Raw genomic sequence first — 72,089 nt, 5'->3', positions numbered from 1 at the left:
GTGTTTCTGGTGCAGGTGTCATTTGATGGGGAATGGGGGTGTTAAGCGATGGGTGTGGATGGAACGTGGTGGTGTTGAGGGGTGTAAGAGGGCAAAATGGTGTAGCTGCAATGGAAGTCGGAGAATGGTTGGTGTGTGTGAGTGTGGGTGGAAATGTGGGTTTGTGAAAGGATATAATTGCTCTGGAGAGAGTGCAAAGTATAATATATCAAAATGTTGCCGGGCTGGAGAATTATAGATCCAAGAAGATATTTCAAACATTGGGCTTGTTTTCCTTGAAACAGCAAAGGCTGAGTGGGAACATGGTTGAAACATGCAGAACTGTGAGGCGAAAACATAGCATTGTCAGGAGGTGACGGGGGACCAATCCCTTTTAAACTCACTCCTGTGCCGTGGGCATCATTAGCCCGGCGAATATTTATTGTCCATCTCCATTTGCTATATTCTTAGACATATGGCAAAATGTAGCCCATTTCATGTAAATATTTCTGGCCAGAAATGTTACGATGAGCAATATCTAATCACGAACTGTTTGTCATTCTATTCTGGAACAGGAATGGGACATCAGTAATATAGATGTCATCTGTCAGCTCTCTGATGTGGAAAGCGATTTTTTTTCAAATAGTAGAGAAGACACCGCTTCCCAACAGCTGGCCTTTCAGTTTTGAAAATAGCTGCCTTTTTATGCACCCGTCCTCTCTGGTTTAATTCTACCCGACACGGACTCTTCCTCGACTTAGCCATCAGAATCATTATCTTCTCAAGTGAAATGTTGCAGTGTTTTCATTTAATATCTCATCTATGTCCTCAGTCACCATATGACAGTCCAAACCTTGTTCCCACTCTTTCCCATAATTATCCATTTACGATTTAAAACATTTTGAGTAACCTTATCGGAGATGTTACGCTGCAAACATGTAATTCGTGGAACTTGAACCTGTGGCTTCTGGCTCAGACATAAGGGCACAATAATTCTGCCACAAAATCTCTTTCTTTTAATCAGTCTGACCTTACCAAAAAAAAAACACTTCATAAGGTGACCCACTAATCTAATGTCGTGTGCTCTCTTGACTCCGCTTCTCCACCTCCTCTATGCTTTCCATCTCCAGTACAGGGTTAATGAAGGGGAAAATATCCTAAAGCTGACAAGACAGTTAATTTTATTAGACATGTTTACATAACATGTCTCTGAAGTTTGTTTGAAAGCACAGAGGAATGTTCAGACAGCTGCAGTAGGTGTTTTCCAATCCGTTGATTTTAACCGTAAGGGACTAGAACCTTGTGAATCAGCGGTTTAATTCTTCCTGCTCAGCAGTCAGACGCTAATCAGCCTTATAAATCTTAAGCGCAAGTTTCGAACCTGCCTCCATCACTACACCTAACAGCGAGTTCCTGACACCTACAACTAAAATAAATTTGTCCCTGATACGTACTTTGAACTTAACAACTTTCACGTTAAATGCATGCACCTTAGTATTGGACATATCAACTATGATGAAAAGCATTTTCACGATCAACTCGATATCAATTGCATAAGTCTCCCCTCTGCTTCCGCTGCACAACAGAAAATAAGATGAGTTTTTACGCTTTCTCCTTCTTGTTCATGTCCTCTAATCCAGGCAGCATCCTGATACCCTACTCTGTACCCTCTCCGACGTCTTCATAATTCTCTAATGTGGTAACCAAAATTGAACCCAAACTTGAACAGAGGAAAAACATTATTGGCTCGCCAGTCCTCGGGATATTTCCAGTGGTTAATGACCATGGTCAAGACCCCAGCAATCTCTCGCCTCACTCAATAACCTGGACAGATGTTATCAGAATATATAGCTTTACTCACTTTTATGTTCTTCAGGAGACACAGCACCACTTCTCTCTTGATCTCAAAATGCTGCGCATATCAGGCTGTTCCACACAAATCTCATTATTCTCCACATCCTTCTCATTGGCGAATACTGATTCAAAATACTCCTTTAAGAATACCCACATCCTCTTATTCCAAGCACAGTTTTCCTCCCAAAATCCTTGAGTGGCCATACCTTCTCTGGAGCGATTCTCTTCTATTTAATGTTGTATAGAATGCGCTTCGATTCTCTTTATCCCTACTTGCCAAGAACATTACAGGGCGCCTTCCTGCTGTCCTGAATCCCTACCTGAGGTTTTGCATTTTTGTTAATATTCCTCACAGGTCTTCTTTAATTTTACCATCCTAAAATTCCGTGTTATCCAACTGCCCCTTACCTTGCCTTCCTTATTGTTCCTCCTGTCTGCAACATGCTGGTCTCAATACTGATCCCTTGGGAACGTCACTCCAAAATTTCCTCTCGCTAGAAAAGTATCCAGTGGTCATTACTCTCTTTTACCTATAATGCTAGTCAAATTTGTATCCATGTCATCACTACCGCTTGCACCATGACTTGTAACCTTGCTCACAAGATTTCTGGTAATTCATGTGAATCACATGAGTAACCTTGGCATCATCTACCCATCGCAATAATTTAAAACCATTCAGCAAGTTGCCTATGCAAAATTTCTTCTTGACTTTATCAAATCAACCCACCCTTTTTCCACGTGACTGTGAGATCTGTCCGAAATAATTGCTGCCAAAAGCTCTCCCATCACCAGAATTAAACTGGCAATGCTGTGACTGTCAGGATTGACTTTAAATATTCTTCAGAACAAACCTGTAAGTTATCTCCTTCAATCTCCTGGCACATCACCCGAGACTAGGGGAAACTGTAATGTTCGGGCCAGTCGCACCATAACGTAGCTCACACTTCACCTAAAAGTCTTAGATGTATCTCATCCTGCCCTGTTGTACTGTTAGCTCCGAGAGCGTCCACCATTGGGATAGCGACATTGAGAGAAAATGTGTCCCTTTCAGTACTGTGTACCTGCACATTAACAGTTTGCTGATTAATATTGAAACTGTTTTTTCACCCTCACTGGAAAGGTTTAAAATAATCTTTCATTTCTCGACAGCGTGAGTCCCTGAACCGCCCTTCAACCTCGAGCTCGTGCACTTTTGATAAAATTGCACAGGCCTCAAGACTCTGCGTCAGCCCTCAGGACGGGTCTGAGCTCCCCATCTAGCACAGTTTGGTCAGAAAGTCTGTCAATCCTGTGGTTCTGCCCAATAGGAAGTGAGGTACCATGCAGGGAATCTCGTCTGGAGGTGAATGTGGAAGAAAAGCGAAATCACTGGAGAAACTCGGATGTTTTGGCAGATTCTGAGGAGTTATAACAGATGCAACGTTTCCAATGCAGATATGTGGTAGATATGCTGAAAATGATGGGGAGGTCGTCGTTCTCACTCTCACTGCTGCAATAAATGGCTAATGAATCCTGAAACAAAGAGAAGAGCAGTTAGTCACAGAAAGGGATGATTCATTGTGAGGCAGGAAGAAAGAAAAGTTGATCATGTGGTTGGCTGTGTTTGAAGTAGCCCATGTCATTGCAAGGGTCTGGACTGCGTGCAAAGGACACGGAAGAAGGTGTTGACGAATTAAAATTGTTGAATTTGATTTTAGCCCCGAAGGCTGCAGGCTTACAATCAGAAAATGAGTATGTTTTTTCCTTTGAGCTCAGCTTCCTGGATCTCTGCAGCAGGCCTCCAGTGAGAGATGCTGGACCTGGGAAAACGGTGATGTGTGGAAGTGGCAGGAAACAGGGAAGGTCGGGATCATTCTTACGAAGCGTAGGCGTCCCGCAAAGAGGGCCTCCCAATCTGTGACTCGTCTCCCTGATGTGAAGGAGAAACGTTGTGAGCAGTTAATACAATAAACTCGATTGAGTGAAGTGCAGGTAAAACGCTGCTTCACCTGGAAGGAGTCTGGCATCTTAGACAGTGAGGACGGATGAGGTAAACGGGCAATCTGTGATTGCATGGGTGCCATGGGAGTGGGTTGGAATCAGAGAAGGACCCGGGTGTCCCTGAGGGCACAGTCCCTTTAGGATGCTGACAAAGCAGGGAAGTGAAACATAAATGTTTGGTGGAGGCCCCACAATGTAGGTGGTGGAACTTGCTGCTCATAATCCTTTGGATGCAGATAGAAAGCATCGTATCGGCCTTGTCATGGCGTGCTGTGGCAACTGTTGTTCCCAAGACCAGAAGAAACGGCAAAGAGTTATGAACACCGCACAGTCCATCACGCAAACGAGCCATCTACTTATAGTTTCGCTGTCTCAGGAAAACAATTGGCATAATCAAAGAGCCCTCGCAGCTCCATTATAATCTATAAAATCGTTTTGCATGAGACAGAGGACAAAAAATGTTCGATACACGCGTGTAGATTTAAGAACAGCTTTATCCCATAAACTATTAGACTTCTAAACGAAGCTCTCAATTTTTAAATTTAGTTTTCATTTTAGTAATTATCCACCTTCTCTCTGCAGCCAAAATATTGTATCCTTCACTCTGTTCTATTACCTTCATGTGCTTTGTATGATATGTTAAGATTTGCGTGTACTGCACACAGAACAAAGCTTTTTTTTACTGTACATGGATACATGCAATAATAATAAATCAAAAATATTGGTGGGATGGCATTTAAGACCAGTGGAATCCAGTTTGAAGATAAAAACTGTATCTTTCAGAGGTCCTGCTGGGATTGACAGGCCCGGTAGCCATATCCCAAACATTTCCTATACTGGTGCCCTCACCACCACATTCTCTTCCGTCCCACAACACTGATAGTATCTCTTTTGGTCCTCTCTTTTCATCCCATAAGCATCCGCATCCAAAGACCATAAGCTGAAGTTTCGGCTATTTCACATTCAGTTGTCCCATGGCCACTGGTCAAAAGAACCCAGTATACGTTACCTGGCCGTGGCAACATGTAATAAGGACTGCGGCAGATGGAAGCTCTCTTAAAGCACACATTCTGTGCATCACAACTCATCAACTGGGAGAAAATGAGGATCGCAGATGCTGGAGGTTAGAGTCGAGAGTGTGGTGCTTAACAAACACAACATTCCTGATGAAGTGTTTTTTTTCGCAAAACTTCGATTCTCCTGATCCTCGGATGTTGCCTGTGCTGCTGTGCTTGTCCAGCACCACACTCTCGCACATGTCATCATTTGGAACCACAGGACAATCTTCATTGAGCAGTACTCATCAGGCAGGTGAAAGGTGGACCAGAGAAGAAGAGGAAGAGGGAGAAAATGTTCGCTACCACGTCGGTGAGCGAAGAGACTCCTGCACCCCCCATGCTTGAATGAAATGTTCACATTTCGTGCCGACAGTCTGTTTGTTCTCTGGTATCATTACTGATTCCAATTTTCACGGTTGTACATTTTCGTTATGTCCCTCTTGTAGAACGGACGCTGCGAAATTTAAAAGGTTCAGAAAAGATTTACATGCATGTTGTCAGGTTTGAACGGTTTGACGTATAGGGAGAGGCTGAATTGTTACGGGATGTTCTCCCTCGAGTGTAAATGCAAAGTTTTAAATAATCATGGGGGACATCGATAGGATAAACAGACTAAGTCTTTTTCTCTGAGGCGGAGGAGTCCAGGACCAGAAAACATAGGATTAGGGGAATAGGGGCAAGATTTAATAGGGACCGACAATGCAACCTTTTCATAAAGAGGATAGTGTATGTACGGAATGAGCTATCAGTGGAAGTGGTGGAGTTTGGTACAATTACAGCTTGTAGAACATAGAACAGAGAAAATTGGAAAATGCAGCACAGAACATTCCCTGAGGCCCAGGATGTTGTGCCGAGACGTAATTCTAATGTAAAATATGGTAACTTAACCTACGCATCACTCAACTCACTGCTATCAATGTGCATGTCCAGCAGTTGCTTAAATGCCCCCAATGACTTCGCTTCCACCGCCTCAGCGAGCAACGCATTCCATGCATTAACAGCTGTCTGCGTAAAGAACCTACCTCTGATGTCATCTGTATACCTTCCTCCTAATAGCTTCAAACTATGAATTCTCGGACCAGTCAATCCTGCCCTGGAGAAAAGTCTCCGACTATTGATTCTATCTATTTTTCTCATAATTTCGTATACCTCGATCAGGTCTCCTCCCTTCCTCATTCTCTCTCGAGAGAAAATTCTGAGCTTATTCAAACTTTCGTCATAAGCCAACCCCTCCAGTACAGGCAGCATCCCGGTAAACCTTCTTTTAAATCTCTGCAAAGCCTTTGTATCTTCTCTACAGTAAGGCGACCAGATCTGGACGCAATATTCCAAGTGTGGGCTCAACAGGCAATAATGGAGCTGCAGCAAAACCTCGCGGCTCTTAAACGTGATCCCCTGTTAATGAAAGCCAACACACCATATGCTTTCTTAACTACCCTATCCACTTGGGTTGCAACTTTAAGGGAACTATGTACTTGTACATCAATATCTCTTTGATCCTTCACACTGCCAAGAATCCTGTCTTTAATCCTATATTCAACATTCGAGCTCGACCTTCCAAAATGCATCACTTCGCATTTATCCAGGTTGAATTGCATCTGCCATTTCTCAGCCCACCTCTGCATCCTGTCTATGTCGCACTGCAGCCTGCAGTAGCCATCCATACTATCGACGACACCTCCAATCTTTATGTCATCTGCAAACTTACTAACTCACCCTTCAACCTCCTCGTCCAATTCATTTATAAAAACTACAAAAAAACAGAGGGCCAAGAACAGAGCCCTGCGGGACCCTACTCAAAACTGTCCTCCAGGCAGAATACTTTCCACCAACAACCAATCTCTGCCCTCTGACAGCCAGCCAATTCTAAATCCAGATAACCAAATCTTCCTGTATTCCATACGTCCTGAATTTATGAATAAGCCTACCATGGGGAACCCTATCAAATGCCTTGCTCAAATCCATATACACCACATCCACTGCTCGACCGTCGTCGACCTATCCTGACACCTCCTCAAAGAACTCAATAAGGTTTGTGAGGCATGACCTGCCCCTCAGAAAGCCATGCATTTAAAAGGCATATGGCTGAGTATATAAATAAGAAGGTTTAAGAGGAATATGGGCCAATGTTGGCAAATGGGACTAGATGAATTTATGATATCTGGATGGCATAGACGAGTTGTATCAAAGGATCTATTTCCGTGGTATACATTTTTGTGACTCCATAATTAACTAATGTATCATGCTTAAACTGATGCTGCTTTCCAAACTCAATAAGCCATGAATAATTTTACTGAGGAATTATCGACTGCCTGTCTTAGGTTACTGTGATCACGAGCACTCCAAAAAATCAACAATCGTGTGTCATTTGGAAGAACTGTATGAGATGTCAAATGAGCCCTTTCTTGCTATTGAGAACAAAAAGTCGCATTTTCCAAGCAAAACCTGGTGACGCTGATGAGATTATTATTCGTAACTGGCAAAACATATATTATTGGGGATTAATGCTCAGTATGATGCGCATTATTACTTAATCTTGCCTCAATAACGCACAGGATCCCAAAATATAATCTGCTGACCAGAATCTAAATGTCGAGAAATTCCAACACTGATGTTAATGGATTCTTGCGGTACCAACTCGCAACTTGCTTCTCTGAACATCTACGTTGGACACCCGGAATCACCATCTGAGGCTGTGCTCAATGAGCAACAGCCACATTCACCCCCTGTCTATGGATAGTGGCATCCAACATCTGACATATGCAAACCTTTCCACACCATCACAGCACAGCAACAACCTACTTACAATTCATGCTTATACCGCCAGGTTACTCGGACAATTTGCATAAAAAGAGCAATTGCCGAGCTCACCGTCTAGGTGAGTCTGCATCTTTGCTCCTGCAGCTGCCGTGGGGCCATGTCACATGATGCATGATCAGATTTAATCAACTGGATCTGTTCATGGCCCAGGAAAGGATCTGAGAGTTTCATATTCTGTGCGTAAATGGGTGAGAAAGTATGTGTATGTGTGTATTTCTAAATGCATGGGTGTCTGTAAGTCTGAGAGTGTGCATATAAGTAGACGTATATTTATTTTGCGTACGTGTGCGAATGCATGCAAGTGTGTGTGTGAGTGTGTTTGCGTTCATGTATAAGTTCATGCGCACGCACATGTGTGTTTCTGAGAGTGTGAATGTATCCGGTTATAGTCCAACAGTTTTAATTGGAAGCACTAGCATTCAGAGTGCTGTCCTTCATCGGGTGGTTGTGGGAGCAGCGCTCCGCAAGCTAGTGCTTCCAGTAAAACTTATTGGACTATAACCTGGTGTTGTTTGACTTTTAACTTTGCACACGACAGTCCAACACGCGGCATGTTCAAATCAAGCGTGTATCTGTGACAACGCGAGTTAGTGTATCTGTGTATCTATATGTATGTACCAGAATGTTGTGTGAATATTTGTGAGAGGGCTTGTTTGTCTGAGTGTGTGTGCATGGGTGTATGTTTGTGAGTGTGTGCGTGTGTATATACGATTCTATGACTCTGTGTGTGTGTGTATGTGTGTGAGAGAGAGAGAGACAGAGAGATAGACAGAGGCATTCAACAGAGGTGCAGAGAAGCAGAGACAGGGAGAAAGGCAGAGGGGATCTGGGGGGGAGAGAGACAACGAGAGTCAGAGACAACCATACTCGCAGAGACAGAGGTATATTAACAGACAGAACAGAGGGCTTTCAGAAAGGGGATGGGAGAGAGAGAGATGCACACCGATAAAGACAGAGGCATAGTCAAGAGGGATGGAGAAAGAGAGTGACGCACACACAGTGACAGTGGGACAATCAGATAGGGAGAGGGGCAGAGACAGACCTGGAGACAGTCAGAACAAGAAAGGCAGGCCCAGAAGCAGAAAAGAGGAAACAGACTTCAAATGGGGAAAACATAAGAGAGAGCATGATGATTTTGAGAGAGATGGCAAGAACTGAAGCATGAGTGGAGACGAGGGAAGACAGCGCTGAAATAGAGAAGCAACAAAGACAACAAAACAGAAAGGCAGCAAGACACACAAACAAGAGGGCACAAAGAATAAGGGAGGAGGAGTCAATGTAGAAGAGAGAGAGAGAGAACGATAAATAAAACGGTATGTAAATGGAGAAAAACGAACAATTCAAAGACGATGAAGTTACTGAAAAAAGCAGAGTGAGCGACACCATGAGGGAGTGCAGGACAGAGAAACGGAAAAAAAGACATATCGGGGGAGAGTGGCAAAGAGAGAGAACGGAAGAGTTAATCATGCAAATCAGTACCAGAATCCTACCCAATCCACAAAATCCAGGGCACAATAAGCGTCCAGAAATTCATCTATTTTTGTTGCAGTGGTTTAACCTCTGTAGTCTCTTTTAGAGGGGATATCCACAGGATCACCATCCTCTGAGTGAAGACAGTTCTCATCTCTGTTTTGCATGGCCATGCCTTGTGAAATACCAAAGTATAGCAAGGCTTCTGCCGTAAGTTATTGCATCACCGATGATTATGAAATGCTGTTGGTGTTTAAGGTTATGTCCTCAGCCAAATCCATGTATTCTCAGTCTAATACGCCATTCTTCACAATCCTGGAGAATCTAATACGGTGTTAGCTGGACTTCTAATCTTGCGACGGATACTCAAGCTTATCTAATCACTTGATCATCCCAACAAACTCTTTCCTCTTGTTATGTTTTGCTGATTGTCCGTTGACCGTATGAAATTTAAATACGTAGACAATAGGCCACGAGTAAGTCATTCAGCGCTTCAAGTCTGCGGGCACCATTAAACATTTTGGCGACTGATCATGAAACTCCGTCCCCTTTTCCCACTTGCCCCCATACACGCTGACTCCTGTAATCCCAAGAACAATATCTAATGCGTTCATGAAAACGTTCAATATTCGGGCGTCAACGAACTTCCGCGGCAGAAACTTCCACAGGCTCTCCATTCTCTGGGTTAACAGTTTCTGCTCACCTCAGTTGGCAATAGCCCATCATGTATTTTCAGGTTATGACCCCCTGGTGTATACTCCATAGTTACCTAAAGCAACCTTCCTGCGTTCAGCCTGTCTACCCTTGTTAGAATTTTATAGTTTTCTATGAAATACCTCGTCATTCATTTAAACCCAGTGTATACATTCCCAACTGATCTAGTCTCTTTTCATACATCTGTCCTGCCTTTCCAGGATTAGGGCGTGAAACCTTTTCTGCGCTCCGTCCATTGTCAGAATATCCTTCCACAGATAAGGAGACGACAGCGCCGCACACTCTTCCAGATTTGGTCTCAACAAGACGCAGTGCAATTTAAGCAATCCATCCCTTGCCCTGTGACTCGAAGTCCCTCGCTAAGAAGACCAAAACACCATTTGCTCACCTGCTGCACCTTCTTGTTTACTTTCAGTGAGAGGTGTAGAAGGACACCAGCTCTTGTTTTAATGTCTACTCCTTTTGGTCAGCAACTGATTGTTTCTGGACCAGGTACACCCTCAGAGTCACAGAGTCAGAGTCATACTACACGGAAACAGACGTTTTTCTCCAACTCGTTCATACGAGTATTTTTCAGTTAAATAGTGCCACCTGCCGACGCCTGGCACATATCACTTCAAATTTTCCTGTCTATGTCCCTGTCCAAATGTGTTTAAATTTATAATTGTGACCACCGCTACCACTTCCTCTGGCAGCTCGTTCCATCCATGCACCATCCTTTGTGAAAGGAAATTCCCTCTCAGGGTGATTTGAATCCTTTCTCTTTAATCTTCAACCAATGTGTTGTAGTTATGGACTCTCTGTACTGGGTAGAAGATCTTGACAATTCACTTTATCCCTGTCTTTCATGACTTTGTAAATTCTATAACGTCGCCACTCCTCTGGTATTCTCTGCAAGAAAAGTCTCAACTTATCCAACGTCACCGTATAACTCAATCCCACCAGTACCAAGAATATCGTTGTGAATTTAATCTACAATCTTTCTCAGAAAGCAACATTCTTCGGAAGCCAAAGGAACAGATCTGTGAAGCAGTATTCTAAAGGTGGCCTCCCCAATGTCCAACATCACGTCAAGGTGATGTCCCAAAGCCTATAGTCAATACTCTGACAAATGAAGTCAATAATGCAAAATGCCTTCTTCGCAAACATATCGCCCTCTGACTCCACTTTGACAATAGGCAAGAGACAATATGTGCAGGAGTAGGCCATTCTGCCCTTCGAGCCTGCACCACCATTCATTATGATCATGGTGGATCATCCTTAATCAGTATCCTGTTCCTGCCTTATCTCCGTAATCCTTGATTCCACTATCCTTGAGAGCTCTAGCCAACTCTTTTTTAAATGAATGCAGAGACTGGGCCTCCACTGCCTTCTGGGGCAGAGCATTGACCACAGCCACCACTCTCTGGGTGAAGAGGTTTCTCCTCATCTCTGTCCTAAATGGTATACCCCGTATTTTTAAGCTGCGTCCTCTGGTGCGGCACGCACTCATCAGCAGAAACATGTTTCCTGCCTCCAGAGTGTCCAATCCTTTAATAATCTTATACATCTCAATCAGATCCCCTCTCAGTCTTCTAAACGTAAGGCTATCCAAGCCCAGTCGTTCCAATCTTTCAAAATAAGATAGTCCCGCCATTCCATGAATTGACCTGGTGAACCTACACAGCTCTCCCTCAATAGCCAGAATGTCTTTCCTCAAATTTGGAGACCAGAACTGCATACAATATTCCAGGTGCGGTCTCACCAGGGCCCTGTATAGCGGCAGAAGAACTTCTTTGCTTCTATACTCAATCCCTCTTGTTATGAAGGCCAGCATGCTATTGGCTTTCTTCACGACGTGATGGACCTGCGTGCTTGCCTTCATTGAATGGTGTTCAAGAACACCCAGATCTCTTTGTACTGCCCCTTTATCTAACTTGACTCACTTTTGGTAGTAATCTGCCTTCCTGTTCTTGCCACCAAAGTGGATAACCATACATTTATCCACATTAAACTGCCTCTTTCATGCATCTGTCCACTCACCTTACCTGCCCAGATCACCCTGTAATCTCCTAACATCCTCCTCACATTTCATCCTACCACCCAGCGTTTTATCATCAGCAAATTTGCTCATGTTACTATTATTACCATCTTCTATATCATTAATAAATATTGAAAAAAGCTGCGGTCCCAGCACTGATCCCTGTGGCACCCCACTCTACATTGCCTGCCATTCCAAAAGGGAGCCGCTTATCACTACTCTATTTCCTGTCAACCAACCAATTTTCAATCCAAGTCAGTACTTTGCCCCCAATAACATGCGCCCTAACTTTGCTCACTAACCTCCTAAGTGGGACTTTATCAATGGCTTTCTGAAAGTTCAGGTACACTACATCCACTGGATCTTCCTTGTCCATCTTCAGAGTTACATCCTCAAAAAATCCCAGAAGATAAGTCAGGCATGACTTCCCCTTCATAAATGCATGCTGACTCTGAACTATCTAGTTTTTGCTATCGAGATGTGTCGTTATTTCATCCTTTATAATTGACTCTAGCATCTTTCCCACCACTGAGGTCAGACGAACTGAACTGTGCATCTGCACCCCAAAGTCCCTCTGTTCAACAACTGTCCCCAGAGTCGTGCTATCTTGGAACCAATGGGGCATGTCCTGGATTATTAATGAGGGTGAGATTCGCAACACATGCTACTCCAAAACGGAGTTGTGCTGATTGCAACCGCAAGACACATTTCCAATTGCTTGACAATCACCTCTGTTCTTCGCAGTTATTCATCTCTATCGGCTACAGCTTCTGCTCCTGCAGTTGCACTGAGTGATCTGAGAAGACGATGAATTCAGCACACGCATCCAGTTTCAATTTAACATGATGTTGCCAGAACGTGAAGAGGGTCTCGGAAAACAGGGGCTCACAGCCATTGTCAGATCGTCAGACAGAGAGAGATTGAAATTGCACCAACAGGGAAAGCAAAATGGATACGATATACATAAGATTTAGGAAGAGATAGTAAAATATTCGGAGACTTGAAGAATAAGGCAAGGACAAAATTACAAAAAGAAACGAGAGGAATGGAGAAAATGGAAAGATGTACACGCAGACAGTGAGAACGTGAGACTGATTTATATAGAGAGAATGACAGTGGAAGACACAGACGAAAGATACACAGGCCAATTGAAAGAGAAAAACAGAGGAAGGCGATAACAAAGGGACATGGCCATGGAGAAGTTTGGGATTGAGTTGGGGTGCATCACGAAGCAATGTTTTACAGGTAAGTCCATGTTGTTGTCTGTTTAGGTTTTCTCCTGAGGAAGGTGGGAGGCACCTTCAGGTTCTGGATATGAGGTCATATCAACTCGAGCCTGCAGGAGGCATCTATTGGACGGTGCAGGGATTCGTTTCCATGCAGCATGATATATTGACACCATTGACTGCATCATGGGCCGGGGACAAAACATTCAGAACAGAACGAACTCTGCAGAGATTAGTATAGCGGCACCATTCAGAAGATGCTAACCAAGAAAGAGATCTCATGTAGAATATTCCGAACAAGACAGAGACATCACTCAGAACGCATCGACCACGAGAGAGACATCGTATAGGAAAGACTGACCATCAGAGACATAATTCAGAAGTCATTGACATATAGGGAAGCTTTGCTTAGGCTGTGATAACAGTACTGACTATCTGCCTGGTCCTATGCGAATCACTGAGCTCTGATATCTAGCAGGATCCTGATCCAACTCAGGGATCGCCGTGCAGCATTACATGCATTCAGCATAGTAGTGCAGGACAGCTTTGGGAGAGACACACAGGAACTAGCTTGGAGCTCCCTGCTCGATGCTCTAACAGGGTCTTCTGTCAGTAGACTAACTCTCTTTCTGCACCCAAGGACCTTGCTCAGAACACTCTCAACCTTAGTGGTTGTGCTGGAAAAGTTGAGGACCAGTGATTTCTGACACCTTTTGGTACACATAATGGTTTACTCCATGGAGTTGATGTTGATGATAGGCGGAATTTGAATGAAAACCTTCTGCTGCATCACTGCATCTGATTCCTTTCCATCTACCACCGCTGTTGGAGCGGGTACGAGAAGATGAAGCTGGAACCCAAATGACATGAAAGACAAGTATGGTTTATATCATTGTAAAGTATATAGTAAAGAATGCCACACCATTGTGGGAACAGGGTCGGAACGAGGAATGAAGATGCAGAAAAAGTTTACAGCAGAGAAAATTCAGATCATCATGACTATCCTTCCAAGCAATACAATTATGGTAAGTTGAACAGTTGTTCTAATTAATTCCTTAACCCTGCATATTACCCATCATTAATAATCGATCAATCTTGATCATGGAGACACTCACAGCCTGACATTAAACTTTAAACATTCTGTCAGACACACTGAGTAAGAAGAATGTTTGTCCATCATTCCAAAATGTTAATGCATGATTCTAGATTCCATAATCAATCAAAACATTTTACCGCTTTATAGCTGTCATAATTTTTCCCATCAGTGGTGAGTATTGTAGAATGCCATAGAATCCTTACAATGTCTAAATAGACCATTTAGCTCAACAAGTCCGCAGTGACCCTCCAAAAAGCATCCAAACCAAAATCATCACCCGCCCTGTCATCCAATAAAGAGTATCCGGTCAAAACCTTCTCCCCATCCGCACATTGTGCATTCTCCCACAGCTAGCACAACTAACTCAAACTACCTCGGAAATGGAAATTAGCAAGGACTATCGAGCTACCTTGCACATCTTTGGATTGTGGGAGGAAGAGTGTGGTGCTGGCAATGCACAGCAGTTCAGATAGCATCCAAGGAGCAGAAGAATCAACTTTTCTGGCTTAAGCCCTTCATTTCGAATGAGGCTTGTGGGCCGGTGGGCGGGACTGAGATATACATGGGAGAAGGTGGGGCTGGGGGAAGGGAGCTGAGAATACATTAGGTAAATGAAGGCGGGGAGAATTTGGTAGATTGGAGAGGAGAGTGGAGTGGATAGAGAGGAATGATGAAAGATAAGTCAAGAGGGCGGTGCCGAGTTGGAGGTTGAGGACTGGGATAAGGTGGGGTGAATGGAAGTGATGAAATTGGAGAAATCCGCTTTAATCCCGTGTGGTTGCAGGTTCCCAATGCGGTAAATGAACCGTTTTCATCCAGACATCGGGTGATTCATTTTGGCGATGTAGGAAGGCCTCCTCCACGCCTCAAATTCTGCCTTGCGAAATTGGAAACACAGGGGATTAATGTGGATTTGACAGTTTACTCATTTCCCCTCGCCCCAACTTATCTCAGAGCCATGCCCCCAACTCGGCACAGTCTTCTTGTCTTGTCCATCCACCCTGCACCCTCCTGTCCGACCGTTCACCTTCTCCCTCAACTTCATCCGTATATTGCTTACTAAACCACCTTCTCTCCAGCCCCACCCGACTTCTGTATATCTCTCAGCCTCCCAGCCACAAACCTTTGCCCGAAACATCGATACTCCTACTCTTCGGATGCTGGCAGACCTGCTCTGAGTTTCCAGCATCATAATCTCGACTCTGATCTCTCGATTCTGCATTCCTCAATTTCATCTTGTGGTTGGAAGCCGGAGCACCCAACGGAAGCACACGCAGACACGGGGAGAAAGTGAAAACTCCACACAGACTGTCACCTGATGCTGGAATCGAAGCCCGGTCCCTTGTACAAAGAAGCACATACTACGTGAGTGTGTCAATGTTGGAACGTCAGTACAGAAGGAATGATGCACTGCTGGAGGGTCAATAATAATGTGACGCGACATATTAGAGAATCAGTACGAAGAAAGTGAAGACTTGCTGCTGTGCTGCATTGACACAGGGCCAGTATTGAGGGAGTATTGCACTTTTGGAGTGCCTGCGCAAAGGACCACTGAACTGTCAGAGTGGCAGTACTACGGGATCGCCGTACTGGCAGATGGTTAGTTCTGAGTGGTCAGTGCACTGTCGGTGTATCAACACTAAAGGAACTGCTAGATCGTGACAATAAATGGGAGGTCCCTGATGCATCCAGATTGACAGTCACAGTTTTAGCATCTGCATTTCCCAGAAGTTCTGTACTATATGGAGGTCTGTCAATCTGATGTGAAGGCTTGGTACAGACTTTTCTTCTTGGGACGAGTGCAAAAATCTGATTCTGGAATGGATGTGTTAGTCGGATGAGTTTCATTTGTTTCAGAATTTACATGATGCGAATTGTTGCTATTTAGTTTCAGTGGTGGCCTGAATTTGACTTCGATTAAATGCAGAAAATGAATCTGTTTACGTTTTTGAAGTTGTGAGCGGTGCTGAATTAGTTTGCTGTTAAAACATATCATTGCAAGCTGTACAGAGAGTGGCATGGCCATATTATCACTAGTTTGCTTTTTCTTGTAAGCTAGAGATTGGTGTTCTGTGGGTGAGGATTTAAATACACGACTGCAGACGCTTAAATTCAAATTGCTACCTTACTTGGATTTAAAATTCTCATCCATTTCTCCATTGTTGGTAACGCAAGATGTGCACTGGGTCCTCTTCCATCAGAAAGGGCAGTGTGTTTGCTTCACGTGTTCCTTCATCTGATTCCACATCCTGGGAAAATGGGGATGGAGAATAAATGCTGACCTCGGCAGCAATGCACATATTCTTTGGATGATAAGAATCACATTTTAAGCAGTGAGTGAAATGCTCTAATTTGATGAATGCAGCTCCTACCTGAGAGCACAGCTGGACAGGTCTGAGATATGCTTTCATACTTCGAATAAACTGTCTTGATGCAACATTGGTTAAAATAATTTGTGATGTTGGGATGAGGCTTATGTTGTTTGAACGGCCTGTGTTATTGCTGGCAGATTCCAAATTATGTAAAAACAATGACTGCAGATGCTGGAAACCAGATTCTGGAGTAGTGGTGCTGGAAGAGGACAGCAGTTCAGGCAGCATCCGAGGAGCAGTAAAATCGACGTTTCGGACAAAAGCCCTTCATCAGGAATACAGGCAGAGAGCCTGAAGGGTGGAGAGATAAGTGAGAGGAGGGTGGGGGGGAAAGTAGCATAGAGTAAAATAGGTGAGTGGGGGAGGGGATGAAGGTGATAGGTCGGGGCGAGGGTAGAATGGATTCGTGGAAAAGAAGATAGGCAGGTAGGACAGGTCAAGAGGGCGGTGCTGGCTGGAATTCTGGAACTGCAATGAGGTGGGGGAAGGGGAAATGAGGAAACTGTTGAAGTCCGCATTGATGCCCTGGGGTTGAAGTGTTCCGAGGTGGAAGATGAGGCGTTCTTCCTCGAGGCGTCTGGTGGTAAAGGAGCGGCAGTAAAGGAGGCCCAGGACTTCCATGTTCTCGGCAGAGTCGGAGGGATATTTGAAATGTTCGGCCACAGGGTGGCGTGGTTGGTTGGTGCGGGTGTCCCGGAGAGTTCCCTGAAGCGCTCTGCTCGGAGGCGTCCAGTCTCCTCGCTCCTCGGATGCTGGCTGAACTGCTGTGCTCTTCCAGCACCACTACTCCAGATTCCAAATTATGTTCCTCCATAACTGGGATTAAACGAGTTATTGTAATAAATTTGTTGACTAACAGAAATTTGAAAAAAAAGCCACAAAGCTGAGAAATGTTGTGACCTCGATCTCCACAAGGAGCTTCCACACAGTATAAGACAACGTCTCTGGGAATATATCAGCCCAGTGTTTCAAACGAAGAACTTGCCAGCTGCCTGCAGGGACAGATCGCCGCACACGGGAAAATGCATCTACGAATTCAAAAGCGGAGAAGGTATTCTACACCACGTTTGCTTTTATTGGCGTTCCTGTTATGGCATTGTGACATTGAAGTTGTTTTAATCTGCTGATGATATGCTCTCTGTTTTTCGCTTTTCAACAACAATGTCTCCAGCTCCCTGGGTGGTTAGCCTATCCAAGCACGAGAAGAGTGACAGCAATTCATTCAACAGCATTCTAGGTACAATTCACCACTTACAGGGACATCCGGCTGCAGCATTTTCTAATCTTAGTGTTCTGTCATCGATTCTGTTTTCATACGGATTGAAAGTACGAGGACAGATCACGCAAGTTAGCTCTGAAGAAGGGTCACTTGAAGCGAAGCATTGTCTCTGCTTTGTCTCCCACGGATGCTGCCGGGATATTTTTAATTTGATTTTCAAATTAGGCCTGTTTTCTCAAGACTCGTGTTCTGACGATGTACTACAAATATTAAAAGGAGAAGACAGGAAAGCATGAACTATTTCCATTGGTTTCGGATTCTAGAATGTGGGAGCTTAGTGTTAGAATGAAGTTCAGAGGTGTAAAGAGGAACTTCTGAACAGAAAGGACGGACAGGTTTGGAACTCTATTTCCTACATTAGATGCTGGATCAGTTATGAATTTTAAAGTCGATAGTACATTTTTTGTTCAACAATAGGAATAGAGGAAAACGCCCTTTTTCATTTCTATTACTTCATCTAACCACCATCCTTCTGGAAGTGCTCTCCTCCCCAGAATCTCTGATCAGTGGATTGAAATCTTGGCAGAGTGTCCTCCTGTGACATTTACATCGAGATGTATGTCATGTGCAAATGTGTAGATTTACAACGCAAAGATCATAGCAGTCCAAACACTCTCACGTTGTTACGAAGGGAGTCCTGCATTATCTGTAATGCTCCCCTCGTGTAACACATGGAACAGTCCTGTTAAAGATCCTGTATACATTTTGATGACCTGTTTCCTAATCCTATGGAGGCTCTGATCAGGATTTCATCCAATAATAAGAGCAGAGGATGGCTTGAGAGAGAGTTTGTTCTATTGATAGTTCAATCACAAGTCCGATGACTGAGTTGGCAGCGAGATTTCTCTCAGACTCTGCACGTGACATAGTTGGAGCTGAAAACTGTCAGAATCGACTACACTCATTCCAATTCACGTTTGAGAGTGGGCAAAGAGTTGAGCCAGAAGAAACGTACAGCAGGTCAGGCAGCATCAGAGGAGGTGGGAGTCGACGTTTTAGTTTGAAATATTTCATCAGGCCTCGAGAGGGGGAAGGGACTCAGAAATAAATGCGCAGGGTATGGCTTTTGGAAATATATGTGGGATAGCAACAGGTGGAAGCAAGCAGGAGTTGTCTGTGATTGATCAGTGGGAAGCCTGGAAAGTATAGGTGGCAAGGAAGATGGACAGGTTGAGTCAGATCAAGGCAGTGAGATGAAGAAGGAGGGCTGTGCCTGGGATGAGGTAGGTTGATGGGAGATTTAGAAGCTGGTGAATTCTACGTTAAAGCAATAAAATATTACTGTTGTTCTGTAGAATAGGCGGGGGGAATTGTGATCAGTAATTCATTGCTTCTGTTCCCATTTGATAGCAATTGCATCCATGCCCGGGGAAAGTGCGGTGTGTCACCTTGCACTACTCGCGACCTGCTGGTTATGGCAGCTACCCACCTGATGGTCATTATCGCGACTGTTGTTGCACAAACACATTTATTTACATAGCACCGTTGACTCAGTTCAGAGCAAAAGATTAGTTACACAGCAAAATACCTGGTCACAGGAATTCTTTGCTTTTTGAATAATACGACTAAATATTATAAATGGTGGCACTCCTTTTAACATTACCTGCCTAATTCCAATGGCTGCTACTTCAATGCAGTCCAAAACACGAACTTCCTGTCGTGCATTGAAAAGTCAAAATTGATTGATATATTGTGATGTGTAATGAAGTACACAGAAAAGTTTCTTTTAACGAATAGTTCAGGCAGCTTATAGTAAGTTACGATGTGGAGATCAAAAGACTTAAACCGAGACATTCAGGTTAAACTGAAAAGAGCATGCACTCGGTGACACCAACGCTAGTAATATCAGTATTATTTGAGGCAAGAGTGCAATTTACACAACACAGCTCCTTTGTCTTAACAGTGATTCCATTCCTCTCTTTGACGGCCTCCCCACAGCACTTTGCAGGGGCTGGTGGAGGATGAACGCCCTCAAGCATTCAGCCGTAGAGGGACAGAAGGATTTTCACAGCATCATCAGACAATCATCAGATCAGAAGATGTTTCGATTTAAACTTCGACTCAGCAGTGATAGGTCAGAAGCAAAATGGAAAGGGGACAATGCACAGGACTTTATCGTATTCGCTCAGCCAACAGTCAGAAAAACAAATGTCCCCAGCTTTTAACAGGGGTTGGTGTAGGATAAAGTGAAAAAGGTAACATATTTGTGTAAGTTTGCTGTAAAAATTAAAATTGTCTTGGGATATATTCATTTTACTGAAAGCAGTTCCAAACCTATACAATGTTTTTTTTCTTAAGTGTTGAAGTCATAAATACGACAACCTAAGTTACTCCACGCCTCCCTACATTGAACAACATTCAACTCTGTTTGCCCCATGTGAATAAGATATTTATATCCTTTTATAATTTCACGGCCGTACTGAGTTAATTACTACCTTTATAGCACTAACTCATTCATTAAGAAAAGGTATGAGTGCAGATGCTGGAGAGTCAGATTTAAAGACTGTGGCATTTGAAAAGCACAGCATGTCAGTCAACATGTGAGGAGCAGGCGAATCGAAGTTTCGAGTGTAAGCCCGTGAAAAAGAATGCAGTCGGGCAAATGATCTGAGAGATAAATAGGGAAGTGGGGTGGGGCTTGTGGATAAGATAGATCGGAAGTCGATCGGTGGATGCAGGGAAGGACAGATGCGGTAGGTCGGTGGGGAGGTTGGAGTGGTCAAATGGGAAGGAAGATGGATAGGTAGGACAGAAAAAGAGAACTGTGTCAATTTAGAGTGTTAGATCTGGGATCAGATAGTGGGAGGGGACATGATGCAGTTGGTGAATTCAAATTTGATTACATGTCGTAGAAGCGTTCCGAGGTGGTAGATAAGGCTGTCGAGCCACAGAGTCATAGAGATATACAGCATGGAAACATACCCTTCGGTCCAAATCTTCCATGCCGACCAGATATCCCAACCCAATCTAGTCCCACCTTAGTTCTGGACTCCTCGACTCAAGGGAAAAGACTTTGCCTATTTACCCGTCATGATTTTGCAAAGCTCTATAAGACCACCTCCCCCCCGCCTCTGACACTCCAGGGAAAAGAGCACCAGCCTGTTCAGCCTCTCCCTATTGCTCAAATCCTCCATCCCTGGCAACATCCTTGTAAATCTTTTCTGAACCCTTTCACGTTTCGCTACATCTTTCCTCTAGTTCATCCTCTCGGTGTAGGGTGGATATGACACGGCAGTGCAAGACACTCAGCATCTGCATTTCCTTGGGGGAATGGACGGGGGAGTTCCAGTGGTTGGCACAAGGTGGTAAGGTTGGTTGCTGCATGCGGCCAGAGATGTTCTGTGAACAACTCTGCATGTTCGCATCGCATGGACAAGATATGAAGGAGAACTATATCCAATAGTAATAAGTTCGAGTTAAATATTTGGTAAATGATCATGGACACAGATTTCCACGTAATTATAAAACCTTAAAGAGATGTCTGGCATGTCTTGTCTAATTCACTCAGAAAAAGGTTAACAGTAGAAATAATAATAATAATAATATTACGAATTTTGTAACAGAATCAACTTTTTAATGTAAAATGTGATCACGGAATTTGATAAGAGATAGCCTGCCCATTGGAGAATAGAATTTATGCAATCCTACAAGATAAACAATGAGGGTTATGACTAAAAAGAGCACAGCCCCGAATTTTGGAATGCATGATAGAAAGATCCCACGGACTAGAGATAACAACAATCGTTAAACATCCGAAACAAATAAGAAGGTCGGGCTGTCCATGCGAGTGGCCATCATTGATCAGTTATTTTACAAGATTGGTTCTGCAGAAGGGGAGTGCAGGGGACACTGACAAGCTTGTGTACGATCATTGCAACACAGAACTATAAAAATATTGTCTTTTTTACCGTAAAATCGAAGTGTGTCGTTGATTTGCCTTCTGATCTGAGCTAAAGATTAAGGAAACGATTATTTTCTCATGTCAAAGCCAAATTTGAGGAAGATCCTTTGGTATTCTCCCAGCATTAACGAGGTTTTGCTTGAATTAAAGTCCATTCCGTGCCAGTGCCCTGTCTGCCTCCAGAGTCTTTGTCCCGAGCTGGGGAATCTCGCTCCTACAATAAGCAAGGACATACAGATCATAGGGTAATGGAAAAACTTAGACTGAGTCGTACAGGTTACACCAGAAAGGGCATGCAATAGGCAACATCAATGTGAGCAAGATCAGCATTATTTGAACTTAGAGAGTCCATTCCTCAGTTTAATACTGGCTGGGAAGATGCTGTTCATGAGCCGCAGATTTGTGTGTTCAAGCTTCTGTATTGTCTGCATGATGGAAGAGATTGTAGGAGATCCAGGTTTCGATGGGTCTATGATAATGTTGCCAGACTTTCCACAGCAGTGAGCTGTGTAAATGGAAACAATGGATGGGACATTGGTTTCTGTGATGGCATGGGCTGTGCACACAGCCTTCTGTCATTTTTCTTACTGTCCTAGATGTTGAAAGAGAGGTTGGCCTCAGTGCAGCACATCACCAAGTCCTCTATTTCCGTTCTGTATTTTGACTTGCCTCATTACATACCTGTCCTACTATGATGGTGTCATCAGTGAACATGTAGATGGCATTCGTTCAAAATTTGGCAATACAGTCGTGCGTGTACATGGAGTATAGTAGGGGGCTGAGGACACATCCTTTGGGATTTCAGTGTTGAATGTTATCATGGAAGAGACGCACTTACCTATTTTTACTGATTGTGCATCATATGTCAGAAAGCTGAGGATCGAATTTCAGAAGGCGGAGCCAAGACTAAGTTCAGGGTGTTTTATGATCAGTCTGAAGGGAAAAATGGTGTTGAAGGTGAACCTATACTCAATGAGCAGGAATCTGACGTGGCTGTCCTTGTTGTCCAGATGTTCCAGGGATATGACACCCGCTATGGACTCATTCCACTGGTAGGAAAATTGTATGGGATCGAAGCAGGCTGGAGACTGGAACTGATGTGGGCCATGACTAGCCTCTCGAAGCACTTCATGCCCCCCTCGGTCTCCTGCGCTATAAAGAGAAATGTCTCAGCTTATCCAACCTTTCCCTATGACTCAAACCCTTGAGTCCTGGCAACATCCTTGTAAAGTTCCAAATAATGCCATCCTTCCCATGGCAAGACGACCAAAACGGAACACAATGTTGAACTTGGAACAATGTGCAACTGTAAGTTTTACTCTGCTGCCAATTATTATGCTGCTGTGATATTATTTTATTATTTGTGTCATTATTATTATTCACTAAATCCTCTGATGGCAATCACCTCAGGTGAACGTCCTCCTGACTGCTTGAATTTGAATCAATCTATTTTGTTTGGGCAGATATTTGAGGCCACTGCATATCAGAGAACAGGAAGAGATGATGGATGTTTGTGCAGTGTCTATCCTTTACTGGACCAGCATGTCTCTCCAGTCACCTAAAACTTTTATTGTGGGTCAGACTACCTCAGAATTGTTACATCACAGAAGGAAGCTATTCAGCCCATTGTAGGTCCATGAATATAGAACATTACAGCTCAGTACCTGCAACTTCCTTCAGCACTGCCCATAGCTCCACCGACCTTACTGCGAACCTAAATTTACTAACTCATCCTTTCATTCCCTCATTAAGGTCATTTTCAAAAAGACAAATAACAGTCGCCTCAAAACAGATTTTTACAGTATACCACTAGCGACTGAACTCGAGGATGAACATTCCCCATCAACTACCACCCTCTGTCTTCTTTCAGCTCGCCAATTGCGGATCTAAACCGCTAAATCACCGTCAATTCCAAGTCGCCGTATTTTCTGGGAGAAAGTAAGGACTGCAGATGTTTGAGATCAGAGTCGAAAGTGTGGTGCTGGAAAGGCACGGCAGGTCAGGAGCATCCAAGGAGCTAGAAGAAAGTGAAGAATGCAGATGCTGTCGACCAGAACACTGATTCATGATGAAGGGCTTACAAGCGAATCATCAACTCTCCTACTCCTTGGAAGCTGCCTCATCTGTTCTGCTTTTCCAACACGACATCCTCCATATTTTCTGCAATAGCCTAACATGGGGGACTGATCAAACGTTGTACTGAAATCCATATACCCCACTTTAAACTCATCCACCTGTTTGGTCACCTTCTCAATGAACTCAGTAAGCTTTATGAGGCACGACATTCCCTTCACAAAACCTTGTTGACTATCCCCAATCAAATGATTCTTTTTATAGATGATTATAAATCCTATCTCTTATCATCCTTTCCAACACTTTACCCATAATCAAAGTAAGCCTGGTGTATAATTACCAGGGTTGTCTCTTCTCCATTTCTGAACAAAGGGGGAACATTTGCTATCGCCCAGTGTTCTGGCACTGTTCCTGTAGACAATGGCGATGTAAAATTTGGAAACAATGGTTATGTAACCTCCTCCCTAACTTCTCAGAGAATCCTAGGATAAATCCTATCTGGCCAACGGGACTTCTCTATTTTCACACTCTCCAGAATTGCTAACATCTACACCTTACGAACCTCAATCCAATCTAGTCTAATAGCCTGTACTCAATATAGGCCTCGACAGCATTGTATTTCCATTGTGAATACTGATTTAAGTATTTATTTAGCGCCTGTCCTATCTCCTCGGATTACACACACAACTTCACAATACTGTCCTTGATTGGCCCAAATCTTAATTTGGTCATTCTTTTATTCGTGACATTCTAATAGAAAGCTTGAGGTTTTTCCTGGATCCTACTTGTCAAAGACTTCTCTTGCTTTCTCTTGGTTATTCTTAGCTCTTTCTTTAAGTCATTCCAGGATAACTTGTAACTCTCAAGCATCCGAACTGAGCCTTCACGTTTCATCTCTACATAGGCCTCCTTCTTCCCCTTGACAAGAGATTCAACTTCTTCAGTAAACCACAACGGCCTCACCAGACCACTTCCTCCTTTCCTGGCATGTATAACCTTATCAAGGACACACAGTTGCTGTTGTTTGAAAAAGCTCCACATTTGAATTGCGCCCATACACTGCAGTTTCCTTCCTCATGCTATGTATCCTAAAACCTTTCCTAATCGCATCATAATTGCCTTTCTTCCAGCTATAACTCTTGCCCTGTGGTATACACAGCTCAGCAGGTCAGGCAGCATCCAAGGAGCAGGAGAATCGACGGAATGTTAGCCATTCCTGAAGAAGGGTTTATGCCCGAAACGTCGATTCTCCTGCTCCTTGGATGCTGTCTGACCTGTGGTCACTATCAGCCAAGTGTTCACCTACCTCCAAATCTAATACCTGGTCTGGTTCATTACCCAGTACCAAATCCAATTTGGTCTTGTCCCCTGTTGGACAATGTACATATTGTGTCAGGAAGCCATTCTGCACACATTGGACAAAAACTTCCCCATATAAAGTAATTGAACTGTAGCGTTTCCAGTCAATATTTGGAAAGTTAAAGTCCTCCATAACATCTATTCTGTTATTTTTACTCCTATCCAGTATCATATTTGTAATCCTTTCCTCTACATCTCTGGAAATTTTCAGAGGGTTATAGAGAACTGCTAACAGGGTGACCTCTCCTTTCCTGTTTCTAACCTCTTCCCACACTACCTCAGTAGAAGAGACCTTATCAAACATTCTTTCTGCCAACTTAATACTGTCTTTGATTAGTAATGTCACCACCTCCCCCACACACACTTTTAGTACCTTCCTTGTTCTTAATGAAGCATGTAAACCCCGGACCCTGCAACGATCATGTCCCTGCTCTATCAATTTCTCCAAAATGGCCACAACATCAAGCTGTACAACTGCACAATTTGGAAACAGGGATTGATTGGAGGGATGTTAAACGAGGTGTTGGATAGATCAGAAGACAGCTTGAGGGAAGATAGATAAGAACAGACAGAAAATGGAAGTTTTATTTAGAAATTTTCACAGGCTGCAAGACCTTTATCTAGTGTCATACCCTGTGAGCACTGTGCGGATACTGGCTGTGGTCCCAGAGCATTTATCTTCAATAATATCACAGTGCTGAGTTGCTGACAGTTAAACAGAGTCCAAAAGGCCAAGTGATTTTTTTACAGTGAGAAGGTGGTTTAAGTTAAATAGACTGGGTGAACAGCAGCAGGAACTGACAATCCTGCTCGATACTGCGATACTGCGCTAGAGAATCTCAATGTGGTGAATCACTGACAGGGGGAAAATCAGCATCTCAGCTGTTGGCCAAATAATGACTGAGAAAGATTGCACACCACTTCCGTGGTTTTGTAATACACATCTCAATTTATGTAGCTCAATATCATGAGTGTATCTTATCTCTTTGTACTTTCCATAGTTTAGTATGGACAGAAAATCATTTTGTCCTGTATTTGGTATTCAATAAACAGATTTTACTCCTCATTCCTCACTTTAAATGTATCCTGGAATCTGTTTTTCATATGAGTTATAAAGAGTAACATTCCAATACTGATGACTGGGGAATATTATTTCCCCTCCCTCCAGTCTGAACTGCCATGTCCCCCAATTCTCTGTGTTTCCTGTCTCCTCCACAATACCATAATCACACTGTAATTGATGTCCAGTAAATGACACTTCATCACAGTTCACTAACATCGATTACATCAATAGCACAGGCCTCATCTGCGTCTCGCTGAACCTGGAATAACAATATGAATTGCACTTGTCATGTTCAATTCTCTGTTAACATATCCATGCCATTTGTCTGTTATAACCCCATGTTTCTGAGACACACATTCCCCTCAGATCATGATCTCTAAAAATTGTCTCAATGTTTTATTGAAATTATAATGTTTGATCACTAGTTCCAGGATGTATGTTTCCATTTATAAACAGAGACTCATGTTTACTGTCCGATCAAGTTACGGCATAACTCCTGCATCCAAGGCAGACTGAATAGTTACACTCAATTAATCTCCCGGGCCTCAAGATTTGTTCCATCAGTCACCCTCACACATCCCATCCAGAATGTGACAGTTTGAATCATTGTTTTGAATTTTAATTAAACAATATTGAATTGACAGGGGTTGGCTGGAGCTATTTGTTCAGTAATTGTGATTGATGTCAGTCTCCGTGGATTGTAAATGTGTCACTGGAGGATTTGCCTCTTCAATTAATTAAGGACTTGGTTCAATGTGTTAACGCAGTATGGGCGGGAGCATCATCGGCTGGACTAACAGGGATCAGCAGCTCGAGAGACAGGGGGAGGAGAGATCAGAATCTGAGAACATTATACTGGAATGTTACAATAATGGATCAGAATCTGAGAACATGAGACTGGAATATTACAATAACTGTCAGGAATTTATCCTTGGGTCTTTAATACCTTTGAGGAGAAAGTGAGGTCTGCAGATGCTGGAGATCAGAGCTGGAAATGTGTTGCTGGAAAAGCGCAGCAGGTCAGGCAGCATCCAGGGAACAGGAGAATCGACGTTTCGGGCATAAGCCCTTCTTCAGGAATGGGGAAAGTTTGTCCAGCAGGCTAAGATAAAAGGTAGGGAGGAGGGACTTGGGGGAGGGGCGTCGGAAATGTGATAGGTGGGAAGAGGTCAAGGTGAGGGTGATAGGTCAGACTGGGGTGGGGGCGGAGAGGTCGGTAAGAAGATCTCATGTTAGGAAGGCGGTGCTGAATTTGATGGATTTGACTGAGACAGGGTGGGGGGAGGGGAAATGAGGAAACTGGTGAAATCCGAGTTCATCCCTTGTGGTTGGAGGGTTCCTAGCCGGAAGATGAGGCGTTCTTCCTCCAACCGTCGTTTTGTTGTGGTCTGACGATGGAGGAGTCCAAAGACCTGCATATCCTTGGTGGAGTGGGAGGGGGAATTGAAATGTTGAGCTACAGGGTGGTTGGGTTGGTTGGTCCGGGTGTCCCAGAGGTGTTCTCTGAAACTCTCCGCAAGTAGCCGGCCTGTCTCCCCAATATAGAGGAGGCCACATCGGGTGCAGAGGATGCAATAGATGATATGTGTGGAGGTGCAGGGTGAATCTGTGGCGGATATGGAAGTTTCCTTTGGGGCCTTGGAGGGAGGTGAGGGGGGAGGTGTGGGCGCAAGCCTTGCACCTCCTGCGGTTGCAGGGGAAGGTGCTGGGAATGGAGGTTGGGTTGGTGGGGGGTGTGGATCTGACGAGGGAGTCACGGAGGGAGTGGTCTTTACGGAATGCTGATAGGGGAGGGGAGGGAAATATATCCTTGGTGGTGGGGTCCGTTTGGAGGTAGCGGAAATGACGGCGGATGATGCGCTGTACATGGCGATTGGTGGGGTGGTAGGTGAGGACCAGTGGGGTTCTGTCCTGGTGGCGGTTGGAGGGGCGGGGTTCAAGGGCGGAGGAGCTGGAAGTGGAAGAGATGCGGTGGAGGGCATCGTCGACCACGTCGGGGGGGAAATTGCGGTCCTTGAAGAAGGAGGCCATCTGGGTTGTGCGTTTTTGGAACTGGTCCTCCTGGGAGCAGATGCGGCGGAGTCGAAGGAATTGGGAGAATGGGATGGCGTTTTTACAGGGGGCAGGATGGGAGGAGGTGTAGTGAAGGTAGCTGTGGGAGTCGGTCGGTTTGTAGTAGACCCCCACTGGTCCTCACCTACCACCCCACCAATCTCCATGTACAGCACATCATCCGCCGTCATTTTTGCCACCTCCAAACGGACCCCACCACCAAGGATATATTTCCCTCCCCTCCCCTATCAGCATTCCGTAAAGACCACTCCCTCCGTGACTCCCTCGTCAGATCCACACCCCCCACCAACCCAACCTCCACTCCCGGCACCTTCCCCTGCAACCGCAGGAGGTGCAAGGCTTGCGCCCACACCTCCCCCCTCACCTCCCTCCAAGGCCCCAAAGGAAACTTCCATATCCGCCACAGATTCACCCTGCACCTCCACACATATCATCTATTGCATCCTCTGCACCCGATGTGGCCTCCTCTATATTGGGGAGACAGGCCGGCTACTTGCGGAGAGTTTCAGAGAACACCTCTGGGACACCCGGACCAACCAACCCAACCACCCTGTAGCTCAACATTTCAATTCCCCCTCCCACTCCACCAAGAATATGCAGGTCTTTGGACTCCTCCATCGTCAGACCACAACAAAACGACGGTTGGAGGAAGAACGCCTCATCTTCCGGCTAGGAACCCTCCAACCACAAGGGATGAACTCGGATTTCACCAGTTTCCTCATTTCCCCTCCCCCCACCCTGTCTCAGTCAAATCCATCAAATTCAGCACCGCCTTCCTAACCTGAGAACTTCTTCCCGACCTCTCCGCCCCCACCCCAGTCTGACCTATCACCCTCACCTTGACCTCTTCCCACCTATCACATTTCCGACGCCCCTCCCCCAAGTCCCTCCTCCCTACCTTTTATCTTAGCCTGCTGGACAAACTTTCCCCATTCCTGAAGAAGGGCTTATGCCCGAAACGTCGATTCTCCTGTTCCCTGGATGCTGCCTGACCTGCTGCGCTTTTCCAGCAACACATTTCCAGCTCTTTAATACCTTTCTCAGCCTTGGATATCATTAGCATCACGGATCGAGGATGTCCTTTGGATTATTCAAGGTGGTTACTATCCCATCCTCGCTATAGTTGGTGTTCCTGGTAAGCCATTCCATCTGACCATTAAACTGAGTTGAACTGAATTGCTGTTCATATTCAAATTTTAGAATTTGGAAGTCATCCTTTTCAGATCCAGTCAAAAATTTTATTCCTTTCTGATTATAACTAGCAAATTACTTTTCACAACTTACTCAACAATACGCAAGGAGAAACCAGACTGTTCTTAAACTCCATGATCATTTTTCTCCATTCATATTTACATTTTTACATATTCTCCTCACTTACCAATCCTGCCCAGGACCACTATCAGGATATTTCAGTCACCTTCCCAGCCTCAGTGCAACTGCCGAATAATCCATCGTTTGTGCCTTTGGTAAATCCAGATATAACCGTTTCAAAAGCCTTCTAAATGTGAGATGGGTAATTTGTTCTCTCCACAGATTCTGTCAGATGGACAGACAGTGCATGGTGGTCAAGTCATTGACTCATCACCAAGAGGCACGGAATAATAATCTTTTGGTGCCTCATGAAGGAAGTTGATGGAATGCAAATGAAATCATCACCACTTGTTTTAAACAGAAGCATATCTGTTTGCCTCATGTCCTGTAGAGAAGTCGATAGGTCATCCTTCCCTGGTCAGTGTGTTTTACTCTGTACTGTCCTGTGGAACAGCTGAACTAGCTACTAAGTTCAGGACCAGCATAACATACTGGTCTGACCAGGGCTGCACACATCTCGTGAGAGCAGAACAAAATAAAAGATCGTTCTCTTCCTCTGCCTGATTTCCATGTTCCGGCAAGTCATTTCCATTCAGGTAGGTGACCATTCCCTGTTTCGATTGAATTCTTTCTAATTGAGTCTCCCTCCAAGAGTGATATTCATCTCCATCGTCACCTCTGGTGATGACGTTATTGATGCTGATGTACAGATGTAAGGATCTTCTAAATTCCACATCATTCGCAGTGTAGAGAGAAGGAATGGCTTCTTACAGCACAGGAAAGAAGCTGAGATAGCTAAATGAGTGAACAGAATTATTGTGATCAACCCTGAGAGTGTTGCTGAGATAGTATTTGGTGTATTGTGGACAGATCTTCTCTCCTTCATAAGGAATAATCCTCTTGGCAGAAAGAGTCTAAAGGAGTTTCACCAGACTAATTGTTGGGATGATTGTACCATCTATAGCGCTTTGAGGGAATAGGCGGTGACTGCATTGAACCTTAAGGGGATGGACAGTCACTCATTCTATTCCAAACAGACACTAATACGGTGATAAGTTCCATGGCTTGTTTGTTACTTGGTTTACATGATTCTCGATAGGTTAAAAGCCTCTGAGAACATTCCTCTCACCCCACGCCACTCCCCATTTCGAGCGAGAGAGAGAGAGAGAGAGAGAGAGAGAGGGCCAGTCTTTGACTAAACTCTCCCAACATTAACACACTACATTTGGTGTGTGATCCTGCATAGAACTTCACGTTATGCATAATCCCGACATCAGCCACAATTCCTTCATACTAAAACAGTTAACTATTCCCCCCAGCTTCTGATCTTCATGGAAAACATGGGTCTGTCTCCTCGGAGATGCAAGATGCCCCTTTTAGAGTTGGTACAAAACATTTGGCTTCCTTACTCACTGCCGGCAAAACAGGTTACAGTAGCATGTGTCTCACAGGCAATGGAGCCACGAGGAACATTGTGAGTGCATTCTCTGCTCCATTGGTTTTTCAGGTTGGAGCATCAATGACACCCTCCTGTTCCTATGTAAGTCTCTCGGGGGGCTGAATGGCCTCATCCTGGTCCCATGGAACACGTTCAAGGGTCTGATTGGGCTCTGCCTGTTCCTGTTTAACAGCTCATGTACCGACCAGACCCCTCCTCTTCCTGCGGAACAGGCATGAGGATTGAATGGGCTGTCACTATTCTTGTTAAGTTATTTTGATGGGCTGAATGACTTCCACATATCCGTGTGCAGCCAGCTTGAAGTCCTGAATGAGCCCGTTACATGAATGTTAACGACACTTGAACAGCATAAGCCTCAATGCTGTCTAGGTCTTTCTGTAGATAGACAGAGAGACTGGGTCAGGAGCTGAGGGGTGACAAAATGTTCTGAATATTTTGTGATATTCAGTGGTCACCCCGCTTCTGATTTCATGATGGATGGCGGGCGCCGGGGGTGCGTCGACGTTGACAAAGGAGCTGACGATGTTTGTGCTGAAGAAGTTAACCTGAGGATCTCCTGAATAAATGTCCTGGGGCTGAGAAGATTGGCAGCCACCGCCCACAAACATCTTCCTTTGTGCTCTGAAAGATCTCAACCAATGAGGAAAGTACACCTGATTCCCATTAAGTTCAAATAAGTAGGTGGTCCCGATGACATCCTCAGTCAAATTCTGCCTTGGTATCAAGGCCATTCACTCTTTCCTGAGCCCCTGTGTTCACCTCTTGTTGATATCAATAGGTGACGGTGTATGTGTGGGGAGTCTTTTACTCTCGCAGAGGGGTATCAATGTCTGAAAATATCTGAGCTTGAGAGTTAAGGGAGCTTAATTACTGAAAGTATTTAAAGAGGAGGTAGATGTATTTTCCTCAGATGAGCTGGCGGGTGTGATGAATTGAGTATTAAAGACGAGTTAATGCTAACAGTAGATCAGTCATGATCGTATGCAATGGCTTGACCGTCCGAATTACCTGATCCTGTTCCTTATGGTCCTATTTTCTGTAATTACAAAGTTAATGGTTGTAATGTTCAGAGACGTTCTGTTATTGAATGTTGCAATCAGCGAGAGCAAAGCATTTTTGAATCATCTCTGGGTGAGGTTGGGGGCTTTATTCACAATGAATCTTGGTCTAGACAATTACCAACAAATGAAGCACAAGTTGCAGAGAGGAGGCACTTTGTGAAGAGACCAGAGGCGTCTTTCGAACCCAGACTAGATTTCCAAATAACATTTTACAACACTCACCAAACCGTGTGTGACGGTCTGGAGGGTTTGAATGAGATCCTGTGTTACTGTGGACCAAATATTTGGAGGAAGTGGCCTCCATCTGCTCCTTTGCAGGAGCTGTGAGGGACTGAATACAACATGGTAACATGGGACTGTGCAGCAAGAGTGGGTCATCAGACACGGTGTCACTGCTCCACCACGCACTATGATCTGATTATGGTCTCAGCAGCACTTTTCTGTCTGTGTACCATTTTCTAACTCTCATTTATCTGTCAAGTGTTTAACATACACAATTTTGAATAAATTGAAATATCCAGTCATCACAAACTTTAACAGCCCTTTGAGAATCTCTTGATCCTGCACTGACCAATGTTCGATGATCACTGATGCATTTTCCCACTCCTCTACTGGTGAAAGCAAATTTTAAATGTAACAAGTTGAGTGCTGTGGCCAATGAAATAGGTATCAGACTGGGTAATTTTCTACAAAAATGTGGAACAAAGAAATTTGAACTCTAAACGAATGGTAAAATGATCGTGTGTCCCAAATATTTTTTGCCTTTGAAGTTATTCTGCTCACACAAATGTCTGGGAAAATAGATTTTTCCCGGAACAGTTGGATTTGGCTGGATTCCCTTTGCTTCGGGCAGTGGAGAGATTCCAATGAATCCTCATCAGGAATCCTCCACGAATGGTAAAGATGACTCAGGGATTTTCTGTTCTTACACCTTGTTTTCAGGCATATCAAAGTAAGGTAGTAAGACCAATTTGCTGCTGCTTTAGAGGCAGGTAATATTTTTCTCCCTCTCCGTGTGGAAAAATACTGTAATGTCAACTGAACACCAAACTGGACCATGTGCACTCTCCATGAACATTCTCTGGAATGGATGATAATAGACTGTATGCTGTATGTAGCATCAATGCTGTTGTTGTGCACAGTGCCTTTCATTAGCCAAAAAAAATGTCCGCTTTATAATTTGACGACATCTTTATATGTGTCTGCGTAATTTGCATAAATGGGTTGATATCTTCATAATATTTGAGTTTCTATCAACACATCACATTTATAACAAAAATTTCTAACTTTAATCTCCGTAACAAGAGAAAATATGTATCCAGCTGAAACGCTTTTCTGAAAATCGTGCTTCAATAAGATTTCTCATCTAAGTCCTTCGTAGATAATCCCCGATAACAAAAGGCCTTCATTTCAGCAAGGAGTAAAGGGCAGCATCTTTGAACATCTTCGAAAGGAATTATATCCGTTTTTTAGTTTAGAGGATCAAAACTGCAACCAGTGTATCTGATGTGGTCTCAGCAATGCCCTGTACAGATGCAGTAAAACATTCCTTATTAAACCCAATACCCGTTGCCACAAACAGCATCATTCCACTTAACTTCCAAATTACTTGCTCCATCTGCAGACTTCATATGATTCGTGTACCAGGAAGATGAAAAACATCTGCATCACAGAGTTCTGCATCTTCCTCCATTTAAATTGCTTCCTACTGTTCTATCCTCCCTACCACAATAGACAACTCACGTTATATTATTTCTGCTGAAGGCTTGCTCACTAACCTTCCCTGTCAAGATCACAATGCAGATTCACTACCTCCATTTGAAGATATATTGAATGATCAACTTGGTGTATAAGGTAATTCAGCTTTGATCCATTCAGTCCCTTCATCCAGATATTTGACATAGATTATTGATCACTGATGACCAACAGCGATCTCCGAGGCAAAACTAGTTAAAGTTTTAAAAAAATATGCATTTATCTCTACTATCTATTTTCTGTTAGCGACAGCAACCTTGTTCCTCTGCAGCAGTTCAGGAGGGTTGAATGGCCTCTTCCTGGGCTGTGTAATGTACTCAACGAGCTGAAGTACTTCTTTCTATATTCCTGTGTAACTCCTTTGAGGGGCAGAATGGTCTCCTCCCATCTCATTGTAACAATCCTGTGTGGCTGAATGAGGTGGTACCCTACCCTGTAACAGACTCGAGGGGTGGATTGAGGAAGCAGCACTTAGAGTAGGGGCAACAGTATATCTCTGTAACAGCATCGAGGGCTGGATTGAAGGAACAACACATTGGATGGGGGGGGGGGGGGGGGGGTCCGTTGACCGTTCGGCTGCACCATTCAGAATGCTTACAGCTGATCCGATTGTGTATGACCATCCGACTCCTGTCTGTTCCCAATAAAGATAGACTCTCATGTCCAGCAAAGATCAGTCGAGCTCAGCCTTGAATATCTTCAATAACTGAGTCTTCACTTCTCCCTGAGCATGAGAACACCACAGGTAGCACAACACTAAAGGGAAAGGGACATCCTTATTTCATTATGGGACCAATTATTTTAAAACTGTGTTAACCTCACATCAAATGACTGGCCCTTTTCGGATATAACTAGGAATAGACAAACCATTCTGCCCTCTAACTCTGTCCCACATTACCACTCACTCTTTCCAATCAAATATGTATCAAATCCAGCCTCTGCTGATGTCTCAGGAAGAGAATACCTGATAGCATGACACCACACAAGCCTTAAAGAAAGGAACTGAATTAGGCCATTTAGCCCATCAAGTCTGATATGCCATTCAATCATTTCTTATAAGTTCCTCAAAATCATTCTCCTACCTTCTCCCTCGAATCCTTGATCTCCTCATAAATCAAAAACGTGTTTATTTGTGTTTGAATGACAGTGTGAATGTGTGTCCATGTGCTTGTTATCTGTATATTTTTGTGACTACACCTGTCTGTCTGTGTATTGGACTGTGTGTTTCGATCTGTGTTTCTGTCTGTGTGTGTGTAACTGTGTATGTTTCTATGTGTAAATATGCCTATCTCCTTGTATGCATTGTGCATGTTAGTTTATTGGGGTATTACCAATACTTCTGTGTATTTCAATGTTTGCATCTCTGTGCAATGGGATATCTGTTCTTTTGTGAGTGAGAGAGATAAGGTTGGAACTGACAGTGGGTTTAAATTGAGAATTGCACTTTACTGAATATTGCTCCTTACTCAGATGGTGGGACGTGGATGTTTCGGAATCTCTACACAAGGCCTCCTGGTCCTCTCCAGCTCTTTCCAGGATCCTCCCCACATGTCAGGATAGGGGGATGAGGGAACGGATATCGGGCATTCCACCACCAGGCTTGGCACTTGCTGTCCAATTCCAGGCTGTTTCTCTTGGAATGTGGGAAGGGGAGGGAAGGAATGAGGGTGGGAGTGGGTGTCCCTGCTGTTAGCGCTGGAGGGGGTAAGGGTGTGGTGTCCGGAGGGAGTCTGACCACAGTGTTGAATCCATGCAGTGTTATTAGTGTGCGGGGCTCTTGCATCAGTGACAGAAAAAGTGGGGGAGGGAAGGTGCTGAATTCAACAGTGAGAGTGGTCGTGCTTGAGCCTTATTTAGAGATAGAGTGTGAGCCTTGTTCGGAGGTAAGTGTTAAAACAGATATACTGTGAGTGTGAGGGAGCAGAGAGAATACGATGACTGTTATCCTGGCAGAGCGGGGAGGATATTGATGCGTGTCCTGTATTGCTGACCAATTCTTCAGATCGTCGAAGCGTCGAGGTGAGCCTCCCCAAACATTTTGTCCAAGTCTATCACTAATAACTTCACAGACCCTGTCCCTCAGATTCCACAGAATCAGTTTGGCTGGATCTTACAAATTGCAAGTAGAAGTAAACATTAATGTGTTGTATATCGAGACCAACCTGTCGCGCAAATACTTTGCGTCATATGCTCTGGAAATTGGATATGCAAGGGGAAGCAATGACATAGTGATATTACCGCTGGTATCTTAGTTCAGGGACCCAGGTAATGTTCTGAGTACCCTAATTCGAACACTGGCATGGCAGATGGTGGAATTTGAATTCAATAAGTATTTGGAATCAAGGGTTTATGATGACCAGGAATCCATTGTCGATTATTGGAAAAACTCATCTGGTTCACTAATGTAATTTAGGGAAGGAAACTGCTGTCCTTCTCTGGTCTGGCCTGCATGTGACTCCAGACCCAAGGCAACGCTGTTGACTCTTAACTGCCCTCTGCAATGGGCAATGAATGCTGGTTATAAATGGGACACCTTCATCCTGTAAATGAGTAACAAGTAATCGTGGGTGCTGAAGTAATACTGGATGGTGTCAAGTTGCATCGAAACTGCGTTAACTAAGTGACTGCTCATGTTGTGAAAAATAAATTCCATAAGTGTATATCAGGTAGTTGGAGAGGAGGTTGTGAACCAAACTAGAGAGCAGGTTATTTCTGATTTGGTATTGTGTGGTCAGGAGGACTAACTACTCACCATGTGCTGAAGCAGCTTTGAGGAATTGTGACGCAAAATCGAGATTTTGATCATTATAGTCAAACATCGAGGAAGCCTGGATGGGAGAGCGTCAGGTTCGTTCCAGTGAATTGTAAAAGTGCAATATAACGTTCTGTGAGAGACAAGCAATGGTTGCTTGAGTCATAGAGTCCTACAGTGCAAAAATATTCCCTTCGGTCCAAGGTGGTCCATTCCGAACAAAATGTCCATTCACACTTATCCCATTTCCCTGCTTTTGCCCGGTATCCTTCTAATCCTTTCCTATCCAAGTATTTGTCCAAATACCTGTTAAATGTTGTTAATGTACCCACCTCAACTACTTCCACTGGCAGCTGAGTGCATTCACTCTGTTCATGCCTCCCATGATCTTATTCACTTCTATCAGATCCCCATCAGTCTCATACACTCTAAAGTTAAAAATTCCTAGCTTGTCCAACCTCTCCTTAAAATCCAACCATAGAGTCCTTGGCAACTTACATGTAATTTCTTGTGCACTCTTTCCAGTTTAATAAGATCCTTCCCTTAGCAAAGTGAACAAAACTGAATACAACGCGACAAGTATGGCTTCACCAACATCCTGTATAACTGCAACATAACTCCCCAACTTCGATATTCAATGCCCAGACTGATGATGTCCAGTGTGACAAAAGCCTTTTTCACTGCCCTGTCTATCTCTGAATCAACTTTCGGAGAACCATGCACCTGAATTCCAGGGTCCATCTGTTCCACTACACTCCTTAAGACACAACCATTCACCATGAAACTCCGACCTTGAATTGACTTTGCAAAATGCAAGAACTCACATTTATCCGCTTTCAACTCCATTTGCCATTTCTTGGCCCACGCCCCCAAATGTTCAAGGTCCTGCTGCAATGTCTGATAATCGCCCTCACTATCCACGAGACCACATCATTTAGTGTCATCTTCAATCTTACTAATCATGCTTTTTACATTATAAACTAAATCATTAAACATAAAATAAACAGTAATAGTCCCAGCACCGAACACTGAGGCACTCCACTAGTGACAGGACTCCAGTCCAACAAGCATCCTTCCACTATTACTCTCTGCTTCCTACCATCAAGACAATTTTGTATCTAATTTGCCATGTTCCCACTCCATTACATGAAATCTAACATTCCAGAGCAGCGTACCGTGTGAACCCTTATTGAAGGCCTTACTGAAATCAATTGGACCACGTATACCACCTTGCTCTCGTCAATGTTGCTGGTCACTTCATCAAAGAACTCTAAAAGATTTGTGAACCACGCTGTCCCATACACAAAGCCGTGCTGACTGCTCCTAATCACAGCATGCCTTTCCAAATGTATGTATATCTTATCTCTCAGAATCTTCTCAAGTACCTTACCTACTACAGATGTCCAATTTACTGGTCTATAATTCCCAAGTTATTCTTTGTAGCCCTTCCAGAATAAGGGCACAGCATTCTCTGTCCTCCTGTCATCCGTGATATCACCCGTGGCCAGCGATGATGTAGAAATATCAGCCAGGCCCCCTCAATCTCTTCTCTGTCTTCTTGCAATGTTCTTCGATATATCTGTTTTATAGAAATACGGCAAAGTTTGAAACAAAAGTCTATTTCTTTAATGTAAAAACACCAAAGAGTGATAAAGTGACTTAATGATGGTTAACATAACAAATTGAAGATTATTTTAATTATAAGAAGTGACTTCAGAAGAATTCCAGACATTGTGGAAACCTGAGAAATGTGAGAAATTTACAATCCAGACAAGGAGGGCGATGAAAATGATAAGGAAATCAAAAAGCGAACATGCATGATCACACACAGGAATACAGGGACTGCACAAATCTACAATCTGTATTCCAAGGTAAAAAAACAAAACAAAAGTAAGGTTAAATGTGGAAATTTGTAATCGGGAGAGGAGAGTTTATTGTGGAGAACAGGGAAATGAACGAGAAAATAACCGTTACTCTGCATTTGTCATCATGAAGAAAGACCCAGAAAATCATCTAGAAATACCAAATGATCATATAGGGCTTGAGGAACTAAATACACAAAGTCAATTCATATTAGTAACAAGGTAGTACTAGAACATGTAGTTGGATTAAGCATTGCCATGTCTAACGAAAAAAATGTAATTCATTTCAAAATGCCAGAAATAAATCAGCATTGAAGTATTAATTGCACTGCCAATGGCTGTGTTTTATTTTCCTGTATATTCCACAGAGGGGGGAAAGCCGTTGTAGATAAATGTAAGGTAATAAACGTGATCCAAGCATGGTAGGCAGATGAATGGAATGGATCCAAGCATCTGGAAAGGGAAAAAAAGTGATAGCGTGAAGAAATGCAGACCAATTAACTTGATATCTGTAGAGAAACGTTTGGATTCTAGGAGACAGGATGCAATATTGGACATGTAGAAATTAATAGCAACATTGGAGAGAATTAGTATACATTTTTGACAGAGAAATTATACCTGATAGCTTCGGAATTTTTTGAAGGGTATTGGGAACAATGTATGTAAGTGGCAAGTTAAAGTTGGGTTCACCTTAAATGAAAGGAGTCAGAATATCGATGCAACAAAATGCTGAAGTAGTTTCACAGCGTGTTGGTGAGACTGTACCTGGAGTATTGTGTACAGGGTTGGTGAGACTGTACCTGGAGTATTGTGTACAGGGTTGGTGAGACTGTACCTGGAGTATTGTGTACAGGGTTGGTGAGACTGTACCTGGACTATTGTGTACAGCGTTGGTGTCTTAATCTGAGAAAGAATATACTGACCACAGAGGAAGTGCAATAGGCATTCTCCAGATTAATCCCACAGATGGCGAGATTGCCTGATAAGGAAACTTGACCTATGATCTTTAGAGTTTCAAAGAATGAGAGATGATCACAGTGAAAGTTAGAAAATTCACGAAACATATGACAAGGTGGAAATAAACAGAATGCTTCCCTATCTGTCTACTCCACATTTAAGACAAATAATGGCAAGATAAGGGACAGGCTATTAAAGTCCGTAATAAGGAGGAGATTCTTCAGTCGTAGAGGACTGACTAACACAGGGGAATTGAAACCTTCTGGCAGGTCAAGATTAGGGCGAATCCCCACATAATCTGCAGTGTGTCAATCAGAAAAGAATAATCAGGGAACAGGTAGGACCCATTAATGACTTGCCAAGTTGCATCTAAATCAACTTTAGTGGTAGGAGACAGAGGGTGGTGGAAGAAGGCTGTTTGTTTGACTGGAGGCTGGTGCCCAAAGGTGCACCACGAAAATTAGTGTCGGTTCCCTTATTATTTGTGATTCGGAGATGTCGGTGTTGGACTGGGGTGGAAAAAGTTAAAAATCACACAATACCAGGTTATAGACCAACAGGGCGGCACGGTGGCACAGTGGTTAGCACTGCTGCCTCACAGCGCCAGAGACCCGGGTTCAATTCCCGACTCAGGCAACTGACTGTGTGGAGTTTGCACATTCTCCCCGTGTCTGCGTGGGTTTCCTCCGGGTGCTCCGGTTTCCTCCCACAGTCCAAAGATGTGCGGGTCAGGTGAATTGGCCATGCTAAATTGCCCATAGTGTTAGGTTAAAGGGGTAAATGTAGGGGTATGGGTGGGTTGCGCTTCGGCGGGTCGGTGTGGACTTGTTGGGCCGAAGTGCCTGTTTCCACACTGTAAGTAATCTAATCTAATCTAAAGGTTTATTCGGAGGCATGACCTTTCAAAGTGCACAACCACCTGATGAAGAAGCAACATTTCAAAAGCTAATGTCTCCGAACATACCTGTTGGACTATAGTTTGGTATTCTGTGATCTTTAACCTTATGATTTGTGGTACTCATAAATGGTGTATCTGTGAGGAGAGTGAGATGAGCAAGTTTGTGTTGGACACAAAGATTGGCCGGTGGTTGGCAGTGAGGAGGAAGGTCTTATGTTACAGGAAGATACAGATGGAATGGTCAGAATGGGCAGGTAAATGGCCAATGGATTGTACCCCTGATAAATATGAGGTGATGCACTTTCGAAGACGGAACCAGATAGGGGAGGACTCAATGAATGGCAGTACACTAGGAAGCTCAGAGGGTGCTTCTCCACACATCCCTGAATGTGACTGAAAAGGGTAATACACAAGTTGAGAAAGCATCGGGGCCCGTAAACATACATCGAGGCATCCATTATAAGGGCTTTTCAAATGGTCGGCTGCTGTGCTCTTTTTTCCTATAAAGGGCACAACGTCACATCTACCCGCATTGCTCTTCATTGCCCCATATTTGCACAGACACTCCACTTGCCTCAGTCACAATGGAGCTTTTCTTTCATCTTTCTCATCCACTCACAATCCGACATTGATTAGTGCCATCAGCAGGATTGGAAATATTACATTTTATTCCCTCAAACAAAAGTTTGGTGTGTATTTGAAATAGCTAGGGCCCAAGCACTGAATCCTGCTATACTCCCGAGTACTACGCTCTAAAAAAAACATTGTTTTATTCCTACTCACTGTTTCTTGTTAGCTCTCCCATTGTAAAACCATGCCCGTCTATTAGCCCCAGTCTCATATGTTTCTAATTTGCATAGTAGGCTTGGGGCTATATCAAAAAGCTTTCTGAAAATCCAATCGTATTGCATTGATTGCTTCTCCATAGTTTTGCTGAAAATCAGTTTCTCAAATATGATTCCCATTTGATAAATCTCTGTTGCCTTTGCCTCAGCCCATTACTTTCAGTTAAATTACTTTCTCCATAACGTTTATTTGCTAATTTCATTCTATTCACTTTCTTCTCACCAAATTATAGTTTCCTAGTATTCCTGGGAAGATTGTTTTTCGTTTTGTTTGCTTCTGTGAAGACATAACTGAAATTTTTGCTGCATAGTTCTGCCATTTCCCTCTTCTCCATTCTCCATTTTGTGGTTTCAGACTGGAACGAAGCTGCACGTTGTTTTGACTTAATTTTGCCATTGACATACTTTATGAAGCGGTTACAAGTTCACTCTTATAACCCTTGTGCATATAGAGTGTTCGGAAACCCATCAATTCCTGTTGTAAGCTTCTCAATGATTGACCTTATACAACCATGCACTGACAGCAGCATTGACTCTGCACCATCAGAAATACAGCACGGTCTACATTAGTCCCACTTTTCTAAACGAGCCCCATAGCTGAGAATGTTCTGACACTTCAAGAGTTAGTCCCAAGCACTTTGTAACAGCTGTGACGTTACCCGTGACAACTCCCTCTACGATAGTACATTCCAGACCCAAAAACTCTCGGTGCAAAACGATCCTCAAATCCCCTCCAAACCTCAAACCCTTCACTTTAAGAATGTGCTCCCCCTTGTTCTTCTCCCTCTGACTAAAGGGAACAGCTGCTGTCCGTCCACACTGTCCATGCCCCTCGTAATCGTATCCTTCTGAATCATGTCCCCTCAGCCTTCTCTGCTCCACTGTAAACAACCCGAGCTTATCCAGCCTCTCTCCATCGCTGATATGATGCATCCCAGGGAACATCCTGGTGAATCTCCTCTGCACTCCCTCCAGTACAATCACATCCTTACTGTAATGTGGCTCTCAGAACTACACGCAGTATTCCATCTTGGCATAATATATCTATGCCTCGATGAATGAAGGCTATGTTTACGGGCCCCTATGCTTTCACAACTTATGTATTACCCTGTCCAGTCACATTCAGGGATGTGTGGAGAAGCACCCTCTGAGCGTCCTAGTGTGCTGCCATTCATTGAGTCCTCCCCTGTCTGGTTCCTTCTTCCAAAGTGCATTTGAAAAGGTTGGAAAATGTTACTGTAGAAAGGGACTTACGCCATCTATTTGTTTCATTCTTCACCGACCTCCCCCGTCCATACAGGGCAGTGAGTTCTGAAGCCAGGCGTCAATGCTAGGAATGGAATTGGGACATTTACCAGTGTACATAGACGCACCAGTTGGGTAGCTGTAACATTGAAACGTATTTGGATTTCCCTTTACAACAGTCACTAAAAGCAATATTACAGGATCAGAAAGCAGTTAGGAAGATAAATGGTGTTGAACTTCATTTCAGGGGGATTTGAGTCCAGGAGTAAGGGGGTCTTAGTGCCGCTGTACAGGGCCTTGGTGAGCCCCCATCTCGAACATGGTGCAGTATTGTGTGCAGTTTTGGTCTCCTTACCAAATAAAGGGCACACCTGACATTGGGGCCTTGGAGAGAAGTGAGGGGGGAGGTGTGGGCGCACGTTTTGCATTTTCTGTGGTTGCAGGGGAAGGTGCCTTCAAGGGATCCTTCAATATCCATCAGAAATTCACCTGCACCTCCACACACATCATTTACTGAATCCGTTGCACCCGATGTGGCCTCCTCTATATTGGGGAGACAGGCCGCCTACTTGTGGAATGTTTCAGAGAACACCTCTGGGACACCCGCACCAACCAACCCAACCGCCCCGTTGCTGAGCACTTTAATTCCCCCTCCCACTCCGCCAAGGACATGCAGGTCCTTGGCCTCCTCCATCGCCAGACTATGGCAACATGACGCCTGGAGGAAGAGCAACTCATCTTCCGCCTAGGAACCCTCCAACGACAAGGGATGAATACAGATTTCTCCAGCTTCCTCATATCTCCTCCCCCCTCCTTTTCTCAGTCCCAACCCTCAGACTCAGCACGCCTTCTTGATCTGCAATCTTCTTCCCGACCTCTTCACCTCCACCCCCTCTCTGAACTATCACCCTCACCTTACCTTCTTCCACCTATCGCATTCCCAACGCCCCTCCCCCAAGTCCCTCCTCCCTACCTTTTATCTTAGCCTGCTTGGCACTCCTTCCTCATTCCTGAAGGAGGGCTTATGCCCGAAACGTCGATTCTCCTTTGATGCTGCCTGACCTGCTGCGCCTTTCCAGCAACACATTTTTAAACTCTGATCCTCAGCATTTGCAGTCCTTTCTTTCACCTCCCATGTGTATGTTTCATCTTCTTTGGGATGAATTTTATTATCTTCTGAATTATCCACAGATAAGGGAATGGTCTTTCCTGCACGGCTCCCCTTCCAATTAATTCTGGCCAGCTCCTCCCGAATATCTTTGTAGTTACATTGCTCAATTATAATCACATTACATCAAGAAGAGAGCAACAGATATAAACCGAAAGAAGGAGTTTCGAGAGAAGGGACACGAAGAATAATTGGGGGATTTCTTAACTAGATACAAAGAGAGAAGGAGAGAGAGGATATAGATGTGGAGAGTGAGAAATGCGAAAACTAGATTATCGCATGAAGTAGATGTATATCCCTCAGTGTTTTGGCACTTCCTGTGTGTTGTGGTCCTTTGTATAGTAATGTGTTCAAATGCTGGGTCTGATGCCAGAATTGTTCTCTCCAATAATATGACAGCTACTAGCTTTGGAAAGAACCCAACAGGCCAATATATTTAATTCCTGATAGTAAGGGGATTAACTGAAATAAATTGGGACACTATAAGCAAGATTTATAACACACATCCTGCTAAGAATGAGAGACAGGAGTAGGGAATCCCAGAAAAGGGGGAACTTTGAGAGAAGGGGAACATATAACTTCAGATGAGGATCAAATAATGGTTTAATGCTTTGTAAATGTTACACATCATGTGCACCATTTTTCGTTAACTGTGTCTCCGTTGTTCATTCAGAATGTGTTATACACATGTGAACAATCTTCCTTATCTGAATACACACTGGTTAAACAGTGTATATAAAATCATTTTTCCTCCATTTCAAACTCTCCTGTTGTCGTGCTATCAAGATACATGAACACCAACTGGCCACCAAGACATGATCCACTATCACTAGTTTCCATACATACAGACAAAGAAGGACACCACTTTGACTGGCACTACACACACATCCTAGGACAGGCAAAATAAAGACACGCACGAAGGTTCTGAGAGGCATGGCCATCTAACCAGGAGTACATTAATAAACACTGCAATTTAGATCCTATCTACCTTCCCTTGAAAAAAAGAACTGAAAATGACATGACCCAGCTGAAGAAACCAAAACCTATAAACAGAGAGGCAGGACATACCATCAGTGTATCACCGGATACTGTCACTGATGATGTTACCAAGTCATGGTGAAGAATCATTTGAAAACAAACCTTCAAGCCCAGATACATAACAAAATTTATTTTTCTTTTGATAGTGGAATTTGGGACTTCTCTGTCACTCATATTTGAACAGATTACGAGACGAGGTGAGCTTTTCTAGGTGTGTGGTTTTAACTAACAGACGGGTTCGACATCAACATCATAACAGTTTTAGGGCTTGTCGTATGGAATTTTAACAGATTTGGGGTACAAAAGGTCCCAGCAGATTCCATCACTTGACAGTTAAATAAAACAGGTGAGAAAAGCATTTAATTTTGTTTCCTTGTCGTTGGTAAAATTAAAAGAAATAGCTTTTAACATTGCTAAAGAGGTTTTGGGGTTTGAAGATGATTCCCAAGTTAGCCAAGAAAGTTTTGACAGACATAGGAAGGGCAGACTTTTAGAATTAACAAATAGATTAGAATTGGGTTTCACCAGGGACAAAAGGAAAGCTGAAATTGTAATGGAATTGGTCAAGCACTTTGATGTATCAGACAAACAGGCAACTGCAGTCGAGTGAGAAAAACGTAAATTGCAAATATGGCAACTGGAGTTAGAAGATAAAGAAAGAGACAGAAAGCGTGTGAGAGATAAAAAGAGTAATAGAAAGAGACGAAAAAGAAAGAGAGACAATTTAAAATCCAGAAGTTGGGAATCAGATAAGAAAGTTAAATTCGCAGGATGGAGATGAGGGGAGGACGTAGGGATTTATACAACTATGTTAATACATTGCCATATTTCGGTGAGAAAAATGTCAAAGCTTCTTTTATTACATTGGGCAGATGGTGTGTCCAGTGAACTTGTGGGTACTGCTAGTTCAGACTAAGCTGGTGGACACAGTTAGTGAGATATGTGCAGCGCTATCAGATGAGGGGTCAAGAGATTATGCAGATATCGAACAGGCCATTTCGCGTATTTATGAATTGGTATTGGAAGCATAGAGACAGAGGTTCGGAATTATAGAGACGGAACGAGGTCAGAGTTACGTTGAGTTTGAAAAATTAAATACAGTAATTTTGATACATGGGTGTGGGTCTAAAAATGGGGCTCGAAGGGACATTATTCTGCTGGAGAAGTTTAAAGACTCACTTCCAGAGATGTTAAGAATTCATGTGAATTAACAGAAAGTTCAAGAAGTGAGAAGCGCAGCAGAAATGGCAGGTAAATTTCATTGGTGCATGAGATGAAATTTAGCTTCTGGGAGGATTTCCATCCTGTGAAGGATAACAATGTGGACAAGGGGATTTCCTACGCTCCAAGACGTAGAGTAAATCACATGGCAATAGTTTACTACAGGTGTAAAAAGAAGCCCAAGGAGTTGAAAGGTGGTGAAAGGTCTCAGGTGTTCTCACTATAAGGGAGTGGAACACATAAAATTACAGTGCCGATGGTTTAAGAAGGGCACTGGGAAAAGGTGTTTTCACTGCAGTAAGCTGGGACACACAGTGCTGGGCGTTGAAGGAAGTCACTTTGGGAAAAGATGTGGTAAAAGAGGTTAAGCCCAGTGGCATTAGTGAAACTGGTAAAAGAGACGCCAAGTGGAGCCGAGGAATTGCAGGAGAGTGTACGTCCTAGGCAGGGGCTGGGTATGGAGGCAGTGCCTGATCTCCATAAAGAATTCGCCTCTGTGGATAAAGTTTACTCAGAAACATGGGGGAGTGGGGAGAGGGAGGTGTGGATAATAAATTATAATTTTGTGAGATACGGGATCTGCTCAGTCTCGAACAGTTGAGAAGTGAGGTGCCGGAAAAGCGCAACAGATCGGGGAGCATCCGAAGAGCAGAACAATCGACATATCAGGCATAAACCCATCGTCAGGAATGTGGTGGGGTGACAAGGGGGCTGAAAGATAAATAGGACAGTAGGAGCTGGGCTGGCCGGGGGGTCACTGGGAAGGTGATCGGATGATATAGTTGCGAGTGATAGTGATATGTCGGAGGGGAGGGTGGAGTCGATAGGTGGGAAGGAAGATGGAAAGTTGTGACAGTTCAAGAGGGAGGTGCTAATTTGAACGATCGGAATAGTGATGAGGTTGGGGGAGGGGAGATTTGGAATTTGGTGAAGTCAACTTGATGCTCTACATTTGAGGGTTCCAGCTGTCCTACCACCTATCCACTTCACCCTCCTCTCCGACCTATCAGCATCACATTCCACCTATATCTACCTATCACCATCCAAACTACCTCCCACCCAGCTCCATCCCCAATCTCTTATTTATTTCTCAGCCCCCTTCCCCGTCACTTGCCCCCACTTTCCTGATGAAGCATTTGTACCTGAAACTTCAACTCTCTTGCCCCTCGGATGCTGCCTGAACTGCTGTGCTTTTCCAGCCACACAGTTTTCAGACTGCATCTGCAGTCCTGTCAGGATTGCCTGAATGATTGGGATAAAGGTGCCCCATTAAATTGCTTGCCATCAGAGATTCCCCAAATAAATCTACTCAGTTTACTTCCTTTAAGTTAATGTTCGTACCTGAAGTGAGACGTCCATTGAAATTAATTAAATATTAATTGACAAGACCGAAGTCGGAGATCTCACACTTGGATTATCTATGTGAGGTGAGGGAGAGATTAGATGGAGTAGGTGAGTTAGCTCAACAGCACCTGAAGAGGACACAGCACAGAGCGAAGCAGATGGCAGGTAAAAACTCTGAAACTTTGATGATTTCCCGTGGAGATGACGTATTAGTATTGCCACCAGTGGTAGGAAATCCCTTCAAAGCCAGGTTTAGTCGCCCCCTTCAAATGAAAAATATGTTGAGTCAGTTAACCTATCTGGTAAAGATACCAGATATGACAAAAACGTTATCGTGTATGCCATGTTAATGAATAATGCTCCAGCCACATTTTAGACTCAGGAACAGAATTGTGGTCAGATAAACAAACTGTGCAGTTTATCTGTATGATGTAGTGATCTTTAGCAAGTGATTGGAAGCTCACATGTTACAGTTGGCAGAGCATGCTGAACGATTACAAGAAGCAAACTTGGTAATAAACTGAAAAACAACAGAATTCACGAAGGCAGAGGTGACGTTCTTGGAACATTATATTGAACATCGAAGGTTGACTCCATGTAACACAAAGACGAAGGGCTTTGAGGAATTTCCACGACCATCCTCGAAGAAAGAGGTGCTTCGGTTTTTGGAACTGAGTGGATTCTATCGGAAGTTTGTTCCAAACTTCAGCAGCGTATTGGCACCACTGATGGATTTATTAAAGAAGAACACAGAATTTTGGTGGACAGAACAATGCCAGGGGGCTTTTGAGAATTTTAAAGCAGGGTTAATCACCGCACCAGTTTTAGCTACACCAAATATTTTGAAACCCTTTGAAAATTGTGTTTGATGCTCGGGATATAGGGGTCGGAGATGTATTGATACAGAAAGATGATGATAGAACTGAATGGCCAATTGGCTACTTGTTGACAAAACTTAATATCCACCAGAAAGAAAATACAAAATCTCCATTACTGAAAAAGAATGATTGAGTTTGGAATTGCCCTAACAATGTTTTAATGTTTATAGGACAAACAAATTGTCGGAGTTGGTTGTGGACAACAACAACAATCTTCCCGCATTTTTGAAGACTAGTTAAAGCCAAAATATGAGACTGTTTCATGGGAGTCTTATGTTACCGACGTTAAACCGACAAAATGTACATGCTGTGGGTTCTATAAATGTGATAGCATATGTGTTATCGCGAAGTTAAAGGACAAGGTTTAGATAAAATTTGACTTATGCCAGTGTTATATATGTGTCCAGAATTGATATGAATGGTACAACGTAGATTAATGACTTTTGTATTTCATAATAATGGGATTAAGAATTAAAGGAAAATAAATGAAGCCATCTTTTTGTAATGATGGTTCATTTCATTTCTGAAGTGGGGAGTTGTTAGGAAGCCGAAAGCCTGTCTGGTCACTTTAAGACAGAACGGGTTTTGCTGAATAGAAAGTACAGCCACAGATACCAGCTAAAGGTTAGGCTGTCCCACATGTCACCATTAGCTGGGAAATGGCTACCTGAGTTTTGGTTGCTGTTTTGACAAATACAACTAAAGTGTTTAAATAACGCTTAGCAGAACAGAAGCCAACGGAATTTCGATATTATTGTTTGGACACCTTGAAAGTAGGAGATTTATTATAATGTGGGAAGTATATAAAGACAGGATCTTGAAGACTAGAGCGAGAGTCACTGCCATCCAATAGCAGAATAACTGATGGAGAGCAGGAGCGCTAACTGGCCATCTCAAACACTCTCTATCAAAGATACATGTTCAGGTCAAATATATTGCAGTAAAAAAAATGACCCTAGGACATCAGCAGCTGGATGAGTGAACAAAGCGGGGTAGATGGAGACTGCGTGGTATTGAGATTACAATGTTTAATATGTAGATTGTTGAAATAGCATACTTTTATAGAGTTGGAGTCAGATAGTACGTAGTTAAGAAAAGAGGGGCTTGCATTTGTGAATAGTTGTTGTTTAGTGTTAACTATTAAAGTTAAGAAACTAACTTTTTAATTTTTGTTTAAATGGTGGAATGTAGGAAATCTGTGCCAGTAATATTTGAACAGAATACGAGGTAAGGCGAGCCTTTCTGGGTGTTTGGTTCTAATTATTAGAAAGGTTCGACTCTACCTTGTAAATGTCCATCCACGCTAACCCCATTTCCCTGCAGTTGGCCCATACCCTTCCAGTCCTTCCCTATCCACATATTTATCCAAATGCTTTTGAAATGTTGTTAATATTCCCCCTTCAACTACATCTGTTGGCAGCTCATCCACGTACCAGCCCTCTGTGTAAAGAAATGGCCCCTCAGGTTCCCTTTCATTCCTTCCCCTTTAAACTTAAACTGATCAGATCTCGTCCTGGATTCACTACACCTTGGAAAACACTGAAAAAGCATTCACACTATCCATACCCCTCATGATCTTATACAGCTCTATAAAGTCCCCCCTAAGGCTCCTACACTCTAAAGAAAAGTTCCCAGCTTGTCCAACATTACCCTATAACTCAGACCATTGGGTCCTGGCAACGTCCTTGTAAATTTCTTCTGCACTCTTTCTAATTTCATAACATCCTCCCTATAACAAAGTGACAAACACTGAACACAATAGTCCAAGTGGGCCTTACAAAAGACCTGCGGAACTGCAACATAAATTCCCAACTTCTATATTCAATGTCCTGCCTGATGAAGGCCAGTGTGCCAAATGTCTTTTTCACTGCCCTGTCTACCTTAGACTCCATTCTCAGGGAAATTTGCACCTTAAGGCCAAGGTCTCTTTGCCTACTACACCCCTTAAGACCCTCCCATACATCATGAAACTCCCAGCTTGATTTGAGATTCCAAAGTGCAACACCTCACACATCTATATTAAATTCCATTTGCCATTTCTCGGCCCACTTGCCCACCTAATTTAGGTCCTGCTACAATTTCTGATAAACTTCCTCACTGATCATGATACCACTTATTTGGTCATCTGCAAACTTACTAATCGTGTCTTGTACATTCTCAACCAAATCATAGATAACAAACAGCTATGGACCCAGCCTCCAGTCTGACAAGCATCCTTCCACTAAACCCTCTGCTTCCTACCAACAAGCCAACTGTGTATCCAATTGGCCAAATCCCCCAGCATTCCACGTGATGGAACCTTCCAGAACAGCCTGCCATGTGGAAACTTATCAAAGGCCTTACTAAAATCCATAGAGACTCCGTTTACCGCTCTGCCCTCATCAACCTTCTTGGTCACTTCACAAAAGGACTCTACCACATTTAGGAAGCATGATCTTCCACTCACAAGTCTATGCTGACTGCTCCGAATCAAATCCTGTGTAAGTAAAGGGTGCAGTCAATGGTATGCTGTACTTTATTGTACGATGATTCAAGTACATAAGTAAAGCCATCTTCCTGCTGTTGTAGAGCCTTGCTGTGAGAGCATGAGGGGCACCCTCAGTTTTGATCTCCTTTGTAAGGAATGATCTCCTGAACACAGACACGGGTGATGGTAAAATGAGGATAGAGTGAAGAAGCTGTGTTTAATCTGTAGAGCTGTGAGAGATGAAGAAATGGTGATACTGAAACAAGAGGAGTGGCAGCGATCACTTTGTTCCAAAAGAGACATTGACAGTGTGAGAAATTCATACTTTACCCAGGATTGATTCGTTTGATTTATTACCACGTGTACCACAGTACAGGGAAACACTTTATTTATGAGCAGTGGAGGCAGATCATAGTAAGTATGGCCAGGCAGATCATAGAATGGAAATAGACTTGAACAGAGTAAGGCATACAGGTTACACTGAACAGGACGTGCACTCGACAAGGGCGGCACGGTGGCACAGTGGTTAGCACTGCTGCCTCACAGCACCAGAGACTCGGGTTCAATTCCCGCCTCAAGCGACTGACTGTGTGGAGTTTGCACATTCTCCCCGTGTCTGCGTGGGTTTCCTCCGGGTGCTCCGGTTTCCTCCCACAGTCCAAAGATGTGCAGGTCATGTGAATTGGCCATGCTAAATTGCCCGGAGTGTTAGGTAAGGGGAAAATGTAGGGGTATGGATGGATTGCGCTTCGGCGGGGCGGTGTGGACTTGTTGGGCCGAAAAGCCTGTTTCCACACTGTAAGTAATCAAATCTAATCTAAAAACCTGAACAAGAGCAGCATTATTTGAACTTAGAGAGTCCATTCATCAGTCTAACGTAACTTTCCTAATAGTTTATATGCCTAAATTAACTCTCCCCATGTTATTGTGCAGTTGGCGTGTGAATCCGTACTGAACGTCAGGTTGCTCACAATCCCCAACAGCAGCCACAATACCTTCCATCTGAAACTGGTCGCCATTCCCACCAGCTTCCGCCCTGCACAGAGAACACCAGGCTGTCTTCTTGGAGATGAAAGATTACTTCTTGAGACTTCACACAAGACATATGGCTTCCCTCCTCACCACTAGAAAACCACGTTAAAGTCCCACATGTGTATCATAAGCAACACAGCCAGGAGGAACAACGTGGAGCAGTCTGTCTGTGCAGCCTCTGTTGCACTTGTTCATCATGTTGTAGCATCGATTAGGAGACAGTGAGGACTGCCGATGCTGGAGATCAGAGTAGAGCGTCGATTGCTGGAAAAGCACAGCAGGTCAGGCAGCATCCGAGAAGCAGGAGAATCGACGTTTCGGGCCGAAGACATTCATCAGGAATCAGCATCAACTACCTAATTCTGCCCCTGTGTAAGTGCATTGAGGTGGGAATGGCCTCCTCCTGTTCCTGTGTAAGTGACTCAAGGGACTGATTGGCTTCTTCCTCGTCTGATTGGACAGGGCCAAGAGCCTAACTGGTTACCCCTCGTTCCTGTTTGACAGCTGGACGTGCTGACAAGTGTGACAATGCTGCAGATTTAAGAGGTTCTATTGTCCTGGTTTCTTTTAAGAGAGAGATTGAATGAGTGTTACCAAGCTGGTAGTTAAAATCACTTGCATAAACATGCAGAATGGAACAGACCCGATAGTCCAATCTGTTCACTCCGATCAGATATCAAATCTGATCTAGTTGCATTTGCCAGCATTTGGCCAATATCCCTCCTCTTCAGATACCTTTTAAACGTGCGATTGTAACCGCCTTCATCACTTCCTCTGACAGCACTTTCTGTACACACATCACTCTCTGTGTGAAACATTTATCTTCAGGTCTCTTTTCAATCAATCGCCCTCGCCCCTTCAACCTATGGGGAGCAGAACGTGGCTGTTCAGAATATCCACGCCCCTGATGGTTTTATAAACCTGTATAATGTCAGCCCTCAACCTCTGATACTCCAGGGGGAAGCACCTCAACCTAATAAACCTCTCCCTACAGCTCAAACCTCCAGACCTGGAACATCCATGTAAGTCATTTCTGCAGAAAACCGAGTTGTTCGCAGTATTCTTAAAGTGGCCTCACCAACATCCTGTACAGATGCAACATGCCACCACAACTCCTATACTCAATGCTCTGACTGATTAAGGCAAATGTGCCAAATGTGTTCTGTCCCACTCTGTCTACCTGCGACTCCACTTTCAAGGAACAATGCATCTGCAGCCCTCGGTCCCTTTGTTCCACAATACTCCCCAGGACCTTACCATTAAGTGTATAATTTCTGCCCTGGTTTGCCTTCCCAAATTGCAAAACCTCGTAATTGTCTAAATTAAACTTCATCGGTCACTCCTTACCTCTTTTTCCCATCTAATTGTGGTGTCGTTGTACTCTGAGATAATCTATTACATCTCCTTTCTGATGTCATCAGTAAACCTACTAACTATGGCCCCAATATTCACGTATAAACCCTTTAAATAAATGCTGAAATGCAGTGAACTCAGTACTGATTCTTGCAGCACACTGCTGCTCACAAACCTCCAGTCTGAAAAATGTCCCTCTTCCTTCAAGCCAATTGTGACTCGCTTCTTCTGTATCCCATGTGACTGAAAGTTACTAATCTGTCAACCAATCAGAATGAAATACTAGCTATGAAGAGAGGCTGAGAAGGTTAAGTTTATTTTCACTAGATAAAAGGAGATTGAGGGGGATCTGAATGAGATTTCCAAAATCATGAAAGGAAAAGACAGGGTGGACACAGACAAGTTTTTCCCAGGGTGAAGGATTCAATAACGAGAGGTCATGCTTTCAAAGTGAGAGGTGGAACGTTTAAGGGGGATATACGCGGTAAGTACTTCACCCAGAGGGTGGTGGGCGTTTGGAACGCGTTGCTAGCAGAGATGGTAGAGGAAGGCACAGTAGATTCATTTAAAATGCGTCTAGACAGACGCATGAGTAGATGGGGACCAGAGGGATACAAATGTTTAGGAATTGACCGACAGATTTAGACAGTACATTTGGATCGGCTCAGGCTTGCAGGGCGAAGGGCCTGTTCCTGGGCTGTAAATTTTCTTTGTTCTTTAAATGAACACCTTGCTGAAGTCCATATAGACAATGTCTACCAAACTGCCTTCATCAATCTTCTTTGTCACCTCTTCATAAAACTCAATCAAATTAATGAGACATGATTTCCCATGCAGAAAGCCACGTTGTCTACCACGATCAGACCTTGCCTTCCCAAATGTATGTAAATCGTGTCCCTCAGAAACCCCTCCCATAACTTACCCACCACTGACATCAGGCTCACCGGTCTATAGTTCCCCGGCTTTTTGGGTCACTGTTTCCTTTTCTCGTCCCACTCCTCCACTGCTCACAACAAATGTTAAATGTAACCAGGTCGGTGATATTGCCGATCATATCGGTCTCAGACTGGGTCAGGGTCAGTTTTAGGAACAAGTCAGGCTAGTTTCTTTAATCTGCTAAAACAACACGTTTATGATCCAGAGCAATGTTACTCAAACTATGATGGAAAGATGAAAGGGAAACTGTTTGGGTATTGCAAATATATAATCAATATTTCGATTTCTAAAAACGCTGACACACACACACTGATAAACGAAATTTCTGCAATTTTAACTTGAAATAACTTTGTCCAGATATTATTGGAACTCATGACATAAAAGAAAATTTGCGAGATTGTCCAAAATGTTATTCTGCTTCTGAAGATATTGTACTTGCACAGCTGCTAGCAATGGGAGTTCATCCTGGGAGAGTTGGATTTGGCTGAATTCCCATTGCTTTAGGCAGTGGGTAGATTCCAATGAATTCTGGTCAGGGATCACGCAAAGGGTAGCACGGTGGTTAGCACTGCTGCCTCACAGCACCAGGGACTTGGGTTCGATTCCAGCCTTGGGTGACTGTCTGTGTGGAGTTTGCACATTCTCCCCTTGTTTGTGTGAGCTTCTAATGGGTGATCCAGTTTCTTACCACAGCTCAAACTGTGTAGAATCGGTGGATTAGTCAAGCTAAATTGTCTGTAGTGTTCAGGGATTTCGAGTTTAGGTGCAATAGTTAGCGGTAAATATAGGGGAATGGGTTGGGAAGGTTGATTTGGACTCGTTGGGCTGAAGGGCCTGTTTCAACACTGCAGGGGTTCCATAAAAATAAGAATGGTAGCAATGACTTTCGAGGTTTTTCTGAGCTCGCACGCATTGCTGTGATGAGTAACAATGAAGGAGAGATAGCACAATCGGCCATTCCTTCTCGGGCAGATTACATATTCTCTCTCTCTAAGCTGAATCACACAGTAACATCATCCTCTCCCACACTGGACCATGTGAGGTCTCCTTGTACATTGTCCAAAATATGTCTCAATCACATTCCCTGTTCCATGTAGGTGCATCATTGCTGTTGTCATACCCTTAGCAGAAAATGATCTCAGTCAATTTGAAACATGTTTGCGTAGCCCTGCGTCATTAAAAAGTAAAATGTTTAATTTATTCAGAATAACTGTGTTAAAATGAATGCATTTTTTAAAGAAATACAGAAATTGCTGGAAAATCTCGGCAGGTCTGTAAGCATCCAGATGCCTTTTACATATTGTAGTTGTACCAGCCTCCTCCACTTCCTCTGGCAGCTCATTCCATACGCACACCACCCTCTGCATGAAAAGGTGTCCTTTAGGCCTCATAAAAACCTTTACCCTCTCGCTTTGAACCAATGCCCTCTAGTTTTGGACGCCCCTAACCTGGGGAAAAATCCTGACTACTCAACCTATCCATAACCGTTCGGATTTTATAAACCTTTACTGCTGCGAAATGTGACTCCAATCAACACGAATAGCTGTACTTTCAGTCATCCTGGGACTAAATTCTGAAATTCAATACTGACACCTCTTCCTTCTCCGTCAAGTCACAATTCTAAATCCATTTTAATCAGTTTGTTCAGATGTACCACGAGATACATCTGTGAGCTTTACACCTAGACCTTTGTGCCTGGAGGTAAGGACACGAGCATCACTCAGCAATACACATAAAGCTGGAACGTTATTCTCCTGTGTGTTTGTTGATCAGCCTGTTCTGACATGATGTGACATACCTCTGCAACAGGCAGGACTTGAATCCAGGCCATCCATTCCAGAGCTCGGAACACTACCACACAAGTTCAGGAAATTGGAATCAAATTCAAAGGTCTGGCTCATAGGCAGGGACACAACTCACTACACTACCATACCCAGATTTTGAGTCATATTTTAGTGCCCGCTTTCAGCTCGGTGTGGATTTTTTATAATCAGGTTACCATTACTGAACTGCACAAAACACTTTGTATTGTTAAAGAAATGCAAGATATTTGTCTCAACTGTAAGATGTTGAGTGCACGTGCTATGCCATTGAAATTAACTATGACCATCTTTAATGGCTATTATCTGTAGTCTGCAATATTAGCGAAAGAAATCCTGCAGACACACTCTGCCCAATGAAGGGCCACGAATAGATATTTATTACTAAACACCAAGATGAAGGAGGAGCTTAATTTCCAATACCAAAACACCGATCACTCTTACCCACCTCTAACGTGTGACTGCCTCTTTCTAAAACCATGAAATGATACCAGGCCGCTGATTAATGTCCAGCCTCACCTCCCCACTGACTGTTTGTGCAATCTGTCCCTCCTCCCCCGAACCATATAAGGCAAACCGAGCTCAGGGTCTTTGTGAAAATCAAGGCCGGAGTGTGCAGGCTTCCTGGAGAGGGATGGGCATTTCAAAATTGAAGTAGGAGGGTGAGGTGACAGTAATATCACACACTGGGCTGACGAGTGGCAGGTAGAGCTTAATTTGGATTAATGCGAGGTATTGGTAAATCAAACAAGAGTAAGATCTATACAATTAAAAGTAGGGTCTTTGACATTGTTGTAGGACAGAGACCTAGGCCGTCAGGTATAATTCTTTATAATTTGCATCTCATACAGGGGATAGTGTGGTTAAGAAGGTGTTTAACACACTTGTCTTCATAGGTCAGACCTTTGACTCTCGGAATTGGGATGTCATGTTGAGGTTGTCCAGGACATTGGTGAGATCTCTTCTGGAATACTGTGTCCAGTCTGGTCACCCTGTCCGCTCATTCCATAGGCACACCACCCTCTGGGTGAAAAAGCTGCCCCTAAGGTCACTTTTAAATGTTTCCCTCTCATCTCAAGCCTATGTCCTTTAGTTTTGGACTCCCCGTACCCTTAGAAAATACCTTGACTATTCACTGTGATATTATTAAGCTGGAGAGGGTTGAGAAGAGATTAACCTGAATGTTGCTGGGAATGGAGGGAGTGAGCTATAAGGAGAGGTTGGATAGGCTGGGACTTTTTTCACTGGAGAATATGAGATTAAGGGGTAACTTTACAGAAGTTTACAAAATCATGAGGGGTACAGATAAGCTGAAGGGCTGATGTCTTTTCCCTACAGTTGGGGATTCAAAACTGAGGAATATTTTAAGGTGCGAGGAAAAAGATTTACAAAAGTCATGAGAGGTAATTATTTTGGACAGAATCTGGCTTGTGTGTGGAATGAACTTCCACAGGAAGTGGTGAAAGCAGGGACAGTTGCAACGTTCATAGGGCATTTAGATCAGTACATGGATAAGACATCAGTTTGGATGGTGCTGTGAGCAGCTGCCCTCTCCCTCCCCCTCTCTGAATGTCTCCCTGTTGGTTTTCACCCTCTACCAATGCCTGTGCAGTGGCGTGTGGAGGCCAGCAGACGGTGGCATTGAATCACTTTAAGCACCACAGAGATTGCCAGACCTGCCCCACAGAGAGACACACAGATACACACAGGGGAATGATTAGGGCACGGCGTGAAGCTCATCTATTAACTTAAATGATCAGAAAGAAATGCTCAATTCGCCTCGTAAACTGCTAAAATATGAGGGACAGACCTGCCAAATTCCACTGTTTAAATAAAAATATCAAGTTATTTTTTCACTCTGAAAATGAACATTTTACATTAACTATTCACAACTCTGGGACCCCCTTTCTCTTAACTGCTTATTACCCGACTCCAGCTCTATAGCAATATACTGTTTCTGGGTCTGCCATCCTGTCATATCACAGGTGCGTGTAAGCTCTCAGTTCAGAACAGCATTCACCCTCTCTTAAAGGTACAGTACACACTTTCAACTTCATCACATTATACCCTGATGAATACAGATAAGTGGAACCTATCCGGATTTCTCTTGCTCTGTGGTTTGTCAATATTTCATCTACTCTGTCTCGTATGTGTCAGAACTGTTGCTGCTACATTGACAGCATGTCATTATTCAACTCTGTCCATGGGAATATATCAGTATTTCACTTGCTCACACTAGTGAGTGGGGAAGGATTTCAGTTGCTTCATGGGGACTGCGACGCTATGACAATCTCAATGTTTGTCCATGGCACCGAACCTGAAAGAACTCTGAAGTCTATGGAGGACAGTGTGGAACTCTAACAGGACAATCACACGTTGGTGTCGTGTTTAGGTTGATGGCAGATGGGGATCAATGCAGAACAGTGTGAGGTGATGGACTGTGGTAGGAAAGACAATGAAATACAGTTTAAAACACGCTGTGCCATTATAAAGGGGCTGCAGGAGCAGAGGGTCCTGGGTGTATTTGAGCACAGATTGTGGAAGATATCAGGACAAGTGGGGAGGGCAGTAACTATCACAGATTAGTTTCAGTATCTGAGCTGTTTACAGGGGCAGGTGTAGAAGGGAGCCTCCGTACTCCCTTCCTGGTCAGTGGGGGACACGATGTGTTGTGAGCCCACCCTCCTGCCCACCGAGACCGTGAGGATTCCATTTGTACCAATTCTGCACAAAAGGAAGATGGCATCAGGGCAAGGGCTTATAAGTTGTGCCGGGAGGAAACGGAGCTGCCAGTGGGTTTAAAGTGAGAATTGCCCTTCACTGAACATTGCTCCTTACTCGGTCGGTGGGACGTGAATGTTTCAGAATCTCGACACGAGGCGTCCTGGTAGTATCCGGCTCGTACCAAGGTCGTCCCCACATGGCGGGTGGGGGTGGTGGTGAGGGAACTGATATCGGGCACTCCACCACCCGGCTTGGCACTTTCTGTCCTATTCCAGGCTGTTTCTCCTGGATTGGGAGGGAAGAGGGTGGGAATGAGGGTGGGAGTGGGTCGTCCTGCTGTTAGTGTTAGTGTAGGTGGGGGGAGTCATGGTGAGGGGTCTCTAGGGAGTCAGTCCACAATGTTGTATCCATGCAGTGTTATTACTGTCGGGGGGGGGGGGTAATGTGGAGGGAAGAGAGTGGGGGAAGGTGCTGCATGCAACAGTGAGAGTGGTGGAGCATGAGCCTTGTTCGGGGGTAGGTGCTGCAACAGATATACAGTGAGTGTGAGGGAGCAGGGAAGATGGTGACCCTTATCCTGATAGAGCGGGGAAGGTTATTCTGCTTGTCCTGTATTGCTGGACATTTCCTCAGACCGCATATACTGCACTGAGCTGGGTGGGGAGCTCAGACAATGCTCGGTGGGTCTGGTGGTGTGGCCACCTCTGGGAAGAGAATGGACCCCTCTGTACTAGCCCATCCACCAGGCTCTCCATGCCCCTGTCGACAAACCATGGTGCAATTGTCCCTTATCTGCCATGTTCGGGGTAAACTATGCAGGGCAGCTCCAAGCTGTGAAAGCTCAATCATGTGCCCATTGGCCTTTTAAAGATGACAGAAGTGCCAGGGATCACGGAATATCCAGGGGCATCTGCGTGATGGTGTGTAACTCCAGCCATGAAGGACTCCCATTTACAAAGCTGTAGAACAAATGCTCATCCAAAACTCTCCATCATCTGACCTCACACCAATATCCCCTTTTCCCATCTTTCCTGGGAAGACTGGCTCATGTTACAGGATGCTATCAAAGTGTTTACATTTCAGCATTCTGCAACCTGGGAACACATCCTTCAATGAAACTGTCTTCCAGTCTCCCCCTCACTGTCTACTTCCCAAACCCCTCCCATGTGGTGATATTTAAACTGATTCCCCCGCCATCCCTCTCTGGCAGCAAAGTTCACACCCACAGCACCCCCTTGTCATGGTACAATGGAGATATGGAGCTGTAGATAGGTGGGAGCTGTACATACTGTACCTACAGCACGGGATGCAAGTTTCTCCGGGTGGGCAGTGATCTAACACAGTGTTACTGAGCAATGCACTGGGGTGGTGTACACAGTCCTACATGCTGGGTGGGTAACTGCTCCTGGTTTACAAAGCAACGCACTGCTGTTTTCTGCATAGCACCCCGTGCTGAACAGATATATAATCTGGGCTTATAGATCAATGCACTGAACTGATCTGTGCGTTTGAAGTTAAGTGCTCTGACATGATCTGTGCAGTGTTTCAATCTGGACAGATTGCTGGGTTGTCTTGCCCAGTGCAAAGGATGAATCTGAACACAGTGTTCCACTCTGGACAGATTGCTGGATTGTATTGACCAGTGTAATGGATGAATCGGGACAGATTGCTGGTTTGTAGTGAGCAGTACACTGGCCGGGTCTACACAGTGTGCCACGGTGAATAGATATCTCCTCTGGCTTTACAGTGTCTGGGCTGGTTCTGTGAGGTGGATTGACAATGTGGTAAATCTAACCATTTCAGCTGCTCTGTCAATGCCTTTAGTTCCCATTCCTGTGTTTGGACCCTCTGTCTCTCACCCCATTAATGTTACAGTGTGCCCAGGGACAGTACATCATGTTGGTGGGGTGGGTAGGGGTGGGGGGGGGGGGGGGGGGGGGGGGGGGGGAAGGTGATGGAAATGTCAAGGAGCTCCCCAGAACGTTCTGTCCCCAAAATTCTATAACTGACACTCCCCGGAACGTTCTGTCCCCAACATTCTATAACTGACATTCGCCGGAACGTTCCGGCCGGACATCAGTGAATTGAATAAACGATAAGATCCTGAGGGAAGAGACCCCGTTCCAGGAAGAAGGAGACACTGTTCCGAAGGCCCCTCAGGCAGTTAAAGGGGTGAATATGTTTTCCCTGCGTTTACATTTCTTCACGACACAGGATCGACCACAATTTAGACCAATACACAGAAATTCCCAAACTCTGTTTGTCTTCAGGAAACTGGGAGAGTATCCTTCAGGACAGCAACGTTTCCACCCTCGATAGTAGGAACTGGGAAGAAGTGACCCTTGTCTGCCCTCGAGGGATCGAGTGTGTGGGAATGTTCTAGAAACCATCTATCGTTATGGATGTGTCTCTGTCTGTTTGGGGAGGGAGGGTTTCTTGTGGTTTATGTCACATTTTTGTCAGTAATTCCGATCTTACCATTTGTTATTCCAGCTCCAATTATTTTAATAAATCCCTGAATACAGGGACACATTTGAAAATCTCAATGGGTCCTCAATCAAACGGGTCCCTTTGCCTCCAGGCTGATGGATAATGGGTTTGTTTTCCTTCCTCACAGTTAACGTAGTGACCATCTATGACCTGCTTTATAAAGATTGCGGATTGTCTTCATGTGTCAGTCGTTACCTGGGGGCCATGGCAGCGGAGAATCTCTTGGTCATTTTCCTCGACCTGATCCTGAGACACATTCCCATTGTTTATCGGGAACAGTTTTATTTCCTGAGGGACTCCGTCCCCGTGTGTAATATCCACGCCGTCCTGCTTTATGCAGCCACTGACTGCTCTGTCTGGTTCACCGTCACTTTCACCTTTGATCGGTTTGTGGCCATTTGTTGCCAGAAGCTGAAAAGTAAATATTGCAGTGAGAAAACGGCGGCTGTGGTTCTGGGAGCAGTGACTGTGCTGAGCTGTTTAAAGAATATTTCCTGGTATTTTATGCTCACGGCTCGGTATTCACTGGTGAACATCCCCTGGTTTTGTGATGTAACAGGCGCTGTTCGATGGTCCAGTGTCTGGGTCACAATCGAGTTCCTCCACCACATTCTAACCCCGTGTGTCCCATTTATCCTGATTCTGCTGTTCAATGTTCTCACCGTCAGACACATTTTAGTGACCAGCAGAGCCCGCAGGAGACTCCGCGCTCACACCAATGGGGACGCTCAGTCTGACACTGAAATGAGAAACAGAAAAAAATCCATCATTTTACTGTTTGTGATCTCGGCCAATTTCATCCTGTTATGGTCAACGTTAATGCTGTATTCTATATGGAGACGAATCGATTGGATTGTGTATCAATCTGTGTATCTCGATGACTTTGTGCGGGAATTGGGCTTCATGCTGCAGCTCCTCAGTTGCTGCACAAACACCGCGATTTATGCCGTGACCCAGACGAAGTTCACGCAGCAGCTGAAGAATGTGCTGAAATATCACTTCACCCAAATCCATCCATCAATTAAATTCCCTCATTAATCAATCCATCCGGGATTTTTTCATTTCCGTTCAATGTTTCAGCAATGGAGCAGCCTGTCGCTGAGGTAACAGACTGAGGGTAACGCTGGTTTGTCCATCCTTATCCCCCAGGGGGGTTACAGGGAAACATTTCAATGTTTCTCACAAATCAGGGGCCAGTGAGAAAAGGTACCATCCACTGACCTTATCCATCACTTCCATTTGTAAACAATACAAATGTTGATTAAAGCGTGCCGAGCAGCAGAGTGACCGATTTGTTGTGTGTCTTTGTGTTGGAGAAGCTGAGCTGGAGAGAGACAGACTCAGCCCCAAGTTCTGGTCCTCAGGGAAGGGGAGGGCACTGCGCCCTGAGCTCAGGAACTGGGTTTTACTCCCTCTGTCCCCTCCACTATAACCTGGACTCCCTAATTCATCTTCCCCCCACTTTCTACTCAATTGTCTCCCTCTCTCTCATCACCCCTCCTCTTCAAACTCCCTCGTTCCCGCTCTCACACACACTCCCCAACCTCGGTTTCTCCACCTGCCTACACTCTTCCCTTGCCCCTCACCCTCATTCACTCTGTCCTGCCGTCTCTGCCTCCCTCCAGCAGCTCCATTTATACCCAATTTTCCCCTCCTCCTACCTCCAACATCTCTCACTCCCCACTACAGACAGCCTAACGACCAACCACACCCCCAACCCCCAGTCTCTGGGTCAGAGGAAGAGGAAAGAACCAGGGAAACAGAGTGTGTCTGAGAGAGAGGGAGGGAGGGAGAGAGATTCAGTCAGAGAGAAACAGAGGGAGGTGGGGAGAGAGAGAGACACTGATTGAGGGGGTCAAGAGTGAGAAGGTGGAGAGAGAGTGAAAGAGCGGGGGGAGAGAGAGGCGGCAAGGAAAGATAGGGTGAGATACGGGAGGGCGAGAGAGGGGAGGGAGCGAGGGGGAGCGCGAGAGAGGGGGAGGGCGAGAGAGGGGAGATTGAGAGGGAGGGAGAGGACGAGAGAGGGGAGGGAGGGTGGGGAGGGCGAGAGAGGGTGAGGTTGAGCGAGGGGAGGACGAGACAGGGCAGGGAGGGAGGGAATGGCGAAAGAGTGGTGTGCGAGAGAGGAGGAGGGCAAGAGCGAGGAGGGCGAGAGAGGGGAGGGCGAGAGAGGAGATAGCGAGAGAGGAGAGACCGAGAGAGGGGAGGGCAGGGAGGGGAGGGCGAGAGGGGGGGAGGGCGAGAAAGGGGGAGGGCGAGTGAGGGGGAGGGCGAGAGAGGGGTGTGCAAAAGAGGGGGAGCACGGTGAAGGCGAGACGGAGGGAGAGGGCGAGAGAGGGGAGGGAAAGAGAGGGGAGGGAGGGTGGGCGGGAATGAGGGAGAGGGCGAGAGAGGGGAGTGGGAGAGAGGGGAGGGCGAGAGAGAGGGGAGGGCGAGAGAGGGGAGGGCGAGAGAGGCAAGGGCGAGAGAGGGAAGGGCGAGAGAGGGGAGGGAGGGTGGTGGGGGGATAGAGGGGTGAGGGTGAGGGTGGAGTGTGAGAGAGGGGAGATGGCAAGAGAGAGGAGTGAAGGACCTGAGGGCGAGAGGGAAGGAGAGGGCGAAAGAGGGGAGGGAAGGAGGGGAGGGCGAGAGCGAGAGAGGGAGCGAGAGAGGGTAGGGAGGGAGGGGAGGGTGAGAGAGGAGGGCGGGAGTTGGGAGGAAAGGGGAGGGAGAGAGAGGGATGGGAATGGTGGGCGAGAGGAAGGGAGAGGGCGGGAGAGGGGAGAGAAGGGAGGGGAGGGCGAGATAGGGGAGGGAAGGGAGGCTGAGCGGAAGGGAGAGGGCGAGAGAGGAGGGCAAGAGAGGAGAGGGGAGTGTGAGAGAGTGGGAGGGTGCGAGAGAGGGGAGGGCGAGAGAGGGGAGGGCGAGAGAGGGGAGGGCGAGAGAGGCAAGGGCGAGAGAGGGAAGGGCGAGAGAGGGGAGGGAGGGTGGTGGGGGGATAGAGGGTTGAGGGTGAGGGTGGAGTGTGAGAGAGGGGAGATGGTGAGAGAGAGGAGTGAAGGACCTGAGGGCGAGAGGGAAGGAGAGGGCGAAAGAGGGGAGGGAAGGAGGGGAGGGCGAGAGCGAGAGAGGGAGCGAGAGAGGGTAGGGAGGGAGGGGAGGGTGAGAGAGGAGGGCGAGAGATGGGAGGAAAGGGGAGGGAGAGAGAGGGGTGGGAATGGAGGGCGAGAGGAAGGGAGAGGGCGGGAGAGGGGAGAGAAGGGAGGTGAGGGCGAGATAGGGGAGGGAAGGGAGGCTGAGCGGAAGGGAGAGGGCGAGAGAGGAGGGCAAGAAAGGAGAGGTGAGTGTGAGAGAGTGGGAGGGTGCGAGAGAGGGGAGGGCGAGAGAGGGGAGGGCGAAAGAGGGGAGGGAAGGGAGGCTCAGAGAAAGGGAGAGGGCGCGAGAGGAGGGCGAGAGAGGGGAGGGGGAGGGCGAGAGAGGGGAGTGTGAGAGAGTGGGAGGGTGCGAGAGAGGGGAGGGCGAGAGAGGGTAGGGCGAGAGAGGGAAGGGCGAGAGAGGGGAGGGAGGGTGGTGGGGGAGAGAGGGGTGAGGGTGAGAGAAGGGAGTGAAGGACGTGAGGGCGAGAGGGAAGGAGAGGGTGAGAGAGGGGAGGGAAGGAGGGGAAGGCGAGAGAGGGAAGGAGGCAGGGGATGGCGAGAGCGGGGTGGGAAGGGAGGGCGAGAGTGAGGGAGAGGGCGAGAGATGGGCGGAAGGCAGGGGAGGGCGAGAGAGTGGGGAGAGCGAGAGAGGGGGATGGAGAGAGGGAGGGACAGAGAGAGGGCGGGACAGAGAGGGGGAGAAGAGAGAGGGAGACAGAGAGAGGGGGAGGCAAGAGAGAGGAGAGGGCGAGAGAGGGAAGGACGAGAGAGGGGAAGGAGGGAGGGAAGGGAGAGAGAAAGGGAGGGGTAGGGCGAGAGAAGGGATGGGAGACAGGGGAGTGCGAGAGAGGGGAGGGCGAGAGAGGGGGAGGGCGATTGAGGGTAGAGTGAGAGGGAGGGAGAGGACGAGGGAGGGGAGGGAGGGTGGGGAGAGGCGAGAGTGGGGTGAGGGTGAGGGGGGAGTGTGAGACAGTGGGGAGGGCGTGAGAGGGGAGGGATGGAGGAGAGGGCGAGAGGGATAGAGTGGGCCATAGACGGTAGGAAGGGAGGGGAGGGCGAGAGAAGAGTGAGGGTGAGAGAGGGGAGGACGAGAGAGGGGAGGACGAGGGTGGGGGAGAGAGAAGGGAGGCGAGAGTGAGGGAGAGGGAGAGAGAGGGCAGGGAGGCATGGGAGGGCGAGAGAGGGGTGGGAAGGGAGGGCGAGAGAAAGGGAGAGGGCGAGTGAGGGGAGGGAGGCAGGGGAGGGCGAGAGGAAGGTAGAGGGCGAGAGAATAAGGCAAGAGAGGGGAGGGAGATGGTGGATAGCAAGAGGGGGGAGGCAGGGGAGGGCGAGAGAGGGGTGGGAAGGGAGTGCGAGAGGGAGGGAGAGGGAGAGAGAGAGGGGAGGGAGGCAGGGGAGGGCGAGAGAGGTGTGGGATGGGAGGGCGAGAGGAAGGGCGAGGACGAGAGCAGAGGGCGAGAGAGGCGACGGAGAGGGGAGGGAGACAGGGGGTGGGAAGGGAGGGCAAGAGGAAGGAAGAGGGCTAGAGAGGGGCGGGAAGGGAGGTCGAGGGGGAGAGAGAGGGCGCGAGAGGGGAGGGAGGCAGGGGAGGGCGAGAGGGGGAGAGAGGGCGCGAGAGGGGAGGGAGGCAGGGGAGCGCGAAAGAGTGGTGGGAAGGGAGGGCGAAAGGAAGGGAGAGGGCGAGAGAGGATGGCGAGAAAGTGGAGGGAGGCAGGGGAGGGCAAGAGAGTGATGGGAAAGGAGGGTGAGTGGGAGAGAGAGGGCGTGAGAGGGGAGGGAGGCAGGGGAGGTCGAGAGAGGGGTGGGAAGGGAGTGCGAGAGGGAGGGAGAGGGAGAGAGAGAGGGGAGGGAGGCAGGGGAGGGCGAGAGAGGTGTGGGATGGGAGGGCGAGAGGAAGGGCGAGGACGAGAGCAGAGGGCGAGAGAGGGGACGGAGAGGGGAGGGAGACAGGGGGTGGGAAGGGAGGGCAAGAGGAAGGAAGAGGGCTAGAGAGGGGCGGGAAGGGAGGTCGAGGGGGAGAGAGAGGGCGCGAGAGGGGAGGGAGGCAGGGGAGGGCGAGAGGGGGAGAGAGGGTGCGAGAGGGGAGGGAGGCAGGGGAGCGCGAAAGAGTGGTGGGAAGGGAGGGCGAAAGGAAGGGAGAGGGCGAGAGAGGATGGCGAGAAAGTGGAGGGAGGCAGGGGAGGGCAAGAGAGTGATGGGAAAGGAGGGTGAGTGGGAGAGAGAGGGCGTGAGAGGGGAGGGAGGCAGGGGAGGTCGAGAGAGGGGTGGGAAGGGAGTGCGAGAGGGAGGGAGAGGGAGAGAGAGAGGGGAGGGAGGCAGGGGAGGGCGAGAGAGGTGTGGGATGGGAGGGCGAGAGGAAGGGCGAGGACGAGAGCAGAGGGCGAGAGAGGGGACGGAGAGGGGAGGGAGAGAGGGGGTGGGAAGGGAGGGCAAGAGGAAGGAAGAGGGCTAGAGAGGGGCGGGAAGGGAGGTCGAGGGGGAGAGAGAGGGCGCGAGAGGGGAGGGAGGCAGGGGAGGGCGAGAGGGGGAGAGAGGGCGCGAGAGGGGGGGAGGCAGGGGAGCGCGAAAGAGTGGTGGGAAGGGAGGGCGAAAGGAAGGGAGAGGGCGAGAGAGGATGGCGAGAAAGTGGAGGGAGGCAGGGGAGGGCAAGAGAGTGATGGGAAAGGAGGGTGAGTGGGAGAGAGAGGGCGTGAGAGGGGAGGGAGGCAGGGGAGGTCGAGAGGAAGGGAGAGGGCGAGAGGAAGGGAGAGGGCGAGAGAGGAGGCATGGGAGGGCGAGAGAGGGGTGGGAAGGGAGGGCGAGAGGAAGGGAGAGGGCGAGTGAGGGGAGGGAGGCAGGGGAGGGCGAGAGGAAGGTAGAGGGCGAGAGAATAAGGCAAGAGAGGGGAGGGAGATGGTGGATAGCAAGAGGGGGGAGGCAGGGGAGGGCGAGAGAGGGGTGGGAAGGGAGTGCGAGAGGGAGGGAGAGGGAGAGAGAGAGGAGAGGGAGGAAGGGGAGTGGGAGAGAGGTGTGGGATGGGAGGGCGAGAGGAAGGGCGAGGACGAGAGCGGAGGGCGAGAGAGGGGACGTAGAGGGGAGGGAGACAGGGGGTGGGAAGGGAGGGCAAGAGGAAGGAAGAGGGCTAGAGAGGGGCGGGAAGGGAGGTCGAGGGGGAGAGAGAGGGCGCGAGAGGGGAGGGAGGCAGGGGAGGGCGAGAGGGGGAGAGAGGGCGCGAGAGGGGAGGGAGGCAGGGGAGCGCGAAAGAGTGGTGGGAAGGGAGGGCGAAAGGAAGGGAGAGGGCGAGAGAGGATGGCGAGAACGTGGAGGGAGGCAGGGGAGGGCAAGAGAGTGATGGGAAAGGAGGGTGAGTGGGAGAGAGAGGGCGTGAGAGGGGAGGGAGGCAGGGGAGGTCGAGAGAGGGGTGGGAAGGGAGTGCGAGAGGGAGGGAGAGGGAGAGAGAGAGGGGAGGGAGGCAGGGGAGGGCGAGAGAGGTGTGGGATGGGAGGGCGAGAGGAAGGGCGAGGACGAGAGCAGAGGGCGAGAGAGGGGACGGAGAGGGGAGGGAGACAGGGGGTGGGAAGGGAGGGCAAGAGGAAGGAAGAGGGCTAGAGAGGGGCGGGAAGGGAGGTCGAGGGGGAGAGAGAGGGCGCGAGAGGGGAGGGAGGCAGGGGAGGGCGAGAGGGGGAGAGAGGGCGCGAGAGGGGAGGGAGGCAGGGGAGCGCGAAAGAGTGGTGGGAAGGGAGGGCGAAAGGAAGGGAGAGGGCGAGAGAGGATGGCGAGAAAGTGGAGGGAGGCAGGGGAGGGCAAGAGAGTGATGGGAAAGGAGGGTGAGTGGGAGAGAGAGGGCGTGAGAGGGGAGGGAGGCAGGGGAGGTCGAGAGGAAGGGAGAGGGCGAGAGGAAGGGAGAGGGCGAGAGAGGAGGCATGGGAGGGCGAGAGAGGGTGGGAAGGGAGGGCGAGAGGAAGGGAGAGGGCGAGTGAGGGGAGGGAGGCAGGGGAGGGCGAGAGGAAGGTAGAGGGCGAGAGAATAAGGCAAGAGAGGGGAGGGAGATGGTGGATAGCAAGAGGGGGGAGGCAGGGGAGGGCGAGAGAGGGGTGGGAAGGGAGTGCGAGAGGGAGGGAGAGGGAGAGAGAGAGGGGAGGGAGGAAGGGGAGTGGGAGAGAGGTGTGGGATGGGAGGGCGAGAGGAAGGGCGAGGACGAGAGCGGAGGGCGAGAGAGGGGACGGAGAGGGGAGGGAGACAGGGGGTGGGAAGGGAGGGCGAGAGGAAGGAAGAGGGCTAGAGAGGGGCGGGAAGGGAGGTCGAGGGGGAGCGAGAGGGCGCGAGAGGGGAGGGAGGCAGGGGAGAGCGAGAGGGGGAGAGAGGGCGCGAGAGGGGTGGGAGGCAGGGGAGCGCGAAAGAGTGGTGGGAAGGGTGGGCGAAAGGAAGGGAGAGGCCGAGAGAGGATGGCGAGAAAGTGGAGGGAGGCAGGGGAGGGCAAGAGAGTGGTGGGAAAGGAGGGCGAGTGGGAGAGAGAGGGCGCGAGAGGGGAGGGAGGCAGGGGAGGGCGAGTGACGGGTGGGAATGGAGTGCGAGACGGAGAGAGATGGCGAGAGAGGGGAGGGAAGCAGGGGAGGGCGAGAGACGGGTGGGAAGGGAGGACGAGAGGAAGGGAGAGCGCGAGAGAGGGGAGGGTGAGAGGAAGGGAGAGGAGGGAGAGAGGGGGTGGGAAGGGAGGGCGACAGGAAGGGAGAGAGCGAGAGAGGGGAGGGAGGCAGGGGAGGGCGAGAGAGGGGTGGGAAGGAAGGGCGAGACGGAGAGAGAGGGCGAGAGAGGGGAGGGAAGCAGGGAATGGCGAGAGAGGAGTGGGAAGGGAGGCGAGAGGAAGGGAGAGAGTGAGAGAGGGGAGGGAAGCGAGGGGAGGGCGAGAGAGGGGTGGGAGGGAAGGGCGAGAGGAAAGAAGAGAGCGAGAGAGGAGGGCGAGAGAGGGGAGGGAGAGGGGGTGGGAAGGGAGGACGAAAGGAAGGGAGAGAGAGGGGACGGAGAGGGGGTGAGAAGGGAGGGCGAGACAGAGGGTGAGGGCAAGAGAGGGGAGCAAGGCAGCCGAGCGCGAGAGAGGGGTGGGAAGGGAGGGCGAGAGGGGGTGGGAAGGGAGGGCGAGAGAGAGGGTGAGGGCGAGAGAGGGGAGCTAGGCAGCCGAGCGCGAGAGAGGGGTGGGAAGGGAGGGCGAGAGGGGGAGGGAAGGGAGGGCGAGAGAGAGGGTGAGGGCGAGAGAGGGGAGCAAGTCAGGGGAGGGCGAGCGAGAGAGGGGAGCAAGTCAGGGGAGGGCGAGAGAGGGGTGGGAAGGGAGGGCGAGAGGAAGGGAGAGAGCAAGAGGGGAGGGAGACAGAGAGGAGGGAGAGGGGAGGGCGACAGAGGGGAGGGTGGCAGGGGAGGGTGAGAGACCAGTGGGAAGGGAGGACGAGAGGATGGGAGAGCGCGAGAGAGGGGAGGGTGAGAGGAAGGGAGAGGAGGGAGAGAGGGGGTGGGAAGGGAGGGCGACAGGAAGGGAGAGAGCGAGAGAGGGGAGGGAGGCAGGGGAGGGCGAGAGAGGGGTGGGAAGGAAGGGCGAGACGGAGAGAGAGGGCGAGAGAGGGGAGGGAAGCAGGGAATGGCGAGAGAGGAGTGGGAAGGGAGGCGAGAGGAAGGGAGAGATTGAGAGAGGGGAGGGAATCGAGGGGAGGGCGAGAGGAAAGAAGAGAGCGAGAGAGGAGGGCGAGAGAGGGGAGGGAGAGGGGGTGGGAAGGGAGGACGAAAGGAAGGGAGAGAGAGGGGACGGAGAGGGGGTGAGAAGGGAGGGCGAGACAGAGGGTGAGGGCAAGAGAGGGGAGCAAGGCAGCCGAGCGCGAGAGAGGGGTGGGAAGGGAGGGCGAGAGGGGGTGGGAAGGGAGGGCGAGAGAGAGGGTGAGGGCGAGAGAGGGGAGCTAGGCAGCCGAGCGCGAGAGAGGGGTGGGAAGGGAGGGCGAGAGGGGGAGGGAAGGGAGGGCGAGAGAGAGGGTGAGGGCGAGAGAGGGGAGCAAGTCAGGGGAGGGCGAGCGAGAGAGGGGAGCAAGTCAGGGGAGGGCGAGAGAGGGGTGGGAAGGGAGGGCGAGAGGAAGGGAGAGAGCAAGAGGGGAGGGAGACAGAGAGGAGGGAGAGGGGAGGGCGACAGAGGGGAGGGTGGCAGGGGAGGGTGAGAGACCAGTGGGAAGGGAGGGTGAGAGGGAGAGAGAGGGCGAGAGAGGTGTGGGAGTCTGAGGAGGTCGAGAGACGGGAGGGAAGGGAGGGTGAGAGGAAGGGAAAGGACGAGAGAGGGGAGGGAGGGGGGAGGGCGAGAGAGGGGTGGGAGGGGAGGGCGAGAAGAAGGGAGAGAGCGAGACAGCAGGGCGAGAGAGGGGAGGGAGAGGGGAGGGAAGGGACGGCGAAAGGGAGGGTGAGGGCGAGAGAGGGGAGCAAGGCAGGGGAGATCGGGAGAGGGGTAGGAAGGGAGGGCGAGAGGAAGGGAGAGAGCAAGTGGGGAGGGAGACAGAGAGGAGGGAGAGGTGGAGGGTGAGAGAGGGGAGGGAGGCAGCGGAGGGTGAGAGAGGGGTGGGAAGGGAGGGTGAGAGGGAGAGAGAGGACGAGAGAGGTAAGGGAGTCTAAGGAGGGCGAGAGAGGGGTGGGAAGGGAGGGCAAGAGGAAGGGAGAGGGCGAGAGAGCGGAGGGAGGGAGGGGAGGGCTAGAGGAAAGGAGAGGGTGAGAGAGGGGATAGGAAAGAGAGGGAGCGCAAGTGATGGGGAGGGGAAGAGAGGGTGAGTGCCAGAGAGGGTGAGAGTGAGAGAGGGAGAGAGAGGGGACCCTTTGAGAGAGGGGTGGACGAGACAGGTGAGGGAGGGATGGGAGGGCGAGAGAGGGGAGCGCGAGAGAGAGGGAGAGTGTGACAGAGGGGAGGGCGAGAGAGAGGACGGAGAGAGAGGGGAGTGCGAGAGACGGTAGGGCCAGGGAGGGGAGGGCAAGAGAAAGAGGAGAGCGAGAGAGGGGGACGGAGAGAGGGAGGGTCAGAGAGAGGGCGGACAGAGAAGGGGGAGAGAGAGAAGGAGGACAGAGAGAGGTGGAACAGAGAGGGATGGGACAGAACGAGGGGGACAGAGCGAGGGGGGACAGAGACAGGGGATAGAGTGGGGCGGACAGATAGAGGGGGACAGATGGGGGACAGAGAAAGGAGGACAGAGAGAGGGGGGACAGAGAGAGGGGGACAGAGCGAGGTGGAACAGAGCGGGGTGGGACAGAGCGAGGTGGGACAGAGCGAGGCGGGGACAGAGACAGGGGGATAGAGAGAGGGGGGACATCGAGACGGGGGCAGTGAGGGGGAGAGAGAGAGGGGGACAGAGAGTAGAGACAGAGAGTAGGGATGGGGCAGAGAGAATGGGGACAGAGAGGGCGGGCAGACAGAGGGGACAGAGAGAGAGGGGGCAGAGGGAGACGGGGACAGTGAGAGGGGGACAGAGAGAGTGGGGACGGAGTGAAGGGACAGAGAGAGGGGGCACAGAGAGGGGGAAAGAGAGAGAGTGTCATAGGGGGGCAGAGAGAGAGGTTCAGGGAGGGGGGACAGAGCGGGGGGGACAGAGAGAGGGACAGAGAGGAAAGGGGCAGAGAGGAGGGAGACAGAGAGAGGTGCAGAGAGAGGGGGGCAGAGAGAGAGGAACAGAGAGAAGGAGGCAGAGAGAGACAGGGACAGAGAGTGTGGGACAGAGAGAGTGGGGACAGAGAGAAGGGGCAAAGAGAGGGGGCAGAGAGAGTGGGGCAGATAGCGGAGGGCAGAGAGAGGGGGACAGTGAGAGTGGAACACAGAGTGGGGACAATGCGAGGGGGACAGAGAGAGTGGGGACGGAGTGAAGGGACAGAGAGAGGGGGCACAGAGAGGGGGAAAGAGAGAGAGTGTCATAGGGGGCAGAGAGAGAGGTTCAGGGAGGGGGGACAGAGCGGGGGGGACAGAGAGAGGGACAGAGAGGAAAGGGGCAGAGAGGAGGGAGACAGAGAGAGGTGCAGAGAGAGGGGGGCAGAG

The sequence above is a fragment of the Chiloscyllium plagiosum genome, unplaced genomic scaffold (assembly GCF_037043375.1).
Source record: "Chiloscyllium plagiosum isolate Xiang-an unplaced genomic scaffold, Cpla_swu_hap1 HiC_scaffold_37, whole genome shotgun sequence".
NCBI lineage: Eukaryota > Metazoa > Chordata > Chondrichthyes > Orectolobiformes > Hemiscylliidae > Chiloscyllium > Chiloscyllium plagiosum.
This window is presented reverse-complemented; position numbering follows the sequence as displayed.